Source organism: Triticum urartu, chromosome 7A, assembly GCF_056163025.1.
Source record: "Triticum urartu cultivar PI428250 chromosome 7A, HENAU_Tu73, whole genome shotgun sequence".
Classification (NCBI taxonomy): domain Eukaryota; kingdom Viridiplantae; phylum Streptophyta; class Magnoliopsida; order Poales; family Poaceae; genus Triticum; species Triticum urartu.
In genome coordinates this window covers 611,492,263-611,564,351 of record NC_141879.1, presented here as the reverse complement: position 1 = coordinate 611,564,351, position 72,089 = coordinate 611,492,263, and the positions used below count along the sequence as shown (strand labels likewise).

Sequence of the window (72,089 nt, the reverse complement as noted above, 5' to 3'; positions counted from 1 at the left end):
TACTGGGCTCGCCGCAGCGGCCACGTGGAGGCCCATCTGAACCGGTTCGTATAAGAACCGGGACTAAAGGCCTAGGGCTTTAGTAACGACCCTTTAGTCCCGGTTCCTAAACCAGGACAGATGGGCCTTATGAACCGGGACAAATGGCCCTTTTTCTACTAGTGTCGGGGGCTTAGCTGCAGTCCCGTACTCGCCTAAGTTTCTAAAATCCTACCCAGTGGAGAGCAATCCTCCCACTCAGGGACTTAGCTGCAGTCCCGTACTCCCCTAAGTTTTAAAAAATCCTATCGAGTGGAGAGCAATCCTCCCACTCGGGAGCTTAGCTGCATTCCCGTACTCGCCTAAGTTTCTAAAATCCTACCGAGTGGAGAGCAATCCTCCCACTCGGGGGCTTAGCTGCAGTCCCGTACTCGCCTAAGTTTCTAAAATCCTACCGAGTGGAGAGCAATCCTCCCACTCGGGGGCTTAGCTGCATTCCCGTACTCGCCTAAGTTTCTAAAATCCTACCGAGTGGAGAGAAATCGTCTCACTCGGAGGCTTAGCTACGGTCTCGTACTCGCCTAAGTTAAAACCACTCCTAGTGGCCGAGTCACAAGTACAACATGCGCCCCATACCAATCCGCAAGGAAGACGAAGTGCAGGTTGTGCATAGCACCTAGTGCTCTTGTCCATGACCCACTCAACGAAGCTGTGTCACAAGTACAATGTGCGGTCCATCCCGATCCTCAAGGACGACGAAGTGCAGGTCGTGCACAGCACCTAGTTCTCTTGTCCATCACCCACTCGATGGAGCTGCGTCACAAGTACAATGTGCGCTCCATCCCAATCCACAAGGACGACGAAGTGCAGGTCATGCACAGCACCCAGTGCTCTTGTCCATGACCCACTCGACGGAGCTGCATCACAAGTACAATGTGTGCTCCATCCCGATCCGCAAGGACGATGAAGTACAGTTCGTGCATAGCACCTAGTGCTCTTGTCAATGACCCACTCGTCAGAGCTGCATCACAAATTCAATGGCAGTTCCGAGTGAAGAATCAAGTTTCATTCAGAGTCAAGAGATTCAAAAGTAGCAAAGATGAAGACAAACTTATTCAAAGAAAAACCAAGTTCAGATAAGTCTCGCAAGGTTTAGAACCGCAGATAAAAGTGCTCGGACATCAGGCCCGAAGAAGTTCAATGGTTACAAAATCACTCGGCAGTCCGAGGCAAATTTAATTGAGGCATAAAGTTTGTTTACTCCGCAGGTGGAGGGCTGGCAGGCTCGACGAACTCGTCCAGGTCAATTCCGTCTGCAATGCGAGTGGCTGCTTCGAGGAAGATGAAAGTGCAACTATCCCTAGGTGGTTTTGGTAATTCCTAACAACATATAGCTCATTAAGCTAATGCTATTCCAAGATTAATATTTCAGGAAAAGCTCAATGAATGGCATGGCATGGATGAGGAATGTGGACCCCTCAAAATGTTAAGGACAAAAAGATCGGCTCAAGCTCAAAGCTCAAGACTCTACATTTTATATTCTAGTGATCCAAGATCACATTGAGTCTATAGGAAAAGCCAATACTATCAAGGAGGGATGAGGTGTTGTTTAATGAGGTTCTTGCTTCATAGTGCTTAGTGATATGCTCCAAAACCCTCAACTACCTTCCCACATTCACATATGACCTAAACCAAAAGTCAAACTCGGCCCTACCGATTCTTTCTATCCGGCGCCACCGAGTTTCAAATGTCATAGCCACTGCCACAAACCCTAGGCAAATCGGTCTCACCGATAGGGATTTCGGTCTCACTAAGATGGGGTTGTAATCTCTCTGTTTCCCTTCGTAACGTTTCGGTCCTACGAGATGAGCGATCGGTCCCACCGAGATTGCAATGTAAACTCTCTGTTTCTCTTTCGTAACATTTTGGTCCCACCGAAATGAGCGATCGGTACCACCGAGTTTACCTGACCAACTCTTTGGTTAGCTTATTACCAATATCGGTCCCACCGTGTTTGTGTAATCGGTCACAACGAGATTACGTTATGCCCTAACCCTAACCATATCGGTCCTACCGAGTTGCATCTCAGTCCCACCGAAAATCCTAACAGTCACTAGGTTTGCTGAATCGGTCTGACCGAGTTTCTCCATTCGGTCTCACCGAGATTGGTAAATTATGTGTAACGGTTAGTTTTTGTGTGGAGGCTATATATACCCCTCCACCCACTCTTCATTTGTGAAGAGATCCATCAGAACATACCTACACTTCCAATACACATTTTCTGAGAGAGAACCACCTAATCATGTGTTGAGGCCAAGATATTCCATTCCTACCATATGAATCTTGATCTCTAGCCTTCCCAAGTTGCTTTCCACTCAAATCATCTTTCCACCAAATCCATATCCTGTGAGAGAGAGTTGAGTGTTGGGGAGACTATCATTTGAAGCACAAGAGCAAGGAGTTCATCATCAACACACCATTTGTTAATTCTTGGAGAGTGGTGTCTCCTAGATTGGCTAGGTGTCACTTGGGAGCCTCTGACAAAGATTGTGGAGTTGAACCAAGGAGTTTGTAAGGGCAAGGAGATCGCCTACTTCGTGAAGATCTACCGCTAGTGAGGCAAGTCCTTCGTGGGCGATGGCCATGATGGGATAGACAAGGTTGCTTCTTCGTGGAACCTTCATGGGTGGAGCCCTCCGTGGACTCGCGCAACCGTTACCCTCCGTGGGTTGAAGTCTCCATCAACGTGGACGTACGATAGCACCACCTATCGGAACCACGACAAAAACATACGTGTCTCCAATTGTGTTTGAATTCTCCAAACCCTTCCCTTTACATTCTTACAAGTTGCATGCTTTACTTTCCGCTGCTCATAGACTCTTTGCATGCTTGCTTGAATTGTGTTAAGATTGCTTGACTTGTGCTAAGTTAGCTAAAATCTGCCAAAGACTAAAATTGGGAAAAGGATAAATTTTTATTTGGTCAAGTAGTCTAATCACCCCCCCCTCTAGACATACTTTCGATCCTACAAGTGGTATCAGAGCCTTCGTCTCCATTTGCTTTGATTTCCATAGCTTTTGGTGGTCATAGCCTTGGTTTCACAACCTAGGAGAGTATGGCGTCTAGCGAGGGAAATTATCACCGTATAGGTCCTTACTTTGATGGTACAAATTTCGCTAGTTGGAAGCATAAGATGAAAATGCATATTCTTGGACATAACCCCACCGTTTGGGCTATTGTGTGTGTTGGCTTGCAAGGTGAATTCTTTGATGGGAGAGAACCGGATCATGAAGCTACTGCGGATGAGTTTAAGATGCTACAATACAATGCTCAAGCTTGTGATATCCTCTTCAACGGATTGTGCCCCGAAGAATTCAACAAAATCAGTCGTATTGAGAATGCAAAGGAAATTTGGGATACTTTGATTGATATGCATGAAGGTACCGACTCCATCAAGGAATCCAAGTTGGATGTGCTTCAAAGTCAACTTGGCAAGATCAAAATGAAGGATGGTGAAGGTGTCGCTGAAATGTACTCTAGGCTTGCTCTTATCACAAATGAGATTGTCGGCTTAGGAAGTGAGGAGATGACCGACAAATTCATCATCAAGAAAATCCTAAGAGCCTTGGATGGAAAATACGAAACCGTATGCACATCGATCCAAATGATGCCAAATTACAAAGATCTCAAGCCAATGGAAGTCATTGGAAGAATTGTTGCTCATGAGATGTCACTCAAGGATAAGGAGGAGCTCCATAACAAGTCAAGTGGTGCTTACAAAGCCTCGTGTGAAGCTCCCACATCATCAAGTGAGAAACAAACCTTCAATGAAGAATTGAGCCTAATGGTGAAGAACTTCAACAAGTTCTACAAGAGTAGAAGCAAGGAAAGAAGTTCCAAGTCAAGGTCCTACAATGACAAAAGATCTTCTAGTCGAGAGCGAAACTGCTACAATTGTGGAAGACCCGGACACTACTCCAATGAGTGTACGGCTCCCCACAAAAGAAGAGAAGATTCTCCCAAAAGAAGAAGTAGAAGAGAAGAATCACCATCAAGGGAGAGAAGGAGTATGGATGATCGATATGAATGAAGACACCCTCGGAGAAGCAAGGATTCGGAAAGGAAGGACAAGTCATCAAGGAGCTACACAAAACGAAGACATCAAGCTCATTTTGGTGAATGGGTATCCAGCTCCGACTCCGACAATGACTCTGAGAGAAGCTATCACTCCGACTCCGAATATACTCAAGATGAAGGTGTTGCCGGACTAGCAATTGTGTCAACAAACTCCTACGACATATTTGATTCACCGAATGAAGGAATTGGAAGATGCTTCATGGCCAAAGGTCCAAAGGTATCACACCCCGAGTATGTTGATTTCAGTAGTGATGAAGATGACTTGTTAGGTGATGATGAGTTACTTGTTGACAACTATAGTGATGAATACTATAATGAAATGAATGACAATGGTAAGGAGAAGATTGAGTCTCTAACTAAAGAACTAAACACTCTTAAGTTAGCTCATGAAACTATCTTAGGAGATCATCGAGAACTTTTAAGGACTCATGAGAAATTACGTTTTGAGAAGCTCAATCTTGAGCAAGAGCATGAGTTCTTAAAGGCAATCAATGATGATCTTCGCAAGAAAAGTTCTTCTTACATTGCTAAGCGTTTACTCTTATCCACTTACATGCCTCAAGTCAAGTCTAGTAACAAGAACAAGAAAGATTCTTCCTCTAGTAGTAACAATAATCATGCTAAATCCAATGTTGTTGCTTCTAGTAGTTCTCTTGATTCCACTAATGATTCTCTTAGCCAAGTTACACTTGAGCAAGAAAATAGCTTATTGAAGGGAATTATAGAGAAAGGTGTTTACAAGAGCTTTGCCGGGAGTAAGCAATTCGAGGAAATTGTACGCAAGCAAGGAAGGCACCGGAAGAATCAAGGTATTGGTTTTGAGCGAAAGTTCAATGCCAATGGAGTTGAGTGGGAAGAAGATCAATACCCCAAGACGAAGTTTTTTCCTCAACAATAGAAGTATGATCCTACTTCATCCAAAGGGACACAAGCTCAAGATGATCTTCCACCACAAGACCACAAGCAAAAAAGGCAAGGACAAGCTTCAAAAGGAAATTGATGCATTTGAAGAATCTCCTAAGGCCTTGGTCAAGTGGGTTCCCAAGACTACATCAAGTTCCACTTCATCAAGTACAACTACAACTCCGAGGATTCCCATCAAGATGGTGTGGATCCCGAAGAAGAAGAACTAGAGAGTCCTTGAGGGTGACTCCGCCAATATACTTCACTCCTATCATTTTGGCAAGAACAAGTGCAATCAACTTCCACATCTTGCACTAGTTCAAGGAGTCACAAACCCTCTTATTGGTAAGACAAGGGACGAGGTAATCTAAAGCTTTCATAGACATAATCTTGTGTGTGCATCACTCTATGTCTATGGATATCCTTGTTTGTTCCTTGTGGGACTAACCCGTGTAGGTATTGAAAGTGCAACTCACTCCAAAGGATAGCTTCAAATGATCCATATCAACATAGAGCATCCACATATTCAACACCTACATGAAGTCATCATGGACAAAACCCAAGGTTAGTTCATCCCTCTTAGGGGGGATCTCACATCTAGGGGGAGCTTTACTCTAACAATTGAGTTAAAGCAACTCTAATGGTGTGAACACAACAACGCTTTATTTAAAAGTGGTAACCCCACTTGTGCTTAAACGATGAGTATGACCTATGATCAGATGTTCTCATTTGACTCCTAAGTCAATATACTCATATATAGATGACCTAGTCATCGCCAATTTCTTGATAGATGCTAGAATTGTTTGTGCATGCTTTGCCACATATTTCATTTGCCATTTTATTGTGTGAGCATGTTGGTTGCATAATTTACTCATTCGAGGACATCCACTTGTTGTTTTGATTGATTGGTTTCCTTTTCTTTTGGCCAAGTGGATGGACAAGAATGCCTAAGAACCTTCTCTAGCTATCTATGCTTTTCTCGTCTCAAACTCTATTCATGCTGCATCACAAAATTTGATCAAGTCAGATTCGAACCACTCTGTGTGAGGAGCACTCGGAGTCCCCGATTCGTCATAGACTTAAACTTCCAAAACTTCTTTGTGCGTTTCGGTCTGACCGATTCACCCATTCGGTCATACCGAGATCACTAAGTCGATCTAGGTTTTCTACCTCGATGCAACCGATTCGAACCTTTCGGTCACACCGAGTTTCAGTAACTGCTTCCAGTTATGAATCTCGGTGCCACCGAGTTGTTCCACTCAGTCACACCGATAGGGTCGGGCTATATATACCCACGGGTCAAATTTTGGAAAACTTTTCAAACCTCCTCGACCCGCACTTAGCCCGCTCTGCCTCCAGGGTCTCCGGATCGTCTTCCTCGTTGTCAGCCGCCTCCTACCGCTGGTCTCCGCCGCCGTCAACGGGAATCAACCCCGCTGTTGCCGCCATAGCGAGTTCTCCGCCGAATTAGGGTATGACCTCGATCACTGTGCTATCCTATATGATTCCTAGCACATTGTGTTCGCCATGTATCTTGCCACGATTGAGATCACACTTATCCAGTCAAAACACTCCGTATTTTAGTCATGAATTAAGAATTTAGGGTTAGGTTTCCGCCGAAACCATCTCGGACCCACCGAGTTGTGGAACTCGGTACCACCGATTCGGCTTAGGCCATTGCACACGTGGTTCTCGGTCTGACCGAGAATTGCAAATCGGTGTGACTGAGTTCAGGACTTTGTGAAACCCTAGCAGTCTCGTGTTGGGGAACGTAGCAGAATTTTAAAATTTTCTATGCATCACCAAGATAAATCTATGGAGTCATCTAGCAACGAGGGAGAGAGGAGTGCATCTACATACCCTTGTAGATCGCGAGCGGAAGCGTTCAAGAGAACGGGGTTGATGGAGTCGTACTCGTCGTGATCCAAATCACCAATGACCTAGTGCCGAATGGACGGCACCTCCGCGTTCAACACACGTACGGTTGGGAAGACGTCTCCTCCAACTTGATCCAGCAAGGGGGAAGGAGAGGTTGATGGAGATCCAGCAGCACGACGGCGTGGTGGTGGAAACTACGGCGATCTCGGCAGGGCTTCGCCGAGCACTGCGAGAAGGAGAGGTGTCACGGGAGGGAGAGGGAGGCGCCAGGGGTTAGGGTGCGGCTGCCCTCCCTCCCCCCCCCCCACTATTTATAGGACCCCTAGGGGGGCGGCGGCCAAGGGGGTGAAGTGCCTCCCAAGCCAAGTGGGGCGCCCCCACCCCAGGGTTTCCAACCCTAGGCACATGGGAGGCCCATGGGGGCGCACCAGCCCATCTGGGGCTGGTTCCCCTCCCACTTCAGCCCATGGGGCCCTCCGGGATAGGTGGACCCCCGGGACCCTTCCGGTGGTCCTGGTACAATACCGATTACCCCAAAAACCTTCCCGATGGCCGAAACTTGACTTCCTATATATAAATCTTCACCTCCGGACCATTCCGGAACTCCTCGTGACGTTCGGGATCTCATCCGGGACTCCGAACAACTTTCGGGTCACCGTATACTAATATCTCAACAACCCTAGCGTCACCGAACCTTAAGTGTGTAGACCCTACGGGTTCGGGAGACACGCAGACATGACCGAGACGACTCTCCGGTCAATAACCAACAGCGGGATCTGGATACCCATGTTGGCGCCCACATGCTCCTCGATGATCTCATCGGATGAACCACGATGTCGAGGATTCGATAAATCCCGTATACAATTCCCTTTGTCAATCGGTACGTTACTTGCCCGAGACTCGATCGTCGGTATCCCAATACCTCGTTCAATCTCGTTACCGGCAAGTCACTTTACTCGTACCGTAATGCATGATCCCGTGATCAACCACTTGGTCACATTGAGCTCATTATGATGATGCATTACCAAGTGGGCCCAGAGATACCTCTCCATCATACGAAGTGACAAATCCCAGTCTCGATTCATGCCAACCCAACAGACACTTTCGGAGATACCCATAGTGTACCTTTATAGTTACCCAGTTACGTTGCGACGTTTGGCACACCCAAAGAACTCCTACGGTATCCGGGAGCTGCACAATCTCATGGTCTAAGGGAATGATACTTGACATTCGGAAAAGCTATAGCAAACGAACTACATGATCTTTGAGCTATGCTTAGGATTGGGCCTTGTCCATCACATCATTCTCCTAATGATGTGATCCCGTTATCAATGACATCCAATGTCCATAGTCAGGAAACCATGACTATCTCTTGATCAACGAGCTACTCAACTAGAGGCTCACTAGGTACGTGTTGTGGTCTATGTATTCACACATGTATTACGATTTCCGGATAACACAATTATAGCATGAACAATAGACAATTATCATGAACAAAGAAATATAATAATAACCACTTTATTATTGCCTCTAGGGCATATTTCCAACAGTCTCCCACTTCCACTAGAGTCAATAGTCTAGTTACATTGTGATGAATTGAACACCCATGCAGTTCTAGTGTTGATCATGTTTTGCTCTAGGGAGAGGTTTAGTCAACGGATCTGCCACATTCAGGTCCGTATGTACTTTACAAATATCTATGTCTCCATTTTGAACACTTTCACGAATGGAGTTGAAGCGACGCTTGATATGCCTGGTCTTCCTGTGAAACCTGGGCTCCTTGGCAAGGGCAATAGCTCCAGTGTTGTCACATAAGAGAGTCATCGGGCCCGACGCATTGGGTATGACTCCTAGGTCGGTAATGAACTCCTTCACCCAGATTGCCTCTTGTGCTGCCTCCGAGGCTGCCATGTACTCTGCCTCACATGTAGATCCCGCCACAACGCTTTGCTTGCAACTGCACCAGCTTACTGCCCCACCATTCAAAATATACATGTATCCAGTTTGTGACTTAGAGTCATCCAGATCTGTGTCAAAGCTAGCATCGACGTAACCCTTTACGATGAGCTCTTCATCACCTCCATAAACAAGAAACATATCCTTAGTCGTCTTCAGGTACTTCAGGATATTCTTGACCGCTGTCCAGTGTTCCATGCCGAGATTACTTTGGTACCTTCCTACCAAACTTACGGCAAGGTTTACATCAGGTCTGGTACACAGCATAGCATACATGATAGACCCTATGGCCGAGGCATAGGGGACGACACTCATATTTTCTCTATCTTCTTCCGTGGTCGGGCATTGAGCTGTGCTCAATCTCGTACCTTGCAATACAGGCAAGAACCCCTTCTTTGACTGATCCATATTGAACTTCTTCAATATCTTGTCAAGGTACGTACTCTGTGAAAGACCAATGAGGCGTCTCGATCTATCTCTATAGATCTTGATGCCTAATATGTAAGCAGCTTCTCCAAGATCCTTCATTGAAAAACACTTGTTCAAATAGGCCTTTATGCTTTCCAAGAATTCTATATCATTTCCCATCAATAGTATGTCATCCACATACAATATGAGAAATGCTACAGAGCTCCCACTCACTTTCTTGTAAATGCAAGCTTCTCCATAAGTCTGCGTAAACCCAAACGCTTTGATCATCTCATCAAAACGAATGTTCCAACTCCGAGATGCTTGCACCAGCCCATAGATCGAGCGTTGGAGCTTGCACACCTTGTCAGCATTCTTAGGATCGGAAAAACCTTCCGTCTGCATCATATACAATTCTTCCTTAAGGAAACCATTAAGGAATGCTGTTTTGACGTCCATTTGCCATATCTCATAATCATAGAATGCGGCAATTGCTAACATGATTCGGACGGACTTCAGCTTCGCTACGGGTGAGAAAGTCTCATCGTAGTCAACCCCTTGAACTTGTCAATAACCCTTAGCGACAAGCCGAGCTTTATAGATGGTCACATTACCATCCGCGTCTGTCTTCTTCTTAAAGATCCATTTATTTTCTATGGCTCGCCGATCATCGGGCAAGCCAGTCAAAGTCCATACTTCGTTTTCATACATGGATCCTATCTCAGATTTCATGGCTTCCAGCCATTTGTCGGAATCTGGGCCCGCCATCGCTTCTTCATAGTTCGAAGGTTCACCGTTGTCTAACAACATGATTTCCAAGACAGGGTTGTCGTACCACTCTGGTGCGGAACGTGCCCTTGTGGACCTACGAAGTTCAGTAGCAACTTGATCTGAAGTTTCATGATCATCATCATTAACTTCCTCTCCAGTCGGTGCAGGCACCTCAGGAACAATTTCCTGAGCTGCGCCACTCCCCGGTTCAATAGGTAATACTTCATCAAGTTCTACTTTCCTCCCACTTATTTCTTTCGAGAGAAACTCTTTCTCTAGAAAGGATCCATTCTTGGCAACAAAGATCTTGCCTTCGGATCTGAGGTAGAAGGTATACCCAATAGTTTCTTTAGGGTATCCTATGAAGACGCATTTTTCCGATTTGGGTTCGAGCTTTTTAGGTTGAAGTTTCTTGACATAATCATCGCATCCCCAAACTTTTAGAAACGACAGCTTAAGTTTCTTCCCAAACCATAATTCATACGGTGTCGTCTCAACGGATTTCGACGGATCCCTATTTAAAGTGAATGTGGCAGTCTCTAAAGCATAGCCCCAAAATGACAGCGGTAGATCGGTAAGAGACATCATAGATCGCACCATATCCAATAGAGTGCGATTATGACGTTCAGACACACCATTACGCTGAGGTGTTCCAGGCGGCGTGAGTTGTGAAACTATTCCACATTTCCTTAAGTGTGTGCCAAATTCGTGACTCAAGTATTCTCCCCCATGATCTGATCGCAAGAACTTGATTTTTCTGTCACGTTGATTTTCGGCCTCACTCTGAAATTCCTTGAACTTTTCAAAGGTCTCAGACTTGTGTTTCATTAAGTAGACATACCCATATCTACTCAAGTCATCAGTGAGGGTGAGAACATAACGATAGCCACCGCGAGCCTCAACACTCATTGGACCGCACACATCAGTATGTATGATTTCCAATAAGTTGGTTGCTCGCTCCATTGTTCCTGAGAACGGAGTCTTGGTCATTTTACCCATGAGGCATGGTTCGCACCTGTCAAATGATTCGTAATCAAGAGACTCCAAAAGTCCATCTACATGGAGCTTCTTCATGCGTTTGACACCTATGTGACCAAGGCGGCAGTGCCACAAGTATGTGGGACTATCATTATCAACCTTACATCTTTTGGTATTCACACTATGAATATGTGTAACATTATGCTCGAGATTCATTAAGAATAAACCATTCATGTAACATCCCAAATTTTCAATTTGGAATGTTATACACTAGATCATATGCATATCATATTTTTCTTGCATTTTGGTTGATCCTAGAAATTTCACGCAACTCAAGGACCCTCGGAGAGAGTTGGAGATTTCGTTATTTTCATATTTGAGAGTTTTCTCGAATTTTGAAAATAGGATCATTTGATTTATTTATTTTATCTTCAATAATTTTTCCGGTGTCAAAATATATGAGAGAGGGAATAATATGACTTTCCCAAAATATAGGAAAAATGAAGATTTAATAAATAGATCACATTTTGTTTGCCGGAGTTTATTTGCATTTTATTTGGATAGGGAAAAATGCGCGCTTTCAAAAATTGCATTTTAGGTCCGGAGAAAAGTTCATTTTGTTCGGCTCATTTTTAGGAGTCGAGGAAAATTTACTTTATTAGTTTTGGAGTCCGGTAGATTTTGTTTTTCTGTGTTTTCCGAGCGCGGAACCGTTTAAAAAAAATCAAAGTCCAGCGCCTTGGGCCAAAGGCCCAGCCGGCCAAGGCCACGGCCAAGGCCATCGCTAGCCGCGCGCCAGGCGCAGGCGCAGGAGGCCGCCGCCGCCTCTTGTTTCTCCCGAATCCTAGTAGGACTTTTGTCCTACTTCCGTATATTCCTTTTCTATTTCTAGATCTTTTCCTTTCCTTTTTTTCTATTCCTATTCCTAGTCTAATTTTTGTCCCCTACCCCAAGTAAACTCCCCCCTCCCCAATATAAATACCCAAGCACCCTCCCCCCCCTCTAAATCATCAAACCCAAAGCCTAGAGCTCCACCACACCCCGCGCCGCTCCGCCACCCCACACCCGCGCCGCCGCCGCACCTTGCCACCGCCGCCCACGCCCACGCCGCCGGAGCCCCTCGACGGAGACCTCGCCGGAGGTAGCCCCGCGCTACATCTATTCTTTTTATCGGATCGTTTTCTTCTAATCGTTCCGATTCTTTTCTTCTCTAAACCGTTCCGATTTTCTAGATCGGTTTTTCGTTCGGTTTTCTTCTCCGAAACCCTAGATCGGATTCGTTTTCTTCTCCGATTTAGTTGCCTTTGGACCGTTCGCCGGACCGTTCGTCCTAACGAACGTGATCACCGGATTCTTCTAGGTTAACGACGTCCATTCGCTTAACCGTTCTTCTTTTTCTTTTCGTCGGATTTATTCCGCGATCGCGATCTCAGATCCGATCTTCTTCCTAGTCTTTCTTTTCGCTCGTTTATCGGAATCAGGTGATTCAAGCGCCTGGAGTTTCGTCTCGAAACCGCCGTTCCGTCTAATCAACTTGAACAAGCTTTTGCTACAGTAAAATTTTGACCTAGATTCAACTTGCTAGAACCGAGTTGTTTTCTTCTGCCGCTTGTTTTTCCGTCGTTTGTTCGGTTCGTTCTTTCTTTGCAACCGGAGTTCTTAAGTTGAACTTTCTGGTTCGTTCTCTTGTTCGAGTTTTACCTGTGCATTAGATGAGTACTTATTGTATGCTTGTTGTTTGTCTGCGATAGATTACCCGGATTGCGCCGCCTGTTACTTCGAAACCCTAGGACTCGCAGATCATCAGCAAGGCAAGTAACACTTTGATCATACCTTCTCTACAACCCATGTTTTATTGCATTAGATCAATCCTCACACATTGCATGATTAGGATCTAATTAAATTGTGGGATGGGAAGTAGATGAGGTAGTACCTATTACCTGTATTATTATGAAACCTTTGGGAGTTACTCTACGTTTGCTTATATTGCCATGCTATGCTAGTAGACGTGGATTGGGTGAGTGATATCCATGACAGATGTGAGATTGATAATTTTAATGGTTTATCTAAGGTGGCAACTTAAACACACATCTGGGTGGATTGAGGCACCTGATGTCTATCAGGACTTGCCTGGTTTTTTTTCGGACCGCCACCCAGGCTCAAAGGGATCATAAGATCTTTCATGCTAAATACTTACGTGTGCAGCCACAAGCCATTATGGGCTCTGGCATAGTTGACTAAGTCGTGCGAACTCTTACGGGGTGGACTAGCAGATGTAGGGGATGTAGGTGTACCGATCTACCCCACAAGTAAGGTGCTAGTGCTTCTGAAAGACTATGTCTCGGTCATCCGTCTTCTCAAACACCCTGTAGTGCGAGAAACCAAACGGAGGCGATCGAGTCTTGTGGGGAAAAGTGCGCAAACCTCTGCAGAGTGTACAAACTAATCATGATTAGCCGTGTCCCCGGTTATGGACAACTTGAGTATCTAGTACTTGAATATCATGTGAATCTCGACATGTTACTTCTAATATTGTTGGGTTTTAATTGTACTTTTAATTGGGATTGAGAATGCTGTCAACCATTCTCAATGTTACACAACCACCATGATAGTTAAATAAATTTATTCCTTTGCAGTAGGGAAAAACTGGCTTTACGCAAAACTGTAACCATAGAGCTTTCCACCAGCCATATATGCATATAGTATAGCTATTTCATTCCATTACTCTCTATGTGTTACTTTGCCAGCATATTCCATGTGCTGACCCGTTTTCGGGCTGCAACTTCTCATGTTGCAGACTTTTCAGACGACGAGTAAAGAGCTTTTAGGTTGTGGCCCTATACTCAGTGATGCCGCTGGAGTTGATGGACCCATTTATCTTCCGAGTCTTCCACTGTTATCGATATTAGATGGCCTTCAGCCATATTTATTGTAATAAGTTCTTTTTGAGCCATCGATGTAATAAGTGTGTGATTGAAACTCTGCTATAAAACCTCGATGTACTGTGTGGTGTCAGCATTACTGATCCAGGGATGACACCGTAGCACAGTAGACGTGATCCATTCGGGTCAGGTCGCTACAGAGATGGTATTAGAGCACATGCTGACTATAGGACACGACCACTAAGTTAAAGCCATAGATCACCATTCTCTTCTCATTTTCTACTCCTCATCTTTTCTACTCTATTAGGATGAAGGACGCGAAGATTAAGTACGCTCAACCGGATGAAGGCACACCATTTGGATTTCACCTGAAGGAAGTCACCAAGTACCTGAACATTGGATTACCAAGCTTCACGGGAACCTTCAACGCCACTCTGCCTGAAGAGGAGCGCTGGAAGATTCAAGCTCACGTTCCGGGAAGAACATTCGCGCCAATCACGAAGCCCATAGATAGTGTTTTCAATGCACCAACCTGGAGTCTAGGAAGGAGCATGGCAGCTCATATCACCATAGGACGCATTGGAGAAGTTTATCAAGAAGACCTCAAGGACACTATCTACCAGATTTGCGGACGCCGTGATGAACAATGGGAGTTAGTCAGCACCAAGAAGGATAGACCCATTGCATCTTTCATCCAGGAGTTAAACCAGCACATTCGACGCCACGAGAACCAGATGTGCAATGATATGGTAGAGTTGAAGAATGTGAAGGCAAGGATCATCGAGCTAGAAGGAGAACTGAAGTCTACACGCAAGGACTACATGGACGAGATCGTAGCTCTAGCGAGACACAATTGCAATCTTAAGCAGGAGATTGAAGAACACAAGAGCAAGTTAGCATCCCAGGAGGATGACGAGTATGTCACATGTCCGGACAACTACATCATCATCGACGACACCGATTCGGATCCAAGTGAACCCGACTTCGAAGACAAAGCTGGAGCAGATATCATGGAGTCTTCCACCGGTTCAAATTTCTAGATGACCACCAGATAGTAGTAGTATTTTCCCCATGTAAAACATTATAGTCGAGCACTTTTGCGATAGTTTTAGACCGTTTGTAAGCCCTTGTTTGATTGATTGAAGTGATTTTGTGTGCATTTGCCTCATGTGCATATGGGTAGTGTTTTCCCTTTAGACCTCATTCTATTCTCAATTCTCGTCTTTTCTAAACCCTCAGATGCCTCCGAGACGTGACAATGGATTTCCACCGGAGCTCACTCAGTTGATCCAGCAGCAGAATCAATTGATGCAGATGTTAGTTCAGAACCAACAGAACAACAACCACAACCCACCACCACCACCACCTGTTGACCACTTAGCCCGTTTCCTTAGGCTGAACCCGCCGGTGTTTTCCAGTAGCACCGAGCCAATAGTAGCAGACGATTGGCTCCGTAAAATAGGAAGGGAGTTGACCACTGCAGGATGCACAGATGGTGAGAAAGTGAAGTTTGCCGCACACCAGCTTGACGGACCCGCGGCAGCATGGTGGGAGAATTTCACAGCCACTTACCCAGTTGACACTATCACATGGGATCAGTTTCAGCAAGCTTTCCGCACTGCCCATGTTTCAGCAGGAGCTATGGCCATAAAGAAGCGTGAGTTTCACAACTTACGCCAAGGAGGAAGGACTGTTGGCCAGTATGTGGAGGAGTTTAGTAAGCTAGCCCGTTATGCCCCAGATGACGTTGCTACGGATGCAGCTAAGCAAGAGAAGTTTCTGGAAGGACTGAATGATGAACTAAGCATGCAGTTGATGGTAGCGAGTTTCAACAACTACCAGGAGTTGGTAGATCGTGCCATCATGATTGAAGGGAAGCAACAGCAGATTGAGAACCGTAAGAGGAAGTATGGACAGGGGAAGTATAACTCTGGAGCCCAGCAGAAGCCCCGTTTTACCCCTAAACCGGGATTTAAGTTTCAGCACACCCATGGAGGAGGTAGCTCGCACAACCATAATGGCCACAAGAATGGTAATGGGAATGGAGGAAGCAACGGCCAGAACCGGACCACCCCATCGACCCCAACCAAGAGAGACCTGAGTCAAGTCACCTGTTTCAAGTGTTCGAAGAACGGACATTATGCCAATGAATGTCCCGAAGGCCAGAATGGAAATGGCAATGGAAGCTCTGGGAAGAAGCCGAACCCTTTCAATAGGGGACAGCTGAACCACGTTAATGTGGAGGAGATTGAAGATCAGCCCGATGCAGTAATCGGTAAGTTTTTGGTTAAGTCATTTACTGCACTCGTTCTTTTTGATACTGGTGCATCGCATTCATACATATCAAGGGGATTTGTGGAAAAGTATAGCCTACCCACTAGGATTCTTAAAACACCTATGCTAGTAAGCTCGCCAGGAGCAGAATACATGGCCAGACAAGGATGTTTCCAAGTACCATTGAGTATAGGAAGGCATGTATTCCCAACGGGTTTAATTATTCTGGAATCCCAAGGCTTGGATGTGATTCTTGGTATGGATTGGCTGTCGATGTATGGAGGAAACATCGATTGCGCCAGTAAGATAATTTTGCTTACCACACCAGAAGGAAGAAGGATCAAGTATGTATCCCGGCATGTGCCAAACAGGACACAAGTGAATTGCCTAACAGGAGTTGTGCAGGAGGAAGTACCAGTGGTAAAGGATTTTCTTGGTGTATTTCCTGAGGAATTACCAGGCATGCCACCAGATAGAAACATTGAGTTTTTGATTGAGTTATTGCCAGGTACAGGCCCAATATCGAAGCGACCGTACCGGATGCCAGCAAAGGATTTGGTGGAAATTAAGAATCAGATTAAGGAGTTATTGGATAAAGGTTACATTCGCCCAAGTTCTTCGCCTTGGGGATCACCCGTACTTCTAGTGGAAAAGAAGGATGGATCATTAAGGATGGTTGTAGATTATCGGGGATTGAATGAAGTAACCATCAAGAATAAGTACCCACTGCCAATGATCAACGATCTGTTTGATCGATTGCAAGGAGCTAAAGTGTTTTCCAAGATCGATTTGCGATCAAGGTACCATCAGTTGAAGATTCGAGAGCAGGACATACCTAAGACAGCATTCACCACAAGATATGGACTGTATGAGTATACCGTTATGTCATTTGGATTGACTAACGCACCTGCCTATTTTATGAACCTGATGAACAAAGTGTTTATGGAGTTTTTGGATAAGTTCGTCGTAGTGTTCATCGATGACATTTTGGTTTATTCAAAGAATGAAGAGGAGCATAAGGAACATTTGCGTTTGGTTTTGGAGAAACTAAGAGAACATCAGTTATATGCCAAATTCAGCAAATGTGAGTTTTGGTTGAAGGAAGTTGGATTCCTCGGACACGTTATATCCGGAGAAGGTATAGCAGTTGACCCCACAAAGGTTGAGACCGTAACCGAATGGGAAGCACCAACAACAGTTGGAGAGATCCGGAGTTTTCTTGGACTCGCAGGATACTACCGGAGATTCATTGAGAATTTCTCAAAGATTGCGAAGCCTATGACGGAGTTGTTGAAGAAGGATACTAAGTTCAAATGGACTGAGGAGTGTGAGGCTAGTTTCCAGGAGTTGAAGAAACGTTTGGTTACCTCACCAGTATTGATTTTGCCAGATCAGACCAAGAATTATGAGGTGTATTGCGACGCTTCACGTCGAGGACTTGGAGCAGTGCTTATGCAGGAAGGAAGAGTTGTTTCGTATGCTTCACGGCAACTGAAGCCTCATGAGTTGAATTATGCCACGCATGATTTGGAGTTAGCAGCCGTAGTGCATGCATTGAAGACGTGGAGACATTCCTCATTGGAAATCATTGTGAGGTGTACACGGATCATAAGAGTTTGAAGTACATTTTCACTTAGAAGGAGTTGAACCTCCGACAGAGGAGATGGTTGGAGCTCATCGAGGATTATGACATGAGATTGCATTACCATCCCGGAAAAGCTAATGTAGTAGCAGACGCATTGAGCCGTAAGAGCCATGTCAATACCCTAGTGACGGGAGAAATACCAAGGAGTTAGCAGAAAACCTTCGGAACTATTTCCAAACATATCCGAGAGGCTATGTAGCAGCATTGGAGATTCAGTCAACATTGATGGATAAGATCAGAGAAGCTCAGAAATCTGACAAGGAAATTGCTACTATAAAAGAGAAATTGAGCGAAGGAAAAGCAAAGGGATTTCGTGAGGATGAGCACGATACCTTATGGTTTGAGGACCGTGTTTATGTGCCCAATGACCCGGAGATCAGGAAGTTGATTTTGCAAGAGGCACATGATTCACCATATTCGATTCACCCAGGGAATACCAAGATGTATTTGGATTTAAAGCAAACATTCTGGTGGACCGGAATGAAGAAGGATATTGGAGCATATGTAGCAGTTTGTGATGTATGTCATAGAGTGAAGGCAGAACATCAGAAGCCAGCCGGATTGTTACAACCATTGCCGACACCCCAATGGAAGTGGGATAAGATAGGCATGGATTTTATCACAGGACTACCCAGGACAAAAGCAGGCTATGACTCGATATGGGTAGTAGTTGATCGTTTGACGAAGGTAGCACATTTCATTCCAGTTAAGACCACTTACACCAGTGCTAAGTTGGCAAAGATATACATGACTAGGATCATTTGTTTGCATGGAGTCCCGAGGAGTATCGTATCAGATACCAGTTTCGTTCCATGACAACAGTTACGAAGTTGGAGACCGTCAATTCTTTGGACCAGATTTGATTAAGGAGTCTGAACGGAAAGTTAAGCTGATTCGCGATAGGCTCAAGGTAGCCCAGTCCAGGAAGAAGAGCTACGCAGATTCAAAACGCAAGGAGACAGTTTACGAAACCGGAGACAGAGTTTATCTCCGAGTATCCCCACTTCGAGGAGTTAAGCGCTTTGGAGTTAAGGGAAAGTTAGCACCGCGTTTCGTTGGACCATTTAAGATCTTGAAACGTATGGGAGAAGTCGCTTATAAGTTGGAATTACCAGAAGGACTATCAGGAGTTCATGATGTATTCCATGTTTCTCAGCTGAAGAGATGTCACGCCGAGATGGCGGAGGTACCGCTAAGAGATACAGTGCCATTAGAAGCGATTCAGTTGAAGGACGACTTAACATATGAGGAGAAGCCAGTCAAGATTCTCGAGTTTGCCAGCAGAGTTACTCGTAGCAAGGTTATCAAGTTTTGCAAAGTTCAGTGGAACCACCACTCAGAGGATGAAGCCACCTGGGAGAGAGAAGAAGATTTGCTCAAGGACCACCCTCACCTATTTTCTAGCCAACCCGAATCTCGAGGGCGAGATTCATCTTAAGGGGGGTAGGTTTGTAACATCCCAAATTTTCAATTTGGAATGTTATACACTAGATCATATGCATATCATATTTTTCTTGCATTTTGGTTGATCCTAGAAATTTCACGCAACTCAAGGACCCTCGGAGAGAGTTGGAGATTTCGTTATTTTCATATTTGAGAGTTTTCTCGAATTTTGAAAATAGGATCATTTGATTTATTTATTTTATCTTCAATAATTTTTCTGGTGTCAAAATATATGAGAGAGGGAATAATATGACTTTCCCAAAATATAGGAAAAATGAAGATTTAATAAATAGATCACATTTTGTTTGCCGGAATTTATTTGCATTTTATTTGGATAGGGAAAAATGCGCGTTTTCAAAAATTGCATTTTAGGTCCGGAGAAAAGTTCATTTTGTTCGGCTCATTTTTAGGAGTCGAGGAAAATTTACTTTATTAGTTTTGGAGTCCGGTAGATTTTGTTTTTCTATGTTTTCCGAGCGCGGAACCGTTTAAAAAAAAATCGAAGTCCAGCGCCTTGGGCCAAAGGCCCAGCCAGCCAAGGCCATCGCTAGCCGCGCGCCAGGCGCAGGCGCAGGAGGCCGCCGCCGCCTCTTGTTTCCACCGAATCCTAGTAGGACTTTTGTCCTACTTCCGTATATTCCTTTTCTATTTCTAGATCTTTTCCTTTCCTTTTTTCTATTCCTATTCCTAGTCTAATTCTTGTCCCCTACCCCAAGTAAACTCCCCCCTCCCCAATATAAATACCCAAGCACCCCCCCTCTAAATCATCAAACCCAAAGCCTAGAGCTCCACCACACCCCGCGCCGCGCCGCCACCCCACACCCGCGCCGCCGCCGCACCTTGCCGCCGCCGCCCACGCCCACGCCGCCGGAGCCCCTCGCCGGAGACCTCGCCGGAGGTAGCCCCGCGCTACATCTATTCTTTTTCTCGGATCGTTTTCTTCTAATCGTTCCGATTCTTTTCTTCTCTAAACCATTCCGGTTTTCTAGATCGGTTTTTCGTTCGGTTTTCTTCTCCGAAACCCTAGATCGGATTCGTTTTCTTCTCCGATTTAGTTGCCTTTGGACCGTTCGCCGGACCGTTCGTCCTAATGAATGTGATCACCGGATTCTTCTAGGTTAACGACGTTCGTTCGTTTAACCGTTCTTCTTTTTCTTTTCGTCGGATTTATTCCGTGATCGCGATCTCAGATCCGATCTTCTTCCTAGTCTTTCTTTTCGCTCGTTTATCGGAATCAGGTGATTCAAGCGCCAGGAGTTTTGTCTCGAAACCGCCGTTCCGTCTAATCAACTTGAACAAGCTTTTGCTAAAGTAAAATTTTGACCTAGATTCAACTTGCTAGAACCGAGTTGTTTTCTTCTGCCGCTTGTTTTTCCGTCGTTTGTTCGGTTCGTTCTTTCTTTGCAACCGGAGTTCTTAAGTTGAACTTTCTGGTTCGTTCTCTTGTTCGAGTTTTACCTGTGCATTAGATGAGTACTTATTGTATGCTTGTTGTTTGTCTGCGATAGATTACCCGGATTGCGCCGCCTGTTACTTCGAAACCCTAGGACTCGCAGATCATCAGCAAGGCAAGTAACACTTTGATCATACCTTTTCTACAACCCATGTTTTATTGCATTAGATCAATCCTCACACATTGCATGATTAGGATCTAATTAAATTGTGGGATGGGAAGTAGATGAGGTAGTACCTATTACCTGTATTATTATGAAACCTTTGGGAGTTACTCTACGTTTGCTTATATTGCCATGCTATGCTAGTAGACGTGGATTGGGTGAGTGATATCCATGACAGATGTGAGATTGATAATTTTAATGGTTTATCTAAGGTGGCAACTTAAACACACATCTGGGTGGATTGAGGCACCTGATGTCTATCAGGACTTGCCTGGTTTTTTTTCGGACCGCCACCCAGGCTCAAAGGGATCATAAGATCTTTCATGCTAAATACTTACGTGTGCAGCCACAAGCCATTATGGGCTCTGGCATAGTTGACTAAGTCGTGCGAACTCTTACGGGGTGGACTAGCAGATGAAGGGGATGTAGGTGTACCGGTCTACCCCACAAGTAAGGTGTTAGTGCTTCTGAAAGACTATGTCTCGGTCATCCGTCTTCTCAAACACCCTGTAGTGCGAGAAACCAAACGGAGGCGATCGAGTCTTGTGGGGAAAAGTGCGCAAACCTCTGCAGAGTGTACAAACTAATCATGATTAGCCGTGTCCCCGGTTATGGACAACTTGAGTATCTAGTACTTGAATATCATGTGAATCTCGACATGTTACTTCTAATATTGTTGGGTTTTAATTGTACTTTTAATTGGGATTGAGAATGCTGTCAACCATTCTCAATGTTACACAACCACCATGATAGTTAAATAAATTTATTCCTTTGCAGTAGGGAAAAACTGGCTTTACGCAAAACTGTAACCATAGAGCTTTCCACCAGCCATATATGCATATAGTATAGCTATTTCATTCCATTACTCTCTATGTGTTACTTTGCCAGCATATTCCATGTGCTGACCCGTTTTCGGGCTGCAACTTCTCATGTTGCAGACTTTTCAGACGACGAGTAAAGAGCTTTTAGGTCGTGGCCCTATACTCAGTGATGCCGCTGGAGTTGATGGACCCATTTATCTTCCGAGTCTTCCGCTGTTATCGATATTAGATGGCCTTCAGCCATATTTATTGTAATAAGTTCTTTTTGAGCCATCGATGTAATAAGTGTGTGATTGCAACTCTGCTATAAAACCTCGATGTACTGTGTGGTGTCAGCATTACTGATCCAGGGATGACACCGTAGCACAGTAGACGTGATCCATTCGGGTCAGGTCGCTACAATTCACCAGCGGAGCATGACCATAAAACATATCTCTCATATAAATAGAACAACCATTATTCTCTGATTTAAATGAGTAGCCATCTCGAATTAAACGAGATCCTGATACAATGTTCATGCTCAAAGCTGGCACTAAATAACAATTATTGAGGTTTAAAACTAATCCCGTAGGTAAATGTAGAGGCAGCGTGACGACGGCGATCACATCGACCTTGGAACCATTCCCGACGCGCATCGTCACCTCGTCCTTCGCCAGTCTCCGCTTATTCCGCAGCTCCTGCTTTGAGTTACAAGTGTGAGCAACCGCACCGGTATCAAATACCCAGGAGCTACAACGAGTACTGGTAAGGTACACATCAATTACATGTATATCACATATGCCTTTAGTGTTGCCGGCCTTCTTGTCCGCTAAGTATTTGGGGCAGTTCCGCTTCCAGTGACCACTTCCCTTGCAATAAAAACACTCAGTCTCAGGCTTGGATCCATTCTTTGACTTCTTCCCGGCAGCTTGCTTACCGGGCGCGGCAACTCCCTTGCCGTCCTTCTTGAAATTCTTTTTACCCTTGCCTTTCTTGAACTTAGTGGTTTTATTCACCATCAACACTTGGTGTTCCTTTTTGATTTCCACCTCTGCTGATTTCAGCATTGAATATACCTCAGGAATGGTCTTTCCCATCCCATGCATATTGAAGTTCATCACAAAGCTCTTGTAGCTCGGTGGAAGCGACTGAAGGATTCTGTCAATGACCACGTCATCCGGGAGATTAACTCCCAGCTGAGTCAAGCGGTTATGCAACCCAGACATTTTGAGTATGTGCTCACTGATAGAACTATTTCCTCCATCTTACAACTGAAGAACTTGTCGGAGACTTCATATCTCTCGACCCGGGCATGAGCTTGGAAAACCATTTTCAGCTCTTCGAACATCTCATATGCTCCGTGTCTCTCAAAACGCTTTTGGAGCCCCGGTTCTAAGCTGTAAAGCATGACACACTGAACGAGGGAGTAATCATCAGCACGTGACTGCCAAGCGTTCATAACGTCTTGGTTCTCTAGGATGGGTGCGTCACCTAGCGGTGCTTCTAGGACATAATCTTTCTTGGCAGCTATGAGGATGATCCTCAGGTTCCGGACCCAGTCCGTATAGTTGCTGCCATCATCTTTCAGCTTGGTTTTCTCTAGGAACGCGTTGAAGTTGAGGGCAACATTAGCGTGGGCCATTTGATCTACAAGACATAGTGTAAAGATTTTAGACTAAGTTCATGATAATTAAGTTCATCTAATCAAATTATTCAATGAACTCCCACTCAGATAGACATCCCTCTAGTCATCTAAGTGAAACATGATCCGAGTCAACTAGGCCGTGTCCGATCATCACGTGAGACGGACTAGTCAACATCGGTGAACATCTTCATGTTGATCGTATCTTCTATACGACTCATGCTTGACCTTTTGGTCTTCCGTGTTCCGAGGCCATGTCTGTACATGATAGGCTCGTCAAGTCAACCTAAGTGTATTGCGTGTGTAAATCTGGCTTACACCCGTTGTATTCAAACGTTAGAATCTATCACACCCGATCATCACGTGGTGCTTCGAAACAACAAACCTTCGCAACAGTGCACAGTTAGGGGGAACACTTTCTTGAAATTATTACGAGGGATCATCTTATTTAAGATACCGTCGTTCTAAGCAAATAAGATGCAAAACATGATAAACATCACATGCAATCAAATAGTGACATGATATGGCCAATATCATTTGCTCCTTTTGATCTCCATCTTCGGGGCTTCATGATCATCATTGTCACCGGCATGACACCATGATCTCCATCATCATGATCTCCATCATCGTGTCTTCTTGAAGTTGTCTCATCATCTATTACTTCTACTACCATGGCTAACGCTTTAGCAATAAAGTAAAGTAATTACATGACGTTTATGTTGACACGCAGGTCATAAATAAATTAAGACAACTCCTAAGGCTCCTGCCGGTTGTCATACTCATCGACATGCAAGTCGTGATTCCTATTACAAGAACATGATCAATCTCATACATCACATATATCATTCATCACATCCTTTTGGCCATATCACATCACACGGCACATGCTGCAAAAACAAGTTAGACGTCCTCTAATTGTTGTTGCAAGTTTTTACGTGGCTGCTATAGGTTTCTAGCAAGAACGTTTCTTACCTACGCCAAAACCACAACGTGATATGCCAATTTCTATTTACCCTTCATAAGGACCCTTTTCATCGAATCTGATCTGACTAAAGTGGGAGAGACAGACACCCACTAGCCACCTTATGCAACTAGTGCATGTCAATCGGTGGAACCAGTCTCACGTAAGCGTACGTGTAAGGTCGGTCTGGGCCGCTTCATCCCACGATGCCGCCGAATCAAGATAAGACTAGTAACGGCAAGCAAATTGACAATATCCACGCCCACAACTTCTTTCTGTTCTACTCGTGCATAGAAACTACGCATAAACCTGGCTCTAATACCACTATTGGGGAACGTAGCAGAATTTTAAAATTTTCTATGCATCACCAAGATCAATCTATGGAGTCATCTAGCAACGAGGGAGAGAGGAGTGCATCTACATACCCTTGTAGATCGCGAGCGGAAGCGTTCAAGAGAATGGGGTTGATGGAGTCGTACTCGTCGTGATCCAAATCACCGATGACCTAGTGTTGAACGGACGGCACCTCCGCGTTCAACACGCGTACGGTTGGGAAGACGTCTCCTCCAACTTGATCCAGCAAGGGGGAAGGAGAGGTTGATGGAGATCCAGCAGCACGACGGCGTGGTGGTGGAAACTACGGTGATCTCGGCAGGGCTTCGCCGAGCACTGCAAGAAGGAGAGGTGTCACGGGAGGGAGAGCGAGGCGCCAGGTGTTAGGGTGCGGCTGCCCTCCCTCCCCCCCCCCCCCACTATTTATAGGACCCCTAGGGTGGGCGCCAACCCTAGGAGATGCCATCTCCAAGGGGGGCGGCGGCCAAGGGGCGTGGAGTGCCCCCCAAGCCAAGTGGGGTGCCCCCACCCCTAGGGTTTCCAACCCTAGGCGCAGGGGAGGCCCATGGGGGGGTGCACCAGCCCATCTGGGGCTGGTTCCCCTCCCACTTCAGCCCATGGGGCCCTCCGGGATAGGTGGCCCCACCCGATGGACCCTCGGGACCCTTCCGGTGGTCCCGGTACAATACTGATTACCCCGAAAACCTTCCCGATAGCCGAAACTTGACTTCCTATATATAAATCTTCACCTCCGGAACTCCTCGTGACGTCCGAGATCTCATCCGAGACTCCGAACAACTTTCGGGTCACCGTATACTAATATCTCAACAACCCTAGCGTCACCGAACCTTAAGTGTGTAGACCCTACGGGTTCGGGAGACACGCAAACATGACCGAGACGACTCTCCGGTCAATAACCAATAGCGGGATCTAGATACCCATGTTGGCTCCCACATGTTCCTCGATGATCTCATCGGATGAACCACGATGTCAAGGATTCGATCAATCCCGTATACAATTCCCTTTGTCAATCGGTACTTACTTGCCCGAGACTCGATCGTCGGTATCCCAATACCTCGTTCAATCTCGTTACCGGCAAGTCACTTTACTCGTACCGTAATGCATGATCCCGTGATCAACCACTTGGTCACATTGAGCTCATTATGATGATGCATTACCGAGTGGGCCTAGAGATACCTCTCCGTCATACGGAGTGACAAATCCCAGTCCCGATTCCTTCCAACCCAACAGACACTTTCGGAGATACCCGTAGTGTACCTTTATAGTCACCCAGTTACGTTGTGATGTTTGGCACACCCAAAGCACTCCTACGGTATCCGGGAGTTGCACAATCTCATGGTCTAAGGAAATGATACTTGACATTCGGAAAAGCTATAGCAAACGAACTACACAATCTTTGAGCTATGCTTAGGATTGGGTCTTGTCCATCACATCATTCTCCTAATGATGTGATCCCGGTATCAATGACATCCAATGTCCATAGTCAGGAAACCATGACTATCTTTTGATCAACGAGCTAGTCTAGTAGAGGCTCACTAGGGACGTGTTGTGGTCTATGTATTCACACATGTATTACGATTTCCGGATAACACAATTATAGCATGAACAATAGACAATTATCATGAACAAAGAAATATAATAATAACCATTTTATTATTGCCTCTAGGGCATATTTCCAACATCTCGGTGCCACCGAACTGTGACTCGGTCTGACCGAGTTCACTAGTTTAGGTTCCAATAGCTGCTTCGGTATCACCGAGTTTACAAATCGGTTGATCCGAAATGCTTTCTGTGGAAAACTAAAACTAAGTTTTTGACTCATTCTTTTGCAAAAACCTCTGCATTTTGTGATGCTCATCCACTATATATCATCTATATCTATTCACAGGGTCTGCTATCAGTGTTAGCAATATGTCTAATCAGAGTGACAGCAGAACAGGTCAGAGGAGCAGGTTCACCTGAGTGAGGGCACTAGTCCCTCTAGCAGTTCAGATGATGGTAGCAGGAGCACCCCAAGCAACTTACCCAAAGCTGCCACCAGGGCCAGAAAGAAGAAGACCTCTGAATCTGAGGGTGAAGACTATGTGGCAGTTGAGGATGAGGCCACTTCCAAGAAGAAAGTGGTTAAGAAGGAATATAGCACTGCTGCTGCCACTAAGCCTGGCATGAAAACCAAGATGCCTGCAAAGAGAATTCCAATGTCTAAGGCCAGAGCATCTACTCAAGTCCCTTTGGAATCTGAACCCAAAGAGGCTGCTGCAGAAGGGAAGAAGAGGAAGGAGAGGGTCAAAAAGACCATTGCTAGAGTGCTTGGGAGGTCCTCTATCATGAGAGATTCTGAAGAGGAAGAAGAAGAAGAAGAAGAAGAAGAAGATGCACCAGCACCCAAAGCTCAGAAGCTTATGGGTGATGCCACCAGGGCAGGGGCTGTTCCATCTAAGCCTAAGACTGCTCCAAAGGCTGCAGCTCCAGCTCCAAAGCCAAAACCAAAGAGGAGCACCAGGAACATCCCTGCTGAGGAAAAGAACAAGGCCCCAGTGCCTGAAGCTGAAATGGAAGAAGAAGATGATGAGTCACATGTCTTGAGGAAGCTGAAGCCAAAAATCCCAGATCACAATGATGCTCATCCAGTTGCTGAGAACATGAAGATCGGGAAGGACTCAGGTCTGAGGCTATGGAGAGAGTCTGATCCATATGCCACCAAGAGGAGGACTGCTGTGGACTACAGGTTCCATACAAAGGAACAGCAGGACTTCTATGAGACCATCTTGCTTGACAAGAAGCCCATAGTGTGTGACATGAGATGGGTCGACTGGGACTACATCAAGAAGAATGAGGATCACTATCCAGGTGTACATGACAGTTTCAAGGCTTGTGGAGTCGATGATTTTGTGGCTCAGAAGCTCACAAAATGGAATGATGAGCTCATTATGCAGTTCTACTCCACAACTCATTTCTACCCAGATGGAAGGATTGTCTGGATGTCCGAAGGTACGAGGTACCAGTCCATGGTTGCTGAATGGGCGAAGTTGATCAATGCCCCAAAAGAGAGTGAAGATGACTTGGATGTCTATGCCAACAGGAAGAAGGATCACAACACAATGGCACACATGTACAAGGAGATCCCAGATGCTGCTCTTGGGACACATAAGTTTGGATTTGTACATTACCTTCTGTCAGGCTTGCCAACCATCAATTGGATCCTCAGGCACACTCTCTTGCCAAAGTCAGGTGATCACAAGATGATCAGAGGCCATGAAATTAACTTGCTTCACATCTTTGATGTCCCACAGAAGTTCAAAGTCATGAGCCTAATAGTTGAAACTATCAAGAGGACAGCTGCAGATCAGAAGAGGAGTTGTGGATATGCCCCACAGATCCAGGAGCTGATCAACTCCAAGATGGGAACTGGTACATATTTGCTAGACAAGGAGCACATGCCTATCTATCCAGACTTCGAGGACAACACTGTGGTTATGAATGAGGATGAACCATCTTCTGTGCACGCACAAGCCAAGAAGGAGAAGGCAAAAGCTGAAAAGGCTGCAAGGATGCCAACTACTAAAGAAGCATCTCAGTATCTCCTGAAGAGCAAGCAAGATCAGCTTGGCTACCTAATTGCATCCACTCTGAGGATTGAGAAGGGACTGGCCACCCTGACTCAAAACCAGGAGAGCCTGGAAAGAATCGTGGAGCAAAAATTCTATGACTTGGATGTGAAGGTAACTGAGATTCAGTCTGTTGTGGAGCAACTTCAAGATGATATGCAGGAGAGGAAGGGCAAGACAACCACTGATGCATTTGCCAGAGTGCCTAGAGCTTAGAGGTCTGCTGCAGTGCCTGTTCCAGACACCAGAGCCACGTCATCTGCACCAGCTACAGCTTCTGTGCCACCAGCTCCAGCACCTACTCCATCAACTCCATCTACTACGACCGAAGCCTTCGTTCTTGGAGTTATCTGGACACCACCACCTGAAGACCAAGCTTGAGAGACGATTTAGTGCTATGCATTTTCTAGGAACTTTTTGTAACTTATTGCCAAAGGGGGAGAAAAATGTATAGATCATAGGCTTCGAGAGAGAGCGTTGCTTTTTATTCTCTCTTGCTTTCGTGGTTGAACTTTATTTGCTTTGCGTGTTTGAGATACTTTTTGTCTGTGTGATACTTGGATGATCATGTGTTTGATCATATGCTACCTTAATGCTTGTTGGATGATATTATCATTTTATCCCTATATGATCATTCAACTTGCTTGGTGATGAGTGCATGTATTTAATTATTATCATTTTGAGCGCTCCACCAAGATGTATGTGACATGGAAGAGTAACCCATGAGCCTAACTCTTTGTGCATTTGCAGTCCAAAGCAAATCATAAACTATGCACAAATTTAGGGGGAGCTCTTGCTTTTCACATACTTCTCAAAGCGACAATATTTTTCACTCTTATTATCATTTGTCGAAGCTTTGATCTATATGTTGTCATCAATTACCAAAAAGGGGGAGATTGAAAGTGCAACTATCCCTAGGTGGTTTTGGTAATTCCTAACAACATATATCTCATTGAGCTAATGCTATTCCAAGATTAATATTTCAGGAAAAGCTCAATGAATGGCATGGCATAGATGAGGAATGTGGACCCCTCAAAATGTTAAGGACAAAAAGATTGTCTCAAGCTCAAAGCTCAAGACTCTACATTTTATATTCTAGTGATCCAAGATCACATTGAGTCTATAGGAAAAGCCAATACTATCAAGGAGGGATGAGGTGTTGTTTAATGAGGTTCTTGCTTCATAGTGCTTAGTGATATGCTCCAAAACCCTCAACTACCTTCCACATTCACATATGACCTAAACCAAAAGTCAAACTCGGCCCTACCGATTCTTTCTATCTGGCACCACCGAGTTTCAAATGTCATAGCCACTGCCACAAACCCTAGGCAAACCGGTCTCACCGATAGGGATTTCGGTCACACCGAGATGGGGTTGTAATCTCTCTGTTTCCCTTCGTAACGTTTCGGTCCTACCGAGATGAGCGATCGGTCCCACCGAGATTGCAATGTAAACTCTCTGTTTCTCTTTCGTAACATTTCGGTCCCACCAAAATGAGCGATCGGTACCACCGAGTTTACCTGACCAACTAGCTTATTACCAAAATCGGTCCCACTGAGTTTGTGTAATCAGTCACACCAAGATTACGTTATGCCCTAACCCTAACCATATCGGTCCTACCGAGTTGCATCTCAGTCCCACCGAAAATCCTAATGGTCACTAGGTTTGCTGAATCGGTCTGACCGAGTTTCTCCATTCGGTCTCACCGAGATTGGTAAATTATGTGTAATGGTTAGTTTTTGTGTGGAGGCTATATATACCCCTCCACCCACTCTTCATTTGTGAAGAGAGCCATTAGAACATACCTACACTTCCAATACACATTTTCTGAGAGAGAACCAGCTACTCATGTGTTGAGGCCAAGATATTCCATTCCTACCATATGAATCTTGATCTCTAGCCTTCCCAAGTTGCTTTCCACTCAAATCATCTTTCCACCAAATCCATATCCTGTGAGAGAGAGTTGAGTGTTGGGGAGACTATCATTTGAAGCACAAGAGCAAGGAGTTCATCGTCAACACACCATTTGTTACATCTTGGAGAGTGGTGTCTCCTAGATTGGCTAGGTGTCACTTGGGAGCCTCCGACAAAGATTGTGGAGTTGAACCAAGGAGTTTGTAAGGGCAAGGAGATCGCCTACTTCGTGAAGATCTGCCGCTAGTGAGGCAAGTCCTTCGTGGGCGATGGCCATGATGGGATAGACAAGGTTTCTTCTTCGTGGACCCTTCGTGGGTGGAGCCCTCCGTGGACTCGCGCAACCGTTACCCTCCGTGGGTTGAAGTCTCCATCAACGTGGACGTAAGATAGCACCACCTATCGGAACCACGACAAAAACATCCGTGTCTCCAATTGCGTTTGAATTCTCCAAACCCTTTCCTTTACATTCTTACAAGTTGCATGCTTTACTTTCCGCTGCTCATAGACTCTTTACATGCTTGCTTGAATTGTGTTAAGATTGCTTGACTTGTGCTAAGTTAGCTAAAATCTGCCAAAGACTAAAATTGGGAAAAGGATAGATTTTTATTTGGTCAAGTAGTCTAATCACCCCCCCCCCTCTAGACATACTTTCGATCCTACAGAAGATCTCCATGAAAGACTTGAAGTTAAGCTTCTTTGTATTGGCAACCTTGAGCGCTGCTAGCTTCTCTTCCTTGGCCTCTTTACAATGGACGCGAACCACAGACAGAGCCACATCAGCACCGCACCGGGCGGATGACTTCTTCCATTCCTACACTCGACCGGGGATTTCGTTGAGTCGAGTCATCGGAGACTCGAGATCATTTTGGAATGTCACCCTTGGCCAGAGCGCCGCATCAATCCGTGACACTGCCACCTTCAGTCGCGCGAGGTAGTCCATGGTGCTGGCAAGTCGAGATTCCAGTCGGAGCACGTTCATAGCAGCTTCATCCTTAACAGGAGAGTTGATGGGGTCCAAGCTCGTCTCAATTTGACCAGTCACTTCCTCGAAGTTTTGGCAGAATTCTGCGCACACAGTGAAATGATGAGTCGACGGCTGTATGACAAGTCAGCAGCGAAAAATCAGTTGGACAAGGGAAAGTACCTTCAAGCATACGGAACAGTCTCTTGGCGAGTCCTCCCAGATAAGCTTACAGCTCATCCCTCTTCCAAGTGAGGCCTTCAACTTTGTCATTAAGTGTCCCCTTGTCTTTCTTCAGCCGCGTCACTTCCTTATTGGCTTCGTCAAGGGCAGCCTTCAGCTTGGCATTATTTTCTTCTAACTTGCCGACTGAAGCCAGCTTCTGGTCGGTGAGTTCTGATTTATCTTGCATCGTTTTTTGTGTGGCCGCAAGGTCAAGATCCTTCTTCTCTAGAGCCTGCCTCATTTTTTCTAAAGGAAATAACACTCGGATCAGAAGGAAGAAAGAAAAAGATATCAAGGGAGAGTCGACAAGTTTTTTACCTCCCATACCAGCAGTTCCATCCTGAGCCTTCTGCAAGTTCTTCTTAGCTAACTCCAGGTCAAGGTTGAGTTAGATCTGTTTCTTCTCCAAATCAGCAAACCGAGCCCCGAGCTCACAAGATCTCTGCAGTCAGTCCACAAAGTCAAAGATTGGTCGCCTTCGGGCAATAAAGTACAAGTTCGATTCATTATGACAAAAAGAGTTCTAAGACTACTGTTGAATCAAACATTCAACAGTAGTCTCGGGGACTACACCCAGTGGGTGCACTTAGCGTGCCCCCACTGGTTCGATTCTTCAATTGACTTGGTCCGTCCAGTCGACAAAAAAAGAAACAACAATTATTCTCAGACCACAGACGACTGCCAGCAGTCGACTGCGGTCTCGGGGACTACACCCAGTGGGTGCACTCAGCGTGCCCCCACTGGTCCAGATTCCACTCGATATGGTCCGCCCAGCCAAAGTGGAAGAACCGTCAAGAAGTATTCTGTTCAAAGACCCTCGCTGAATCAAACATTTGATGGTGGCCTCGGGGACTACACCCAGTGGGTGCACTTTGCATGCCCCCACTAGTTCAAAGATACAATCGACGCAACCTAGTCGACTCAAGTGAAAAAAACTACTCAGCAAAAATTGAAACACCCAGTAGGTGTACAGATGCAAGGTGCAGATTGACACTAGATGCACATTAAAGGTTTTCGGGTAGCATATCCTAACAGAACAAGCAGCAAGATAAAGGTCAGTCGGAAATCAACTAACCTGGACGTTGGTCTGGAGAGCTGAGCTGGCATCATAAGCAGCTTGACTGGCCTCATGCACCGTCTTCATCCGTTCCATCATAATGCCTGCTCGGTGTATAGCTTCCTTGGCAGCGCTCACTGGATTCTCCGGGACATGATGGTAACGAAAAGTGGACTTGATGGGGCAGTCACAGCAGCCTGAGGATCCGAGGCATGGAGTTGTACAGACAAAGCAGGGACTTGGACAGTCGACGCTGATGGGTGCGCAGTCGACACAGGTTCAGCAAAAGTAACAGAGGCCCGTTTAAGGTCTCCGGACTGCTGGGTCACCAGTTCTAGCGCTAGAGTCCTCAAGGACGCTTTCTTGGCTGGCACCCCCCTGCCTGAGGTCCTGCCCCTCCTTCCCGTAGGCTTCTGGGGCATATCTTCATCGTTTTCTAGAAGTTCAATAACATTCTGTGACACTGCAAAAGACTCGACCACAAAAATTCAGTCGACCGATAAATCAATTGACAGAATGAAGGCAAGATGGCAGGAGTCATACCTGCTTTGGAAGTGGCCGCATCTTCCGTCTCCTCATCATCCTCGTCCTTGTAAATGGAAGTCCCAGAAGTAGCAGCACTACAAGTTTTCAAGACTCACTCGGCCAAGTTGGAGAATGAGTCGACCAGAATACAGAAGTTTCCGAACAACACAAGAGCAAAGAAATAAAGTAAAGTACTTATGCAGAGGCAACAAGAACATCCACCTTCATTTTAGGAAGAGCCTTCCGAGGCTTTGCAGGTGCAACCTTGGGATGCTTTGGAGCCTTTTCGGTCGCCTCGGGAGTAGATGTCCGAGTGCGCTTCGGGGCTTGCACACTTGACGTAACTGCTTTGCCCCGTCCACCTGCTGGATCGTGTGTCTGAACGTCTTTCAGAGTGGGGAGGTGATTCGACCTCTTCGCTGTTGCTTGAATCGCCACTCTCCTCTTCGTCCAAGTCCCCTGATTGCCACTGAGCGCTTTCGTCTGCACTCGCTTCTCCTTCCTGGGACAGATCCCCGTTCGGCATTGAATACATTTCAGTGTATATCTACAAGATAAAGAGTCAAACAACGTCAGTCAAAATTCGAGGATAACTGCAAGTCAGAATTAGAAGACACTTGGTATCAAATGTTAGACCTTGTCTGGTTCATGTTCGGAGTCGAATGGCGCAACTCTTCGGGACCCCCTAGGGTTGTCCTTATTTCCGGTGATGCTCTGCAGCCACTATGCCACTGTCTTCTCGTCAACCTCCTCCGGGTGGATCCGAGCGGTGTCGTTTGAGCCCAAGTACATCCACATCGGATGATCGCATGCCTGGAGAGGCTGGATGCGTTGACTGAGGAACACCTCCAACAAGTCCATACCAGTCACGCCGTCACGAACCAGCCGAACTACTCGGTCGACTAGCATCAACACTTCAGCTTTCTCCTCCGGGGTCTTGAGCAACGAAGGAGGTTGGTGGACTCGGTTCATGGTGAAGGGAGGAAGACCAGCCGATTAACCAGGAGTCAGAACATCCTTGCAGTAAAACTAACTCGACTACCATCCCCTAACCGAATCAGGAAGAGTCATTATCGGAAAAGCACTCCTACCTCTCATCTGGATCCCTAAACCCCCACACATTTGGATCACTCGGGTCTTACCATCAGTCGGACTGGCCTTCTTCACATACTGAGAGCGGCAGGTAAAAATGTGCTTGAAAAGACCTCAGTGCGGTCGACAACCCAAGAAGTTTTCACACAAAGAGACATATGTCGCAAGATATGTGATTGTGTTGTGATAAAAATGGTGAAGTTGGGCTCCGAAAAAGTTCAGGAAACATCAGAAAAAAGGATGAGGAGGCAAAGAGAAGCCACGGTCGACATGAGTGGCAAGGAGGACACACTCACCCTCTTGCAGCTGCGGCTCGAGTTCGTTCCTCGGTAGCCTCCCAGGTCCAGGGGCAATCAAGCCCCTGCTTCCATATCATCCAAATCTTCTTGTCGAATTGTAGACCGGATCCAGTCCCCCTGAACCCAGCCGGGCGGCAATCCGGACCTTCATGATGACCCCCGACTCGTCTTCTTGCCCTTCGACTTCGTCGCCGCCGTCGCCTTCTTGGCGTGCTCCAGGGCCGTTGTCCTGTCCTTCCCCATCGTCGTGGGTTGCTCACAGGCAAAGCAGCGGCGTTGAGAGCGGAGAAGGGCACGGTGGAGAAGCAGAGGAGGAGGAAGAGGAATAAGGGACACTGTGCAAACACATCGGCCTCAATGCCTTTTATGGGCTCACTTCCGAGTGGCTGATGTGTGGGCCCAAGCAATCCTATTAAATCCCGCAACAGTCACGCGCTCGGTACGTAGCAAAAAAAGCGGCACGAGAATCGAGGAAACCCTGCCTAATCCATTCCGTTTACCGCGGTGCCCTCCGTCCTGCGCGCTTCTCCAAATTTAGAATCCCGTAAGATCCGGGAACGACAGTGCAACCAGTTGTGCCAAAGATTCCGTACCATTCCAACAGTCGAAGCACATCAGTATAAGTTCACTCGACAAACCCTGAATGGACCAAGGCGGCTGAGAATGAAGTTAAAGGTTCAGCATGGTTCGCCGACCCAAGTAAAATGCCTCTGAAGCATAAAAATCAGGTCAGAACCATCTCCAACTTCATCTCCCATCGGGGGCTAATGAAGATGACATGTACCTAGGGTAGGGTAATAGGCCTGACCTAGACACCCTTCCCAAGGACACTGTCCTATAGTCAAAGACATTCAAAGGACAACAACATCTACCGACTGAAATGACCTCAGAGTGCAACCCACTCGACCAACAATTTTACTTGGATAACCCAATTCCATTCGACCAAGATATAATCACTTGACCATACTAGAAACCACTCGGAGTACAGAAGATCTAAAGTCACTCAGGATGGCAACGGTCAGGCGTTCACTCGTAATCTTGGTCTTTATTGCTGGTGTTACCAGTAACGTCTCACCTTAATGTACATTGAACTCCTTATAACATGGGCTGGCTGGGGTCATGGCGCACTCTATATAAGCCACCCCCCTCCTCTGGGACAAGGGTTCGCACCCCCTGTAACTTCACGCATAATCCAGTCGACCGCCTTCGGGCACCGAGACGTAGGGCTTTTACTTTCTCCGAGAAGGCCTGAACTCGTAAATCTTGCGTGCACAACCTCATCGTAGCTAGGATCTTGCCTCCTCTTACGTACCGCCTATTCTACTGTCAGACTTAGAACCACGACACCGGCCGACCCAGAATTTCCGGCGGACGGAAGTTCCAGCTAGGTTCCGGGCTACACAGAGAGATTGCAAAAAAAAGAGCAGTTTCTCTGGGTACCTCGGAAGTTTCTCGGACCCCTGCCGAACCTTCCGGTCGCCGGAAGTTCCGGCCATCCCAGAAGTTCTCGCCTGAACAAAAGCTTTGCACTGTGAGACTTTTCAGATCAATGTGAGAAAGTAAGTTGATTCCCCAGATGTTTTTATGATGCACCCCCTCTTAATAGTGTGGCTGCCCTAAAGACTCAAGAAATAAGAAAAACACTATCGAACTCCGCTTTTCTTGGGCACTCCGCTTTTCCTTTTTCAATAAGAGAGGGAAAAACCATCCATGCTTCACTTTAACTTAATCAGTGATGTTTACACTAGAGCATGTGGTTAGAAACACAAATGAAGTTGTAATAGATGTTAAAAACAATTTAGTGCAGCAATGCACTTTCACACGCTGATTAGAAAGAAAAAGCTAGAGTGCAGCAGCGACCATGAAACGCAACACAACAAGGAGAGGAGGGGCGTCATTGCCATCAAACGTCGGCGTCTATGTCGCTAACGCTCTGAGACCCTGGGGGCAAGTCGAGGTGCTATGTGGCGTGATGGCGCTGCTGAGAAACAACTAGATAATAGATGAACAAAGGGAGTACTTTTTTGTTGAGGCGTGTTATACAATACCTGAAAGAAGCACCCCTCGTATCAATTGATTGTGGAGAACATAGAAATACGCTTTCCAAATTGTCCTAGTAATAATATGAGTTTATGCCTTCGCACTAGTCTCGTCATGACCACACATCTCATGGGCCCATCGACCAGATATCCATCCAAAATTCGCGACAACGAGCAACGCTGCGCGCAAAAGCAATCCATCCAAAAAAGCCCGGTCCCAACTAACATCCACCTACCCAAGACGCATGACTTCCTCGCATCCCCACACCCTGCCTCACCCTTAGAAAAGAAACACGCCTTCCCCGCCATGTCACCTATCCGCGCCACCCCCTTTACCCCATTCTCTGTCACCCATCTCCAATCCGACGGCCCGCACCCCGCATCACGTGGATCGCGGTCACACCCCTAGTCCCAAACCGCACTGCTATAAAGCCACCTCCCCCCACACAACACAACCATCAACATTATCTAGATCCACCTATCTTCTCCTCCACCTGCAACCATCAATATTGTCTAGATCTAACCATATTCTCCTCCACCCGCCGCCGCCACCACCACTCCTTAGACCTAACTATCTTCTCCTCCACCGGCAACCATGAACATTGTCCAGATCTAACTATCTTCTCCTCCATCCACCGCCGCCACTTCCACTCTCTAGACATGTTTGCCCTCATAAATCCATCATCTATGTTTTCCTCCTAGGTGAGATTGTGGTATTCCAAGGCGTTGACGCACTGCACCATCCACCCTTTTCCCGACGCACCACAGTCGCTGCCCTGGCCATCCTCCTTTTACATCTTGGACGAAGACGGCGAGATCCAAAGTCAAAGGTAAGAAAAAATAATGTATTCTCTAGGAGCATAAAGGATTTTGTTCATACCATTTTTTGTTTTTTCTAGTGAGCATATTAGAACTAAATGCATATTTCCCAGGCTTCCATGGAAATCTCATTGTTCAAGTGCAGTACGTGCATTAAGATATTCAACTAGGATTATAGCAAGCCGCAGATGCGCCACACCATTCACCCTTTTCCAACGCACCACATCCATTGCCCCACTGTTAGGCCATCATTTACATCTTGGAACGGAGAAGACGAGATCTAAAGTCAAAGGTAAGGAAAAGCAATTTGTTCATGAGGAGCATAAAAGTTTTTTGTTGATACCATTTCTGTTTTTTCTAGGGAGTATATTAGAACTAAATGCATGTTTCTCAGGCTTTTTTTGAAAATCTCATTGTTCAAGTGCAACATTAAGAGCTAGGATTATCCCAAGGTGTTCTTTCGAATTATGTGTTTATGCCAATGAAGTTCTCTGAAGTAACCAATCAAGGGAAATGTATCCAACACAACACCCATCTCACTTGGGTTTCACATTTTTTTCCGAGCCTATCTTTGTTTGTTTTCCAATGTCTCTCTAGTGCACATCCACCCCAGTCGGATTCTCTTTCGAACCATGCTCGGTTCACCGAGGTTTGCCCCAATAATCCACCGAAGTTTGTGTTGCCTCTTTTGGTGACCGTGATTTCGGGAATAATTGCTGATCTAACTATTAAAAACATGTCAAGGTAAAAAGAATGAAATGTTGTTCTTCATTGTTTCACCCACCCACCCATCACTGAATGTCCTTTCCTCAATTAAAACTCGTCGTCTCGTCAATGCCTAGAAATGGCAAACAGTCAAAGTCATTTGCGGCTTTCTTGTGCATAGAGGGTGTGCATTGGAGCATGCCAGGAAGAATTCCCCTTTCTCCATTTTAGGATTTTTCTGTTTTTTTTATGAATTGGGCAGCGTAATGTTAGATTTTTGAAAGGGGTTTGAGCCGATTCTAAGGAAATGCTAAAACTATGAAAAAAAATTTATTCTAGTATCAGGAAAGAGAGGTTCACTGCATGCCATTTGTTTCAGAGGGGTATTGTTTTTCCGAATGACGGGATTTCTACATTCATTAAGAAAAAAAAAGATAAGTTTCTTGATTAATTAGGAAACACCCAGCGAAAACCAGATTACCCCGTTACTATTACTAAAGGAAACCGGGACCCCACACACACACCAATCCGCGCACCACCGCGCCCCTCGCGGCCGAATGCCGCAACCCGACGCGCTCCACCGGGCCTCCACCACGCCCGACAGTTCAGGGCCCGGCCGCTGCCCGTGCCGCCGGCCGACGGGGCCGCACGGCAGCGAGCGAGCTGGGATGAAGTCAGGCGTGGAGGTGGACGGCGGCTCCGATCCTGGTGACGGCGCCGCTGGACTTCGGGATGGATGGAGAGAGGGTAGCGAGAGGGTTCCGGATCTGCTCTTTGTTGTGGCTGGGTATCAGAGGGCTGAAAGGGGGTATGTTACTGGCTTTGTAAGATCATCGTGCAGTCTTATGCTTATACCACATCTCTAGTCTGTGAAAAACTACATATTACTCCAATTGTCCTGTGGGATAGTACCGAAATAGTTAACCTTTTATTTACACCGGCCTATTTCGTATGGTTCATTTGAATCCTTCAGGATTGTAAACATCAAATTTTAGACTGTTTGCGAGGAACAACTGTCTAATCTAGTTGAAGTTGCATGTTTCTGGAGTGTACCATGGTGAAAATGGCCAATCGTTCACTGCCCCGTTAGAGTTACTGTTAATTCATCGCATCGGTGCCCAAAGACTTGTTGCCCTGGTGATAATGAACTTGTAACTTGTGAACAAGCTCATGCCTCCAGTCTGCTGGTAAATATACTATGAACCATTGACCACGCCTCTGTGTGTTTTTCTTCAAGAGTTATATAGACAAACTGTTCTTTATTGGGAAAAAAAAATACAGAACAAACTGTTTCATCCAGTAATATTGTGTTTATAAACTTCTAAGGTACAGTGTTTAGTTGGATCACAGTCTTCTCTGTTGACATCATGTGCTGTCATTAAGAGGAAGCATATGAAATCTAATCATTGGTGAAATGTTGCACTAATGTTTTGGGAATTTGACATTTTAATTTTTGCATTACTGAAGTATCTCCCATTGCTTTCCTTCAGGTTTTTTCTGTACAATATCCTCAGACAAGTAACCGTGGAAAAGAAAGGCATGGCAAAACCATTGGTGAGGAAGGTTGCAGAGTGAGCTGCCATTACTGCGTTAAGGTGGTTTCGAGTTACAACCGCCTAGAGCACCATTTAACAGGCATCAGGGGCAATGTCAGCACAAGCTTAAGGAGTTCACTTGTGGATCGCAAGAAGAGAAAGCTTGGATGCTCAGAAAAATGAAGAAACGGAAGCATGAACATGATGAGGTTCCTCACACAAGCCCAGCCCTTCCATCTGCTCAAGTCCAGCAACCACAGCTACAACCAACTGTGTCCAATAACCGCTGCTTTCTTCATTGTCTACCGGATTTGAGGCAGCCCAAGGAAATCACATATAATTCTTGTCAACTGAAACCCAAGGTTGAGGCAAGTGATTACTTCGATTCTCCGTCAGCAAAATCAATAGGCAAGTTCTTCTCCAAACCTGCACCTGAGCCTACGTACGAAGCTGTTCTGCAGGAGCAACTAAGAGAAACTGAGAACCGCGCAAAGGAACTCAAGCAAGAGTGGCAAACAAGTGGCTGCACTGTAATTGTGGATAGTTGGAAGAGCAAGTGTGACAAAAGCTTCGTAAGTGTCCTGGTGCACTGCAGCAAAGGTACGCAGTTCCTCAGATCCATTGACGTCTCTGAAATCACTGAGGACTTGGATGAGCTAGAATCAATGCTTTCTCGCGTGGTTGATGATGTTGGTGCCCATAACATTGTTCAGATTGTCATGAATGACGTGTCACCCCATATGCAGATGGCACGGCAGTATGTGCTAAATAAATATGACAGTTTTTTCTTCGCGCTATGTGCTGACCATTGCATCAACCTTCTGCTTGAGAAAATAGCAGCGCTCGAGCATGTCAGTGAAGTCCTAATGAAGGCAAGGGAAATTACAAGGTTTTTATATGGCCATGCACTGCCAATGAAACTGAAAGGAAGATATGTTCAGGAGGAGATTTTGAGCAGTTCTTATCTGAGATTTGTGGCAGTGTTCATCACATTAGAGAGGTTAGTTTCTGCAAGAGTAGGTCTGGTGCAGATGATCAGCTCGCCTGAATGGGTTCCCTCTGGTTGGGCTTGTCTTGATTTGTTCGAGCGTATCCAGAGTATAGTAAAGACAGACGATGAATTTTGGCATGCTGCTGCTGAAATCGTGAAGGTTACAAAACCACTTGTTAGTGTGTTGTATAAACTGGAATCTGATATCTGTCCGATGGGTATCTTGTATGAAGCCATGGATAGAGCAAAGGAAGAGATATTTCTCAATGTTGGAGATGAAAGTGAGTTCTATTGGTGTATGATTGACAGGATATGGGATGGTTACTTGCATAGTCCCCTCCATGCTGCTGGTCAGATGCTAAACTCAAGGATCTTTTACACAGCTGGATTCCAGCCTGATGCTGAGATCAGCAGCGGCATCGCGGCCTGTACAATCCAACTGGGCAAGGCTCATTACAATGCCAGAAAAGCGTCTGCACAATTGGAAGTGTATGAAAAGAAGTTGGGCTATTTCGACACAGATCCAGCAATGCAGCAAATCATGGAATTACCACAAAGTAAGCTATACCCTAACCTCTTGCAAAATGACCACTCCCTAACAAGCCACTGACGGTAGTGCCTTTATGTGTCATATGTACTTGATTTTTTCCAATCTTAAGAGTGAGCTGGAATAGTGTCTGAGGTCCTCCACCAAATCTGATATGTGCATTTGTGCACCGTAACATACAGTGCGCCAACATATTTAGTTAGCATGTGAACATGGCACAAATATATCATGTCATAAGTGCACTTCTATTCAAAGTTCAACTCCTCTGCATTAGCCTAACTTGTCAACATGGTTGTTTAAATAAATACTCCCGCCATCCCATAATGTAAGACGTGCTTGCAAAAACGTCTTACATTATGGGACAGAGGGAGTAGTAAAGAAGTTAAAAGGTTTACAGATGAACGTGTAGAATGATCAACTTCTCTGCATCAGGCTAAGTTTGTCAACATAGTTGCTTAGTTTGTTGCAAGTTACAAACTGGGGTATATGGTCTGCTTAAACTGTACAGGAGCCTTCTCTTCTTCCATTTTCACTTCAACTTTCAAACCCAAACATTTACACCCACTGAGATGATCACCATTTCATTCATCCGTTCATATCATACTACATGAATTACGCACCTTCTTACCACGCTTCACTCGACATTCGCAGTTGAATGGTGGTCGACGCACGGGGCTCGCGTGCCCGACCTGCAGACCCTGGCGAGGCGGGTCCTGAGCCAGACGTGCTTCGGCGCCACCAGGTACAACATCGACTGGAGCCTGTCGGAGAAGCTGCACGCCGAGTGGGACGAGATGACGCCGCCTGAACAGGAGAGGTTCCGGCAGAAGGAGTACGTCCACTACAACCGCGTCCTCGCCCGCGCCGCCCCGCTCCTGCACGGCACCTCCGTGAAGCAGCACGACAGGGTGACCATGGTGCTGCACGACTGGATCAGACCGCAGAAACAGGCCGCTGGTTGCCACTGAGTGACGGCCTTCAGTTGATGCTTTCGCCTCTCCTCCCGTTTTGTTATATGTATGTGTGTGTATGCGTTAAAGCCGGACCCATCTGACGTCTTCGTTCTAAAAAAATGTGTGTGTATGCTGTTGTAATGGTGTGCCGCAGTAATCTGTCGGATGCTCACTAGTGACACTCCCTTGGTACTGTCGTGGTCTGTTATGTTGTTGAAACCCTGCTGAATTTCCATGTTTGTTATGTTGTCGAAACCCTGCTGAATTTCCAAGTTATTATTAGTGTGTGCCTGACATAAACTGTAGTATATTCTACTGTGAATTAGTTTTATCTTCAGACAGCATGTCGTGGATTAGCCTTTTCTTCAGGGTATTGTGGCTTTGCTAGAGCTTTCGTGCTTGTTTTTTCATGTTCACTGGGTACAACAATCATCATCTTCTTCTTTGTTTTTGCGAAAAGGTACAGCAATCATCTGAACATACAAACATGACGGCAAGGAGTTCTTGTAATCTCCTAGTACTAATTAGCAAGCCAATCACAATTTCAACATAGCTGCACCAAATCTGCCCCCTCTCCCTTAGAACTTAAGAAGCAAGCTTCCAGCAGACAGCAGCAACAAAGGGCGGCCAAGCTGTCGAAACACAAAGAGAGAGAGAGAGAGAGAGAATGCATGTCAGCAAGCTGGTGTCGCTACACTTGTATTTCTGCAAGTTTCATATACTCCCTCCGTTCCTAAATATATGTCTTTTTAGTGATTTCAATATAAACTACATACGGAGCAAAATGAGTGAATCTACACTTTAAAATACATCTATATACATCCATATGTAGTTCATATTAAAATCTCTTAAAAGACATATATTTAGGAACTGAGGGTAGTAGTAGATAAATCAGTGTACATTGTATGCTCCGAACAAGAGAAAAATGGAATACGACTTTTTCAGGCATGCTCTGATTCTCTGAATTCTGTGGTAACTAAGTTTTGGATAAATTGCTCCGGAAATATGAAAAGGTCTCAGAAACGTTGACCTTCAGCTGTTGTCATTTCAGTAAACGGTCTAACTGCATATTTTTATTTATCATTTACGAATCACAAATATCTTTCCACACCAAAAGGCCTAGCGTGACGGACAGCTACAAGGTTGGCTGAGTCAACCACTCCTAGTAACAGACACATCAGAACGGCAGCAACGACGAGTCACGAGGCGAGGGATGCGGGGCCCCCCTCACCCACCAACGAACCCAACCCACTCCTTCCCTCCCGGCCACACAAAACACCAGCCCCTCCAACGTCCAGTCCGACGCCGACGACCCACCGGCGACGGCGAGATCAATCTAGCTTCAGTTCAGAGATCTAACGCGATACTAGAACCGAGACGAAGGACGACTTGGGAAACTGAGAAGAGGAAGGAGGCGGGCTCAGTCTTACTATCCCTCCATGAAGGAGGGGGCGCTTTTAACAATAATAATTTCTTTTTCCTTTGGTGCCTCTTTTGCAGGTTTTGGAAACGAAGAAGATCAAGAAGATCTTGAAGATTTATATATGTTTAAATAGGATAGAAAATAGATAGATTTACTATAGTTCATTCTTTTTGTAAGAATTTGTAATGGTATTTTTTAAGATAACTTTTGTCATTCAGAATTAATGTATAGAATTCAGAGCGGATCTGAGCTGGGCATAATGGCTCCCTCTCCTCCTCCCACCTGCCTCTCCCTCACCACCTCCCCACCACCTCCAATGGAGATCTCTAGTTCTACCCTCGATGGATGGTCTTCTACATTGGGATTTTGCTCCGGCCTTGCCCTAGCAGATCAGGTGAGACACAAGTTCGGCTCAACGGTTCACTTCTCCCCTTCTTGGGATTTCAAGGAGTTCTTTTTGCTGGCCATGTTCTCCTCAGCCTCCTTCCCTCTCTCAGTGGACTCGGTTGGCATTGTTGTACAATGCTGCATCGGTGGTTTAAGCTCTGGTTTTAAGGTTCTTCAGATCAATTCTTGTTCATTCAAACTTTCTGCGGCCAATAACAAAGTGGGGCATTTCATATATGGTTTGAAAGATCGTATTTGGCCGGATTTTGTGTGTCACTTTCATTTGTACAATGGTCGGTTTACTCGAGCTCCCATCTCCGATTCTTGTTGGCATGCTGATGAGGAATTGTTAGACATCTCTACGAGATACCCTATAGCGGTCAAAACTCATTTGGGTTCTCCTCCAAAGAATTCTACTTTGGTCTCCACGTCGGCTCATGTCCTAAGCAAATTTCAGCTTGCTCGCATTGATCACATGGCTTTCTAAAACAAGAATTTTTCTGAAGCTTCCACTTCCCGCCTAAAAGATCATAGCTCCAAGGTTCCAAATCAGTCACTGGTTCAGTCAGATTTGAATCCATAGCCCATTAAGACGAATTATTCAAATTCTTTTTCATTATTGGAGCGGTTTCTCAGGCAGGAGCAATTTGGGGAAAATCAATCAGCTGAGTATATTCTCCTGGGCAGCTTTAAATGCTCAATTATGGCCCAATATCCATCACCGTCGCAATGTTTTCTCGCCTCGGCATTCAAATATGCTCCCCCATGAGGACTGGCCTCCTTTGCTCGAAACTCACCACAAGGCCGACCTGTCCCAAGCCCAATATTCTACTAAGGAAATTATGGAATTGGCCACTAGTTGGGCTTCTTTATGCTCGAGATGCCCCCAATGGGGCCATAAAAATATTTCTTGTCAAGCCAGCCTCATTTGCATTAAATGTTCAGTGCCTGACCATAAGGCAGTTAATTGTCCCATGATAATCAAGCAACGACCCAATTTTGGTCAAATGTCTGCTGACCCCGGGAACCTTAATCACAACGGTGTTTTCGCACCTACAGTTCCCTCTCACCGTAAACAGAAGTTGCATCCTACCGTGAGATGCACAATGTGTGGATTCTATGGACACGTGGATCGATCCTGCTTCCTAGGATCACAGAGAATAGATGGGTATGGGTCCCGAAATCACCTCCTATTGACAACCCTACCCCCTCACGCTTCGTCTTCCACCTCGATTACCCAAACGTCCCCCTCCTGCTCCACTCCAAGCCCCCCAATGGCATCCTCACTGCCACTGCCACCATTGACGCCACCCCCAACACCATCCTCCGCCATGGCGAACTGCCCCCTCAACCCCGTACCCTTCCTGCCGCCAGGCTTTGCGGTGGAGCCAGGGCCAGCGGATCGTCTGGTGCGGTCAGGCATGGTGGTTGGACCTATCGTGCCGCTCAACCACGATTTTCTGGCCATAGCTGAAGCAAGTCACTACGTTCCACTCCACCGTTGGGCTGCCATTCGTACAATGGTTGAAGGTTTGCTTCATGAAGCCCAGCTTTTCACTACTGAATCCAGTGACCATCCGTTTGACATGGGTTTTTTTGGTTTTGTGGATTCTTTTATGCGCGATACTGCTGTTGCCACCCCCTTGAACTTGAAGATGAGGATTTATTAATCACCTTTGTTCCTCACAACGAAGCTCTGAACAGGCGTACCACTTCTTTCGGTCCAGTGATTTGGCTTATGTTTTTTGGTTTTCCCTACGATTACCAAACTGACTACTACATCAACAAAGCTTTTGGGGGTTATGGTTCCTTGGTTTTTGTGTACAATCCGCGACAAGATAGGCAGTTCATCCTTCTCAAAGCACGGGTGATTCGTATGAATTTGATTCCTAAGAGCTTTGTGGTCTAGCAATTGGGTGGTGTGCACGACTGCTGGACAGTTCAGATCACAATCCTTCGTAGTAATTAATGAAATGGATTGCTACCAGAAGTGCCTCCGGCTAGCAAGGAACCACCACCCCCTGACGGTAATCCACACCCACAGTTTGGTCCAGATCTTACTGCTGAACAGTTGTATCAACAACAAGTTCATAATTGGCTAGTTCAAAATGCGGCACCCCCAATGGTGCTCAACATAACAATGGTGCTCCTAATGCGGGCTGGGGAGCCTGGCATGAACCCCCTACTCCTCCCATGCCACCTCATCTAGTGAATTACCAAGCATGGCTTGCAGCTCAAGGTCTCACTGTTTTGCATGGAATTGTGCCTGATAACAATATCTCTGACAACCCAATACAAGCCTGGAATGATTCTATTACAATTTCTGATGATAGTACTTCTGCACAATCAAACTTGGTCATTGTTCCTCTCCATGCTCAAGGTTCAGCTATTGCATCCCAGCCCAACCAGATGATCCAATCTATTGAAGAAGTCTTAACTATCTTGGGATATTCATAGCCAAGGTATGCAGTTTGGTCTGTCTGCTCAGGGCGATGCTCTGTTATCCATCATGTTGTCAGATCCAATACCATGTCAGCAGCTCAATAATGTCTTGCTTGATGCTCTTCACCCGCTGATTGCTTCGACGGGACCCTGGTTTACCAGCTATGGTTTTAGGCAGGATAGTTATCACATTGAGGTTCAGGTTTCAGCTGGTTCTGATGGTCTGCAGTTTAACCAGATTGCCCTCCTAGCACTTGTGATGGAGTCCTTGGTGATCATCAAGGAGATTGATGATGGCCTAGATATTTTCTCTGATAGGATGATTGATCCTCAACCAGTGAATGTGGAGACCTATGAGATATCTGACACTTATATCACTCCTGCTGCTGTTGATACTAAATCATCTCTGACTGGTCTGGTGTCTGGACACTCTGAAACCCAGGCGGGTTTGTTGCAACCAACGACTCTGGTAATCTCTGAGTCTATTCTCATTGACAGCTCTATGGCTAGCAAGCGTAAGGGGAAGTTGCCGGCCCCGGTTGACATTTCCACACTCAGGCGCAACAACCGTTCTGACAAATATGATGGATTTCGTGCCTCTTCGCTCTCTGAAGCCTGTCCCAACAAGTCCAAAGTGAAGCCCTGTGTCATGCCTTCTGCTGCTACCAATACTTCCAATGTTGCTTCATTTGTGTTGCCATCACCACCATGCAATCCATTGGCACCTAGTTATGTGCCATTCCCGAGGAGGAACTCTCCATCGCTACGCTCACTGAAGACAAGACAGGCTCCTCTACCTTTGCTTAAGAGCTGCATTTGCTTTATTTTTAGTTAAATTGTACTTTTGAAGAACTAGAATGTTTTATGTTGGAATATTCGTGGACTTAATTCCTCCCAAAAATAATTAGCGCTATCGAATGCTATCCAGAATAGTGGGTGCGCGATTATATGCTTGCAAGAAACAAAAATGACGACGTTTGATGCCACCACCCTTAAGTCCCTCTGCCCTAAACGCTTTGATAGATATGCATTCATTCCATCTATAGGTGCATCGAGGGAGGGGGGCTAGTGACGATCTGGAATAGCAGTATTTTATCTGGCACCATGATAATTGAAGAACAATTTGCGTTAGATATCAACTTTATATCCACCCAAAATGCTCATAGCTATAACTTGATAAACATTTACGGTTCGTGCCAAGGGGAACAACGTGCCAATTTTGCCCAGTGGTTATTTGATCTTGACATTCCCTCTACTGAAGATTGGTTACTTCTCGGTGATTTCAATTATATTAGTTCACATGATAATTGTAACATGCCTGGAGGAAACACACAAGATATGTTCACCTTTAATGATTTTATTCGAGACCAAGAAATCACTGAACTTCCTATCAAAGGTAGGGCCTATACATGGTCCAACATGCAGCAAAACCCTCTCCTCGAATAGCTAGATTGGTTTTTTTACCACTCTAAGTTGGACCACCTCCTTCCCCAATACAATGGTAAACCCTCTTGGATGTCCTGTATCTGATCACATACCTTGCACAGTTGTTATGCAGACCAAGATACCTAAAAGAAAAATATTCAGATTTGAATCATATTGGATTGCACACCCGGGCTTTCATGGAATTTTTTGAAAGTGCCTGGAACAAGCCAATCAAGTTTGGAAAAAATAATAAGGCTGCTTCCATACTCTGTCAAAAACTCAAAGTTGTGCGTTGAGATTTAAGTCACTAGAGTAAGAAAATCTCTCGTCTCAAGGTAGCTATTAACAACACAAATAAAGCTATTTTGGAGCTAGACTCGATTGAAGAGTGGCGAAAGTGAAGGCAACTTGAGGAACATTCTCAAACATCACCTCATTAGATTACTCCACTATCAAAAGGAGTATTGGAAGAAAAGATGCATGATTCGATGGATTAAATTTGGTGACGAGAACATTAAATTTTTCCAAATTGTTGCCACAGAGAGATACAAGCGTAACTGCATTGCAACTCTGAAAACTAACCAGGGGTGCTTGTCGACAACCACACAGGCAAAGAATCCATTCTTCTAGAAGCGTTTAAACAATGCTTGGGTACGTGCACCACTCCGAACATGAAATTTAATCTATCGACTCTTCTTAGGTAGCATGTGGACTTTGATAGTCTCACCACACCCTTCTCACATGCTAAGGTTGACGCGGTGATCAACGAGATGCCCCCTGATAGGGCCCCGAGCCCTGATGATTTTAATGGGGCATTTCTGAAAGCATGTTGGTCTATCATCAAATTCGACTTCTATAGATTATGTGATGAATTCTATAATGGAGAGATCATTCTGGAGTGTTTGAACAATGGATACATCACATTAATACCCAAGAACAATGTACAAGAAACGTTCAATGACTTTCGTCCGATCACATTGCTCAATTGTTGTCTTAAAATGATCACCAAACTCTTGGCCAACCGACTACAGAAAATCATCCTATAAATTGTGCACCGCAACCAGTATGGTTTTCTACGTGGAAGATCTATACATGACTGCCTAGCATGGGCATTCGAGTACATACATCAATGTTAGACATCACAAAAAGAGGTGGTTTTTCTTAAACTTAATTTCTCCAAAGCCTTTGACACTATCCAACATTCTTCCATGCTGCAAATTATGAAGAACATGGGCTTGAATGACAAATGGATCTAATGGATTCAATGTATATTCTCTTTAGGCAAATCCTCTGTCCTCTTAAACGGCACCCCGGGAAAAATCTTCCACTGCAAATGTGGTGTTAGACAAGGCGACCTGTTGTCCCCCCTGATCTTTGTCCTTGCCACGGATCTTCTTCAAACAACAATCAATGATGCTCTCTGTAGGAATCTACTAGATTATCCCATTTGCTCTTGCGATAATGGAGATTACCCTATCATACAATATGCGGATGACACTATCATAATCATGCCAGCCTGCCTGAGTCAAGCCAATAAGATCAAAGAGATCCTAGCCGATCATGCCACGTCTATTGGGCTCAAGATTAACTTTCATAAGTCAACGCTGGTCCCGATCAACACCCCAACGGACAAATGCAACGGTCTTGCTACCCTTTTTGGTTGCTCTATGGCCACCATGTCGTTCACGTACCTGGGGCTTCCCTTGGGCATGCACCATGAGATCGTTAGTTCAAGACATGACACCATTGGTCTGCAAAGCAGAAAGAAACATCACAGCGGCCATGTCCTTGATGTCGTACGCCGACAAGCTATCCCTCATGAACTCCTTGATCACATCACTAATTATGTTTTCAATGGGCACCATTAGATTACCACCAAAAATTGTAACCCAACTAGACAAGATCGGATGACATTGCTTGTGGAGAAAGAAGAGTGATGATGGTATGAAGTGTAACTCACTCGCGGACTGGGACATGGTGTGCAGGCCAAAGAAGGGCGGGGGTTTGGGGATCATTAACTTGCGAGTTCAAAATGATGCCTTGCTGCTCAAATTTCTTCATAAATTTTACAACAGACAGGATAAACCTTGGGTGAATTTGATATGGGAGTCTTACTATGGGAGCTCAGTCCCGCATGCAAAGGACCCGTGTGGATCCTTTTGGTGGAAGTATCTGATCCAACTTATGCCCACCTACCGCGGTGTGACCAAAATTCAAGTTGGTAGTGGATCCTCAGCCCTTTTCTGGAAGGATAACTAGAACCAAACAACTGACGCTGAAGCTTACCCTAGGTCCTTCTCCTACATGATGATTGAAGCCGTTGATTGCTTGTATCCGCGTTGGTAATTCCCCAAAGAGGAGAGGATGATGCAGCACAACAACGGTAAGTATTTCCCTCAGTTACGGAACCAAGGTTATCAATCTCGTAGGAGAACCGAGCAATACTATGTAAACAACACCTGCACACAAACAACAAAAACTTGCAATCCAACACATAAGAGGGGTTGTCAATCCCTCCTCGGTATTGACATATATTAAATTGTATGAGATTTGATAAATAGATCTAGCAAAAACACAAAATAAAGTAAGTAAATAAAAAGTGTAGCAAGGTATTTTTGGATTTTTGGATAAATAGATTTGGAAATAATATGATAGGAAATAGACCTGGGGGGCATAAATTTCACTAGAGGCTTCTCTCAAGAAAATAGCATACGGTGGGTAGACAAATTACTGTTGGGAAATTGACAGAAAATAAAATAATTATGATGATATCCAAGGCAATGATCATGTATATAGGCATCACGTCCATGATTAGTAGACCGACTCCTGCGTGCATCTACTACTATTACTCTACACATCGACCGCTATCGAGCATGCATCTAGTGTATTAAGTTCATGGAGAAACAGAGTAATGCAATAATAATGATGACATGATGTAGACAAGATCTATTCATGTAGGAATAGACCCCATCTTTTTATCCTTCATATCAAATATACATGCGTGTCATGTCTCTTTCTGTCAATGAGATTGAGCACCGCAAGATCGAACCCACCACAAAGCACCTCTTCCCATTGCCAGAAAAAATCAATCTAGTTGGCCAAACCAAACCAAAGTTTCGGAGAAGAAATACAAGGCTATAAAGATCATGCATAAAAGAGTTCAGCAAAGACTCAAATAATATTCATGGATAGATCTGATCATAAACTCACAATTCATCAGATCCCAACAAACACACCGCAAAAAGTCATTACATCAAATAGATCTCCAAGAACATCGAGGAGAACATTGTATTAAAGATCAAAAAGAGAGAAGAAGTCATGTAGCTACTACCTATAAACCCATAGGTCTGTGGTAAACTACTCATGCATCGTCGGAGGGGCAAGGGTCATGATGAAGAACCCCTCTGTGATCATTGCCCCCTCTGGCAGAGTGCCAGAATATGGCTCTGGATTGGATCTTGTGGTTCTGGAACTTGCGACAGCTGGAATTGTGTTTCGTCGACTCCCCTAGGGTTTTTGGTATTTTAGAGTATTGATAGAGGTAGAGGTTGATGGAGGGGTGCATGTGGGATCCACTACCCACCAGGGCACGCCATGGTGCCTAGTGGGCCCCACAGGCCCCCTCTGGTGCATTTCTTGGGCCTCCTGGATGGCTTTTGGGCAGAAAAAATCTCCAAAAAGTTTCGTGGCATTTGGACTCCATTTAGTATTGATATTATGCGAAGTAAAAAACAAGTAAAAAATAGCAACTAGCACTGGGCACTATGTCAATAGATTAGTCCCAAAAATGATATAAAGTTGCTAGTAAATGAGTATAAAACATCAAAGAATGATACTTTAATAGCATGGAACAATCTAAAATTATAGATACGTTGGAGACGTATCAACATCCCCAAGCTTTTCCCGTCAACAAAAACGACCGAGAATTCCCAATACTTGCTATGCTAGATAGATCATAGGTGGTTCCCAAACATAAAATAAAGTTTATTCCTTTTTCCACCATCATTTCACAATCCATGGCTAGCTGTATCCACGGGTGCCTTCCATACCAACACTTTCCAAGGAATTTATGATTTGACAACATAAAGTAAATTTCTTTTCCAATTCAGGATTGGGCATCCCTAATACCGGCCACACTCTTGTGCAATGACAAGTGAATGAACAATCATCTTGAGAATAACACATCTAGCATGGAAAATTTGGCCACCCCCTGCCGCTTCATGAGCGGTACAGGCACACAAAGAGTAAATTCATTTTGAAAATTAGAGTTGGCACATACAAATTTACTTGGAACGACATGGAAATACAACATATAGGTGGGTATGGTGGACTCATTTGGCACAACTTTGGGTTTAAGGAGTTTGATGCACTAGCAGTATTCCTGCTTAGTACAAGGAAAGGCTAGCAAATAGATTGAGAAGCAACCAACCAAGAATGAAAAATTATCATAAATGAGCATTAAGCATAATTAACACCGAATAATGTACCACAAGTAGGATGTAACTTCATTGCATAAATATTAACTTTCGTGCTTGCATAGGGAATCACAAACCTTAACACCAATATTCCTACTAAAGCATAATTACTCACCAACATGACTCACATATTACTATCTCCATATCGCAAAACTATTGCAAGGAATCAAGTTTTAATATCCAATGTTCTTCATGATAGTTTTTATTATCCCTCTTGAATATCTATCACTTTGGGACTAGTTTCATATATTACCATTGCTTATAACAAGCTCTCAAACAAATTTAAGTGAAGAACAAGAGCACAAATATTTCTTCAAAATTTTCATCTCTCAAAATAATATAAGTGAAGCATGAGAGGATATTTCTTTAAAATTGTATTAACTCACAAAATAATCGAAGTGAAGCATGAGAGTATATTTCTTCAAAATTAAATCACCGTTGTGCTCAAAAAGATATAAGTGAAGCACTAGAGCAAATCCCTAGCTCAAAAGATTTAAGTGAAGCAAATAGAACAATTCTAACAAATCATAGCATCATTATGGCTCTCTCAAATAGGTGTGTCCAGCAAGGATGATTGTGACAAACTAAAAAGCAAAACAAGCAAAGACTCATATAATACAAGACACTCCAAGCAAAACTCATGATATGTGATGAATAAATATATATTTCCAAGTAAAATTACCGATGGTTGTTGGAAGAAACAGGGGATGCCTTCATGGGAATCCCCAAGCTTAGTTGCTTAGTTATCCTTGAATATTACCTTGGGTTGCCATGGGCATCCCCAAGCTTAGGCTCTTTTTACTCCTTATTCCTTCATCCATCGTGATCTCACCCAAAACTTGAAACTTCAATCACACAAAACTTAACAAAACATTCATGAGATCCGTTAGTATAATAAAGCAACCACTTTAAGTACTATTGCAAACCCATTCATATTTTATTATTGAATTATACCTAATGTATTCTAACTTTACCATGGCTTATGCCCTCGATACAACCCAGAGATTCATCAAAATAAGCACACAATGCAATGAAAACGTAATCTGTTAAAAACAGAACAGTCTGTAGTAATCTGGACTTTGACCATACTTCTGTAACTCCAAAAATTCAAAAAAATTACGTAGGAAATTTTTATATCAATCTTGTGTAAAAAATTTAGAATTTGTCGTTGCTTCAATGTTTTTTAACAATTATGTTACTGGACGCAAAAGTTTGTGTTTTTCAATAGGATCAAATCAACTATCACCCAACATGATCCTAACGTCTTTACTTGGCACAAAAACTAATTAAAACATAAAACACAATCATTATAGTAGCATAATTGCATATTTATTAAATAACAGAAAAGAAAAACATATTGGGTTGTCTCTGAACAAGCACTTTTCTTTAAAGCCTGTTAGCTAGGCATTGATAATTTCAATGATGCTCGCACGAAGGAAAAGAATTGAAGCACAAAGAGAGCATCATATAGCATGTTAAAGTCACATTTAAGTCTAACATACTTTCTATGCATAGGCATTTTATAAGCAAACAAATTATCAAAACCAGCAAAGGCTAGCATATGCAAAGAAGATGAATAAAACATAGAAAATCTCAACATGAAGAGAGGTAATTTAGTAACATGAAAATTTATACAACCATATTTCCCTCTCTCATAATAATTACATGTGGGATCATATTCAAATTCAACATATAGCTATCACGTAACATATTCTCTACATGATCCACATGCATGCAAAGTTGATACTCTTCCAATATAGTGGGATTATCATCAAATAAAGTCATGACCTCTCCAAGCCCACTTTTATAAAAAAATCACAAGATTTATCATTCTCCAAAGTAGTGGGATAATTATTACATAAAGTTGGGACTCTTTCAAACTCACTTTTAATATTATTGCAAACACTATTATCAATATCATATTCATCATGAGGCTTAAATAAATTTTCAAGATCATAATAAGAATCACCCCAATCATGATCATTGCAATAAGTAGTGGACATAGCAAAATTAGCATCCCCAAGGTTAGGGTTTTGCATATTATTAGCACAATTGACATTAATAGAATTTATAATAACATCATTGCAATCATGCTTTTCATTCAAGGAGCTATCATGAATCACTTTATAAATTTCTTCTTTTGACACGTCATCACAATTTTCAGATTCAGAATCTCAAGCAAAACTTCATAAAGATAATCTAGTAAACTCAATTCACTAGCAATTGGTTCATCATAATTGGATTGGATCTTTCAAAAAGATTAGCAAGTGGATGAGGATCCATAAGATTTTTTGTTTTCTGATTTTCAATAAACACACAGTTATGGCAAACAAACAAGCAAAGCAACAAAGTAAAACATTTTGGTGTTTTTTTGATAAAACATTTTAGAAGTGGAGGAGATAAAAACGAGAGGCAAATGGCAAATAATGTAAATGCAAGGAGATGAAAGTTTATGCGTAGGTACTTGATAGATGTTGATGATGTCTCCCTGGCAACGGCAGCAGAAAGTCTTCCTGATTGCTTGTATCTGCATTGGTAATTCCCCAGAGAGGAGAGGATGATGCAGCACAACAATGGTAATGTAACATCCCAATTTTCAATTTGGATGTTATTCATTAGATCATCATATGCATCCATAATTTGTGCATTTTTGAATTTGTTTTACTTGGAATTTTGATCCTAGAAACCTTAAGCAACTCAAGGACAAATAGAGAGAGTTGGAGGTTTTCACAAAAATCCATTTTTGAATTTTTCAAAATTGGCAAATTGGATCAAAGTGATTTTATTCGAAATTATTTTCCAGTTATTTCAAAATAAGTAAAATAATGAGAGAAGATAATATGACTTCTTCAAAACAACAAGGAAATATTGGAAATTTAAATTTGAATAAAAAAAATTTATTTGGATTTTATTTGCAACTTTATTTATTTTTATTAGTACTAAAATGTTGATTTTATTTTATGCATTTAGGTTCATAAAAATGTTCACTTTAGCCCATTTAATTAGGAGGGACTCTGTGAATTTTGCTGGAATTTTTGAAAATATTTTTGTAAGATTTTTCCTATTTTTCGTATTTTTGGAAAATGTCTTTTCAAAAAAAACCTTCGGACCGAACTGGGCCGAAGCCCAGCCGCGCCACCGCCTACCTTCGCTGTGCCCAAGCTGGACTCATCCCAGAGTCCGAGCGCGCCCTGCCGCCGGTCGCTCCCCAAGTCGGACCCCCGGGCCTCTTTATAAGTTGTCGTCGCCGCCCCTCTCTCCCCTCGTCAGCCGCGCCACCCCTCGCAGCAGCAGCAGCCGCCGCTCGCCGCCGTAGTCGCCCTGCCTCGCCGCTAGCCGCCGACGCCGCTAGCCGTGCCGCGCCGCGCCACCATCGCCGTCGCCGGAGCTCGCCGCCGCCGAAGCCCGCTGCCACTAGAGACCGCCCGATCCGCCGCCGACTCGCCGGTTTTTCTTGGTCTGGTAATAAACCGCCCCAATTCGCTGGTTTTCTTTTTAGGTTTTCGATTTTCGTTCAAACCTGGTTCATTTTTTATTTTTAGTTATTTAGTGAAAGTTCTTTAGTTAGGGTTCTGTAGCAAACGGAATTCATCGCGTTAGGTTCTGTAGCGAATGTTCGTTTGATAGATTTTACTTTTTCTGTTTATTTTTGGCCAGGGTCCTATACGTAATTATTTCCTCGCAGTTTAGTCCTTGATCTTTAAACCCTCACAATTTTTTGCTTGTTTATCCAAATCCAACGAAACCAATGCCAAATTCTTCGTTGTGAACCCTCCGTTCAGATAATCAACTTAAACATGTTTTTGAAAGTTTAAAATTTGGTTTCAAACAGATTTGAATTTGAACTTCGTTTGATCGTAACTGGAGTTTCGTATCTCCGATTTGATTGATTATTTTTGTAAATCAAAGCTCTTCACTTGAACTTTCTGTTTAGATATTTTTCTCTTGTTTTCCTTTGCATCTTATGCTTGAGTTCTTATGTATGATACTGTTTGTCTACGATAGATTTTCCGGAGTGCGAAGCTTGCTACTACGAATCTCTAGGGTTTTCTGATTGTCAGCAAGGCAAGATACACTTTGATCATATCCCTTATTACCCAGTTTTTATGCATTAGTTTCAACCCTCAAAGATTGCATGAGTAGGATTGTGAACATGTGGTTATTGCTGTGTAGTTGATGAGGTAGGAACCTAATACCTTTGCTCACCCCGGGAATATACGTTATGCGTATATTGCTTAGCCATGCTCGTAGACGGGGATTGGAATGTGAGAATCATGCAAGTTGTGAGAGATAATAACTAAGGGAAACTTAAGGTGGCTACTTTAATACACATCTGGGTGGTTTGGTTGCGGGCACCTAGAGAATCCAGTGTTGCCTAGGATATCCCAGACTACCCATGTGATCATCCTATGGAATGCCACCCAGGATCAAAGAGATCATAAGATTATTCATGCTAGAAACTTTCGTGTGCAGCCACAAGCCATTATGAGCTCTGGCATAGTTGAGTAAGTTGTGTGACCTCTTTCAGTGGTAGGCTAGTAGATGTAGGGGAAAGTAGGTGTAACTGTCTACCCACAGTAAAGAGTTCATGCTTCAGAAAGACTATGTCTCTATCTTCCGATCATGGAGGTGGTCGAGTCTTGTGGGGAAAAGTGTGCAAACCTCTACAAAGTGTATAAACTAATCATGGTTAGTCGTGTCCCCGGTTATGGACATCTTGAGTATCTGGTATTTGAATTATTGATTGATCTCATCACTTTACTTAATGAATTTGTTGGGTTATTAATTTTATTACATGGTAATTTGGGATTGAGTTGGGGAACCTTCTCAATAATGGCATAAACTTGGTAGTTAAATAAAATGTATTCCTTTTGTTGTAGGGAAAAATTAGTTTTATGCAAATGTTAAACTTTGAGCATCCACCAGCCAAATATGCATGTAGTGATAGCTCTTATTTCATCATTTACCTTTACTGTGATCTTGCCAGCATATTCCATGTGCTGACCTACGCAGCTGCAACGTATCATGTTGCAGAATTTTCAGACGAAGAGTAAGGTGCGATAGGTCGTTGTCATGCACTCAGTTTTGCCGTGGAGTTGGATGGACTCATTTATCTTCGAAGCTTCCACAGTTATTTTGATTAGATAGTCTTCAGCCATATTATTGTAATAAGTACTTGTTATGGGACTCTCTCTCGATGTAATAAGTGTGTGATTGAACTCTGTTATAAATCCTCGAGTACTATGTGTGTCAGCAATACCAATCCAGGGACAACACTTAAGCACAGAGACTTCGGTCCATTGGGATCGGGTCGCTATAGGTAAGTATTTCCCTCAGTTATGAAACCAAGGTTATCAATCCAGTAGGAGAAGCAACACTATGTAAACAGCACCCGCACACAAACAACAAAAACTTGCAACCCAACGCTTAAGAAGGGTTGTCAATCCCTCCTTGGCATTGAGATAGATTAAATTGTATGAATTTGATAAATAGATCTAGCAAAAACAAACAATAAAATAAGTAAATAAAAAGCGCAACAAAGTACTTTTTGGATTTTTGGATAAATAGTTCTGAAAATAATATGATAGGAAATAGACTCGGGGGCATAGATTTCACTAGAGGCTTCTCTCGAGAAAATAACATACGGTGGGTAGACAAATTACTATTGAGCAATAGACAGAAAAGCAAATAATTATGATGATATCCAAGGAAATGATCGTGTATATAGGCATCACGTCCAAGATTAGTAGACCGACTCCTGCCTCCATATACTACTATTACTCCCCACATTGACCGCTATCGAGCATGCATCTAGTGTATTAAGTTCATGGAGAAATGGAGTAATGTGATATGATACGTCTCCAACGTATCTATAATTTTTGATTGTTCCATGTTGTTATATTATCATTCTTGGATGTTTTATAATAATTTTATATCATTTTTTGGTACTAACCTATTGACATAGTGCCAAGTGCCAATTGATGTTTTTTGCATGTTTTTTACATCTCAGGAAATCAATACCAAATGAAGTCCAAACGCAGCGAAACTTTTTGTGGTTTTTTTATGGACCAGAAGACATCCAATGGGCCAGAGAAACGCCTGGGGGGTCTCCGCGGCGAGGACAACCCACCAGGGCATGCCTGGAGCCCCAGGCGCACCCTGGTGGGTTGTGCCCACCTCGGGTGTCCCCCGGACTGCCTCTTTACTCTATAAATACCCCAATATTCCAGAAACCCTGGGGGAGTCGACGAAAATCAATTCCAGCAGTGGCAAGTTCCAGAACCACCAGATCCAATCTAGACACCATCATGGAGGGGTTCATCATGTCTCTCTGATGATGCGTGAGTAGTTCTTTGTGGACCTACGGGTCCATAGTTAGTAGCTAGATGGCATCCTCTCTCTTGTTTGATTCTCAATACAATGGTCTCTTGGAGATCCATATGATGTAACTCTTTTTGCTGTGTGTTTGTTGGGATCGGATGAACTTTGAGTTTATGATCAGATCTATCTTTTTATCCATGAAAGTTATTTGAGCCTTCTTTTGATCTCTTATATGCATGATTTCTTATAGCCTCGTATTTCTTCTCCGATATTTGGGTTTTGTTTGGCCAACTTGATCTATTTATCTTGCAATGGGAAGAGGTGCTTTCTGATGGGTTCGATCTTATGGTGCTTGATCCCAGTGATAGAAGGGTAACCGACACGTATGTATAGTTGGTGGTAAGGATAACAAGATGGGGTCTATTTCTACATAAATAGATCTTGTCTAGATCATGTCATCGTTCTTATTGCATTACTCTGTTTCTCCATGAACTTAATACACTAGATGCATGTTGGATAGCGGTCGATGTGTGGAGTAATAGTAGTAGATGCAGGCAGGAGTCGGTCTACTAATCTTGGACGTGATGCATATATAATGATCATTGCCTAGATATCATCATGATTATTTGAAGTTCTACCAATTGCCCAACAGTAATTTGTTCATCCACCATTTGTTATTTTTATTGAGAGAAGCCAGTGAAACCTACGGCCCCGGGTCTCTTCTTTATTATATTTGCCTTTGCGATCTATTTTTATTTGCTTTTATTTTAAAATCTATTAAACCAAAAATACAAAAATACCTTGTTGCGCCTTATTTTATTTGGTGTTCGATCTATGAATATTTACAACTCTCACACGTCCGTTTGCTAATTTCTAGCGCCGTCACCCGAAAAGGATTGACAACCCCTTTTACACGTCAGGCTGTGAGTATTTGTTATTTGTGTGCATGTACTGTTTACGTAGCATTACTTGGTTCTCCTACTAGTTCAATAACCTTGTTCTCATCACTGAGGGAAATACCTACCGTCGTTGTGGTGCATAATCCCTTCTTCTTTGGGGAAATACCAAAGTAGTTCTAGCAGACATCAAAGGGAATTTCTGGCACCGTTGCCGGGGAGACATCATTAACATCTACCAGGTTCCTAATCACAAATCTCATCTCCTTGCAATTTACATTATTTGCCATTTGCCTCTCGTTTTCCTCTCCCCCACTTCACAAAAATTTGCCGTTTTATTCGCCCCCTTTTTCGTTCGCCGTTTTCTCGTCGGATCTATCTTTTGTTTGCAATCATGAGTGATTTCGGTATGGCAGCAACAGATGATGGCCTAACTCCTAAGATTGGACGTATGGGAAATCTAGATGCTAAAACTTTTATCTTAGGGCAAGCGAATGTTATGGGAAAAGAACATATCCAAGATTTTTTCAATTGTGTTGGAAATCTAAGTCTTGATGCTGCCCCTATACTTAGAAATACTAGATCTTATGCGGATGCTATTTCAGCACTAGTTCTGAAACTGGAAAGTTAATTTATCCATACTCATCCTACTTTGCAAAGATTGTTTTTTGAGCTTCCCGTTATAAAGAACCCTAAGGCTAAAAAGTTGGCCACTCTCGTTCTGATGAACGAATTTGACTACATAATACAGGAAGCTAGGGAGATCTTTGATTTTTATGGTATGAATTGTGAAAAGCCCATGATAGATGAAACTCTTTACAATAGTTATTATGCGCTAAGATATTTGCTTGGGGATAATCAAATCTTTGACGGGAATCTCAAAAAGGATGTCCCCATTTTTGATGCAATCCAACAAGTTTTCAATAATGTTAATCAACATTACTCTTGGATTGTTGCCGGAAATCAAAGAGGTTATGATGATCAGAAACTTAATAGTGCTAAGGTTTCTATGGATAATATGTTCTATGTTGTTTTTACGAAACCTCATGACAAAAATATCTCTAAGGAAATTAAGAAGAAGGATGACAAAACTTAGATCCTTGCTTTATGCCTAGCTAGGGGCGTAAAAAGATAGCACTTGTTGGGAGGTAACCCAATGAATACAATTTATTTCTGCTTTTTTGCTTTCTATTATTGAGTGTTTGCAAATTATGCTACTGTTATGATTGTGTTTTTTGTGTTTTAGTTAGTGTTTGCGCCCAGTAAAGCCTTTAGGATCTTCTTGGGTGATAGTAGATTTGATCTTGCTGAAAAACAGAAACTTTTGTGCTCACGAAAAAAATTCTCATTTTTAACAGGAGCATGATAAAATACCAATTCATTTTTCAAAAGATTAATATACAAATTTCTCAGGCCATCCTACTTTTTCAGATTTTTTGGAGTAACAGAAGTATTCGAAATATCCAGATTGCTACAGACTGTTCTATTTTAATAGATTCTATTTTCTTTGCGTTGTGTGCTTATTTTGATGATTCTGTGGTTTTCTTTCAAGAGTGTTTGCCATATAAAAGTTGGAATACAGTAGATATAATGCAATAATACAATATGAATAGGTTTCAATAGTACTTATAGTAGTGATTTTCTTTCTTATACTAACGGATCTCACGAAGGTTTTGTTGAGTTTTGTGTGACTAAAGTTTTCAAGTTTTGGGTGATGTTACGATGGATGATGGAATAAGGAGCAAGAAGAGCCTAAGCTTGGGGATTCCCATGGCACCCCAAGCTATTATCCAAAGAGAAGCAAGCAACTAGAATTGGGGATGCCCGAGTGGCATCCCTGTTGGGGAACGTAGCATAAATTCAAAATTTTCCTACGTGTCACCAAGATCAATCTATGGAGTCATCTAGCAACTAGGGAGGATTGGATCTACATACCCTTGTAGATCGCGCGCGGAAGCGTTCAAGAGAACGGGGTTGATGGAGTCGTACTCGTCGTGATTCAAATCACCGATGATCCTAGCGCCGAACGGACGGCACCTCCGCCTTCAACACACGTACGGAAGGGAGACGTCTCCCATGCCTTGATCCAGCAAGGAGGAGGGAGAGGTTGATGGAGATCCAGCAGCACGACGGCGTGGTGGAAGTAGCGGGATTCCAACAGGGCTTCGCTAAGCGCTGCGGGAGGAGGGAGATGTGTCACGGGAGGGAGAGGGAGGCGCCAGACCTTAGATTGGTTTGCTCCTCCTTTTTCCCCACTATATATAGGGCCAAGGGAGAGGGGGAGGCGCAGCCCTTGCCCCTTCCTCCAAGGAAGGGTGCGGCCAAGGGTGGGGAGGAGTCCATCCTCCCCAAGGCACCTCGGAGGTGCCTTCCCCCTTTAGGACTCTCCCCTTTTTCCTCTCTCTTGGCGCATGGGCCTCTTGGGGCTGGTGCCCTTGGCCCATATAGGCCAAGGCACACCCCCTATAGCCCATGTGGCCCCCGGGGCAGGTGGCCCCACCCGGTGGACCCCCGGGACCCTTCCGGTGGTCCCGGTACAATACCGATGACCCCGAAACTTGTCCCAATGGCCGAAATAGCACTTCCTATATATAATTCTTTACCTCCGGACCATTCCGGAACTCCTCGTGACGTCCGGGATCTCATCCGGGACAACGAACAACTTTCGGGTTACCGCATACTAATATCTCTATAACCCTAGCGTCACCGAACCTTAAGTGTGTAGACCCTACGGGTTCGGGAGACATGCAGACATGACCGAGACGTTCTCCGGTCAATAACCAACAGCGGGATCTGGATACCCATGATGGCTCCCACATGTTCCACGATGATCTCATCGGATGAACCACGATGTCAAGGACTTAATCAATCCCGTATACAATTCCCTTTGTCTATCGGTATGTTACTTGCCCGAGATTCGATCGTCGGAATCCAATACCTAGTTCAATCTTGTTACCGGCAAGTCTCTTTACTCGTTCCGTAACACATCATCCCGTGATCAACTCCTTGGTCACATTGCGCATATGATGATGTCCTACCGAGTGGGCCCAGAGATACCTCTCCGCTTACACGGAGTGACAAATCCCAGTCTCGATTCGTGCCAACCCAACAGACACTTTCAGAGATACCTGTAATGCACCTTTATAGTCACCCAGTTACGTTGTGACGTTTGATACACCCAAAGAATTCCTACGGTATCCGGGAGTTGCACAATCTCATGGTCTAAGGAAATGATACTTGACATTAGAAAAGCTTTAGCATACGAACTACACGATCTTTGTGCTAGGCTTAGGATTGGGTCTTGTCCATCACATGATTCTCCTAATGATGTGATCCCGTTATCAACGACATCCAATGTCCATGGTCAGGAAACCGTAACCATCTATTGATCAACGAGCTAGTCAACTAGAGGCTTACTAGGGACATGGTGTTGTCTATGTATCCACACATGTATCTGAGTTTCCTATCAATACAATTATAGCATGGATAATAAACGATTATCATGAACAAGGAAATATAATAATAACCAATTTATTATTGCCTCTAGGGCATATTTCCAACAGTCTCCCACTTGCACTAGAGTCAATAATCTAGTTCACATCGCAATGTGATTAACACTCACAGGTCACATCGCCATGTGACTAACACCCAAGAGTTTACTAGAGTCAGTAGTCTAGTTCACATCACTATGTGATTAACACTCAATGAGTTTCAGGTTTGATCATGTTGCTTGTGAGAGAGGTTTTAGTCAACGGGTCTGAACCTTTCAGATCCGTGTGTGCTTTACAAATCTCTATGTCATCTCCTAGATGTAGCTACCACGTTCTATTTGGAGCTAATCCAAATAACTGTTCTACTTGGAGCTATTCTAAATTGTTGCTCCATTATATGTATCCGGTATCTCTACTCAGAGCTATCCGGATAGGTGTTAAGCTTGCATCGACGTAACCCTTTACGACGAACTCTTTTACCACCTCCATAATCGAGAAAATTCCTTAGTCCACTAGTTACTAAGGATAACTTTGACCGCTGCCTTGTGATCCATTCTTGGATCACTCTTGTACCCCTTGACTGACTCATGGCAAGGCACATTTCAGGTGCGGTACACAGCATAGCATACTGTAGAGCCTACGTCTTAAGCATAGGGGACGACCTTCGTCCTTTCTCTCTATTCTGCCGCGGTCGAGCTTTAAGTCTTAACTTCATACCTTACAACTCAGGCAAGAACTCCTTCTTTGACTGATCCATCTTGAACACCTTCAAGATCATGTCAAGGTATATGCTCATTTGAAAGTACCATTAAGCGTTTTGATCTATCCTTATAGATCTTGATGTTCAATGCTCAAGTAGCTTAATCCAGGCTTTCCATTGAAAAACACTTTCCAAATAACCCTATATGCTTTCTAGAAATTCTACATCATTTCTGATCAACAATATGTTAAAACATATACTCATCAGAAATTCTATAGTGCTCCCACTCACTTCTTTGGAAATACCAGTTTCTCATAAACTTTGTATACACCCAAAATCTTTGATCATCTCATCAAAGCATACATTCCAACTCCGAGATGCTTACTCCGGTCCTCAGAAGGATTGCTGGAGCTTTGCATACTTATTAGCATCTTTCAGGATTGACAAAACCTTCCGGTTGTATCACATACAACCTTTCCTCAAGAAAATCGTCGAGGAAACAATGGTTTTTGGCATCCTATCTGCAAGATTTCATAAATAATGCAGTAATCGCTAATATAATTCCAACAGACTCTTAGCATCGCTACGAGTGAGAAAATCTCACCGTAGTCAACTCCTTGAACTTGTCGGAAAACATCTTAACGACAAGTCGAGCTTTCTTAATGGTGACATTTACCATCATTGTCCGTCTTCCTTTTAAAATCCATCTGTACCTAACAGCCTTACGACCATCAAGCAGTTCTGCCAAAGTCTACACTTTGTTTTCATACATGGATCCTCTCTCGGATTATATGGCCTCGAGCCATTTATCGGAATCCGGGCCCACCATCGCTTCTCCATAGCTTGTAGGCTCATTGTTGTCTAGCAACATGACTTTCAAGACAGGATTACGTACCACTCTGAAGTAGAAGTTTCATGATCACTATCATAAGCTTCCACTTCAATTGGTGTAGGTGCCACAGGAACAACTCTTTGTGCCCTGCTATACACTAGTTGAAGTAATGGTTCAATAACCTCATCAAGTCTCCACCATCCTCCCACTCAATTCTTTCGAGAGAAACTTTTCCTCGAGAAAGGACCCGATTCTAGAAACAATCCCTTATTGCTTTCGGATCTGAGACAGGAGGTATACCCAACTGTTTCGGGTGTCCTATGAACATGCATTTATCCGCTTTAGGTTCGAGCTTATCAGCCTGAAACTTTTTCACATAAGCGTCGCAGTCCCAAACTTTTAAGAAATGACAGCTTAGGTTTCTCTAAACCATAGTTCATACGGTGTCATCTCATCAGAATTACGTGGTGCCCCTTTTAAAGTGAATGTGGTTGTCTCTAATGCCTAACCCATAAACCATTGTGGTAATTTGATAAGAGACATCATGGTATGCATCATATCCAATAGGGTGCAGTTATGATGTTCGGACACACCATCACACTATGGTGTTCCAGGCTGTATTAGTTTTGAAACAATTTCCACAATGTCTTAATTCTGTGCCAAACTCGTAATTCAGATATTCATCTCTATGATCATATCATAGATCTTTTATCCTCTTGTCACGTCCATCTTTCAACTTCACACTGAAATTACTTGAACCTTTCAATAATTCAGACTCGTGATTCATCAAGTAAATATACTCAACATCTACTCAAATCATCTGTGAAGTAAGAACATAACGATATCCACTACATGCCTCAGCACTCATTGGACTGCACACATCAAAATGTATTACTTCCAACAAGTTGCTTGCTAGTTCCATTTTACTGAAAACGAGGCTTTCAGTCATCTTGCCCATGTGGTATGATTTGCATGTCTCAAGTGATTCAAGATCAAGTGAGTCCAAACGGTCCATTTGCATGGAGGTTCTTCATGCATATACACCAATAGACATGGTTCGCATGTCTCAAACTTTTCAAAACGAGTGAGCCCAAAGATCCATCAACATGGAGCTTCTTCATGCGTTTTATACCGATATGACTTACGTGGCAGTGCCACAAGTAGGTGGTACTATCATTACTATCTTTTGGCATGAACATGTGTATCACTACGATCGAGATCCAATAAACCATTCATTTTAGGTGTAAGACCATTGAAGGTATTATTCAAATAAACAGAGTAACCATTATTCTCCTTAAATGAATAACCGTATTGCAATAGACATAATCCAATCATGTCTATGCTCAACGCAAACACCAATCTCGATGGTAGAGGGAGCGTGCGATGCTTGATCATATCAACATTGAGAACACTTTCAACACATATCGTCAGCTCACCTTTAGCTAGTCTCCGTTTATTCCGTAGCTTTTATTTCGAGTTACTAACACTTAGCAACCGAACCAGTATCTAATACCCTGGTGCTACTAGGAGTACTAGTAAAGTACACATCAACACAATGTATATCCAATATACTTCTATCGACCTTGCCAGCCTTCTAATCTACCAAGCACCTAGGGTAATTCTGCTCCAGTGGTTGTTCCCTTTATTACAGAAGCACTTAGTCTCGGGTTTGGGTTCAACCTTGGGTTTCTTCACTAGAGCAGCAGCTGAATTGCCGTTTTATGAAGTATCCCTTCGTGCCCTTGCCCTTCTTGAAACTAGTGGTTTCACCAACCATCAACAATTGATGCTCCTTCTTGATTTCTACTTTTGTGGTGTCAAACATCACGAACATCTCAAGGATCATCATATATGTCCCTGATATATTATAGTTCATCACGAAGCTCTAGCAGCTTGGTGGTAATGACTTCGGAGAAACATCACTATCTCATCTGGAAGATTAACTCCCACTCGATTCAAATGATTGTTGTATTCAGACAATTTGAGCACAAGCTCAACAATTGAGCTTTTCTCCCTTAGTTTGCAGGCTAAGAAAATTGTCGGAGGTCTTATACCTCTTGACGTGGGCACGAGCCTGAAATTCCAATTTCAGCCCTCAAAACATCTCATATGTTTCGTGACGTTTCAAAAACCGTCTTCGGTGCCTCAACTCTAAACCGTTTAACTGAACTATCACGTAGTTATCAAAACGTGTATGTCAGATGTTCGCAACATCCACCGACCACGTTCGAGGTTCAGCACACTGAGCGGTGCATTAAGGACATAAGCCTTCTAAGAAGCAATGAGGACAATCCTCAGTTTACGGACCTAGTCCGCATAATTGCTACTATCAACTTTCAACTAATTTTTCTCTAGGAACATATCTAAACAGTAGAACTAAAGCGTGAGATACGACATAATTTGCAAAATCCTTTTGACTATGTTCAGGATAATTAAGTTCATCTTATGAACTCCCACTCAGATAGACATCCCTCTAGTCATCTAAGTGATTACATGATCCGAGTGAACTAGGCCGTGTCCGATCATCACGTGAGACGGACTAGTCAACGTCGGTGAACATATTCATGTTGATCGTATCTTCTATACGACTCATGCTCGACCTTTCGGTCTTCTGTGTTCCGAGGCCATGTCTATGCACATGCTAGGCTCGTCAAGTTAACCCTAAGTGTTTTTGCTGTGTAAATCTGTCTTACACCCGTTGTATGTGAACGTAAGGATCTATCACACCCGATCATCACGTGGTGCTTCGAAACGACGAACTGTAGCAACGGTGCACAGTTAGGGGAGAACACTTCTTGAAATTTTAATGAGGGATCATCTTATTTACTACCGTCGTTCTAAGCAAATAAGATGTATAAACATGATAAACATCACATGCAATCAAATAGTGACATGATATGGCCAATATCATGTAGCTCCTTTGATCTCCATCTTGGGGCTCCATGATCATCTATTACAAGAACATGATCAATCTCATACATTACATATATCATTCATCACATCCTTTTGGCCATATCACATCACATAGCATACCCTGCAAAAACAAGTTAGACGTCCTCTAATTGTTGTTTGCATGTTTTACGTGGCTGCTATGGGTTTCTAGCAAGAACGTTTCTTACCTACGCAAAACCACAACGTGATATGCCAATTGCTATTTACCCTTCATAAGGACCCTTTTCATCGAATCCGATCCGACTAAAGTAGGAGAGACAGACACCCGCTAGCCACCTTATGCAACTAGTGCATGTTTGTCGATGGAACCGGTCTCACGTAAGAGTCCGTGTAAGGTTGGTCCGGACCGCTTCATCCCACGATGCCGCCGAATCAAGATAAGACTAGTAACGGCAAGCATATTGAACAAAATCAACGCCCACAACTACTTTGTGTTCTACTCGTGCATAGAATCTACGCAATAGACCTAGCTCATGATGCCACTGTTGGGGAACGTAGCATAAATTCAAAATTTTCCTACGTGTCACCAAGATCAATCTATGGAGTCATCTAGCAACGAGGGAGGATTGGATCTACATACCCTTGTAGATCGCGCGCGGAAGCGTTCAAGAGAACGGGGTTGATGGAGTCGTACTCGTCGTGATTCAAATCACCGATGATCCTAGCGCCGAACGGACGGCACCTCCGCGTTCAACACACGTACGGAAGGGAGACGTCTCCCATGCCTTGATCCAGCAAGGAGGAGGGAGAGGTTGATGGAGATCCAGCAGCACGACGGCGTGGTGGAAGTAGCGGGATTCCAACAGGGCTTCGCTAAGCGCTGCGGGAGGAGGGAGATGTGTCACGAGAGGGAGAGGGAGGCGCCAGGCCTTAGATTGGTTTGCTCCTCCTTTTTCCCCACTATATATAGGGCCAAGGGAGAGGGGGAGGCGCAGCCCTTGCCCCTTCCTCCAAGGAAGGGTGCGGCCAAGGGTGGGGAGGAGTCCATCCTCCCCAAGGCACCTCGGAGGTGCCTTCCCCCTTTAGGACTCTCCCCTTTTTCCTCTCTCTTGGCGCATGGGCCTCTTGGGGCTGGTGCCCTTGGCCCATATAGGCCAAGGCACACCCCCTATAGCCCATGTGGCCCCCGGGGCAGGTGGACCCACCCGGTGGACCCCCGGGACCCTTCCGGTGGTCCCGGTACAATACCGATGACCCCGAAACTTGTCCCGATGGCCGAAATAGCACTTCCTATATATAATTCTTTACCTCCGGACCATTCCGGAACTCCTCGTGACGTCCGGGATCTCATCCGGGACTCCGAACAACTTTCGGGTTACCGCATACTAATATCTCTATAACCCTAGCGTCACCGAACCTTAAGTGTGTAGACCCTACGGGTTCGGGAGACATGCAGACATGACCGAGACGTTCTCCGGTCAATAACCAACAGCGGGATCTGGATACCCATGATGGCTCCCACATGTTCCACGATGATCTCATCGGATGAACCACGATGTCAAGGACTTAATCAATCCCGTATACAATTCCCTTTGTCTATCGGTATGTTACTTGCCCGAGATTCGATCGTCGGAATCCAATACCTAGTTCAATCTCGTTACCGGCAAGTCTCTTTACTCGTTCCGTAACACATCATCCCGTGATCAACTCCTTGGTCACATTGCGCATATGATGATGTCCTACCGAGTGGGCCCAGAGATACCTCTCCGCTTACACGGAGTGACAAATCCCAGTCTCGATTCGTGCCAACCCAACAGACACTTTCAGAGATACCTGTAATGCACCTTTATAGTCACCCAGTTACGTTGTGACGTTTGATACACCCAAAGAATTCCTACGGTATCCGGGAGTTGCACAATCTCATGGTCTAAGGAAATGATACTTGACATTAGAAAAGCTTTAGCATACAAACTACACGATCTTTGTGCTAGGCTTAGGATTGGGTCTTGTCCATCACATGATTCTCCTAATGATGTGATCCCGTTATCAACGACATCCAATGTCCATGGTCAGGAAACCGTAACCATCTATTGATCAACGAGCTAGTCAACTAGAGGCTTACTAGGGACATGGTGTTGTCTATGTATCCACACATGTATCTGAGTTTCCTATCAATACAATTATAGCATGGATAATAAACGATTATCATGAACAAGGAAATATAATAATAACCAATTTATTATTGCCTCTAGGGCATATTTCCAACAATCCCCTCTTTCTTCTAACAACCATCGGTATTTTACTCGAAGCTATATTTTTATTCGTCACATACTATGAGTTTTGCTTGGAGCATCTTGTTTGATATGAGTCTTTGCTTGTTTTACTTTTTTGTTTTAGTCTTGAATCTTTCTGCACACACTTGTTTGAGAGAGCCTAAATTATTCCATGACTTGTTAGAATTGCTCTCTATGCTTCACTTAAATTGTAACACCCATGATGTGGCTATATCTCCCACGTGTCGGGGCACGACTTAGAGGCATAGCCGCATGGTACGTTTGTCGCAAGAGGGGTAATCTTCACACAATCCCATGTACTGAATAAGAAAGGGATAAAGAGTTGGCTTACAATCGCCACTTCACACAAATACAAGTTAAACATACATCATCTAGAATACAATCAAGGTCCGTCTACGGAACCAAAACAAAAGAAGACAACCCCAATTGCTAGATCCCCGATCGTCCCAACTGGGCTCCACTACTGTCAAAAGGAAACAAGACAAAACAACGACCAAGGTCTTCATCGAGCTCCTCCTTGAGCTCGGTTGCGTCACCTGCACTGATATCGTCAGCACCTGCAACTGTTTGGAAGTATATATGAGTCACGAGGACTCAGCAATCTCACACCCTCGCGATCAAGACTATTTAAGCTTATGGATAGGATAGGGGTAATGAGGTGGAGCTGCAGCAAGCACTAAGCATATATGGTGGCTAACATACGCAAATAAGAGCGAGAAGAGAAGCAATGCACGGTCGAGAAGCTATAATGATCAAGAAGTGATCCTGAAACTACTTACGTTCAAGCATAACACGAGACCGTGTTCTCTTCCTGGACTCCGCCGAAAAGAGACCATCACGGCTACACACGCGGTTGATTCATTTTAATTAAGTTAAGTTTCAAGTTCTCTACAACCGGACATTAAAAAATTCTCATCTGCCCATAACCGCGGGCATGGCTTTCAAAAGTTCAAAACCCTGCAGGGGTGTCCCAACTTAGCCCATCATAATCTCTCACGGTCGACGAAGGATATTCCTTCTCCCAGGAAGACCCGATCAGACTCGGAATCCCGGTTACAAGACATTTCGACAATGGTAAAACAAGACCAACAAGACCGCCCGATGCGCCGACATCCCGATAGGAGCTGCACATATTCATTCTCAGGGAAACACTGGATAAGCTAAGCATACAGGTACCAACATAACCTAAGTTGCCAAGGGACGGTCCCGCACGGTGCTCTGGTTCGGACCAACACTTAGACAAGCACTGGCCCGGGGGGTTAAAATAAAGATGACCCTTGAGTCTATAGAACCCAAGGAAAGGTGATAGGTTGTTAGGCAAATGTAAAACCAAGGTTGGGCCTTGCTGGAGGATTTTTATTCAAAGCTAACTGTTAAGGGGTTCCCATAACACCCAACCGCGTAAGGAACACAAAATCAAGGACATAACACCGGTATGATTGAAACTAGGGCGGCAATAGTGGAACAAAACACCAGGCATAAGGCCGATCCTTCCACCCTTTACCAAGTATATAGATGCATTAATTAAATAAGAGATAATAATGATATCCCAACAATAACCATGTTCCAACATGGAACAAACTTCATCTTCACCTGCAACTAGCAACGCTATAAGAGGGGCTGAGCAAAAGTGGTACCATAGCCAAACAACGGTTTGCTAGGAAAGGTGGGCTAGAGGCTTGACATGGCAAAATGGGAGTCATGATATAGAAAGTGGTAGGTATCATGGCATAGCGAAAGAGCGAGCAACTAGCAAGCAAAGATAGAAGTGATTTCGAGGGTATGGTCATCTTGCCTGCAAAGTTCTCCGAGTTGACGAAAACTTGATCCTCGTAAGCGTACTCAACAGGTTCCTCGATCACGTACTCATCTCCCAGATCTACCCAAGGCAAGAACACAAGCAAAGGACCAACAATCAATCATGGTGCAATGTGCAAGCAACATGATGCAAAACATGGCATGATATGCGAGATGTGATATGCGATACATATGCGTGCTTCGGAAGGGAAAGATTGAACTAGACCTCAACTTGGGAAACCAAGTGTGCCACTGGAAATATGAGATGATTTCGGTCAATATCGATATAAAGATCACCGGAATCGGATGCACGGTTTGCAAATGGCAAGCAAAACAAGAATGGCACAATTCTGCGATTAACAGCACGATGCCATCTAGAATGCAACAAGAAACTAAGCTACTGCACTCCAACATAGCAACAAGGCACATGATAGTGATCTACTCAAGATGCTTGACAAAACATGAACACTGAGCTACGGCTAAATCACGCAAGAGCAAGTTCAAACAAGCATGGCAAAAGTGCAAAAGATATCAGCATGACAGACTTAGTGAAAATACTAACATGCCAGGAATTAACATCAGGAAGCAATGTTTAGAGCAAGCAAACAATATGCTACAGGAACAGAACATAACACACAAAGGCATGGCATGAATCTAATCAAAGCATAGAACAAAAGTCCCGTACTGACCATAAGCCAAAAATTATCAGAAGATATGATGGCACCCACGTAAACATAGCAAGTTTCGTTAACAGATTCAGACTTAGCAGAAAACTGAGCATGGCAAAAACAGAGTTACGAAGTCAACTTTGCGA

At 44.2% G+C, this 72,089-nt stretch overlaps 1 protein-coding gene across 3 annotated transcripts; it reads left to right on the top strand.

The window, feature by feature from the left end:
- Positions 1-36,798: 36,798 nt before the first annotated feature.
- Positions 36,799-42,176, top strand: LOC125528306 (uncharacterized). Of its 3 annotated transcripts, XM_048692801.2 has the most exons (4): positions 36,799-37,180; positions 37,283-37,461; positions 39,365-40,957; positions 41,599-42,176. In XM_048692801.2, exons 3-4 carry the CDS (start codon positions 39,577-39,579, stop codon positions 41,913-41,915), a joined length of 1,698 nt encoding a protein of 565 aa, XP_048548758.1. In that variant the 5' UTR covers positions 36,799-37,180; positions 37,283-37,461; positions 39,365-39,576; the 3' UTR covers positions 41,916-42,176. The 3 variants fall into 3 exon arrangements, with proteins under 3 accessions (XP_048548758.1, XP_087391369.1, XP_048548757.1); XM_087535243.1 differs by lacking the exon at positions 37,283-37,461 and having other exon boundaries at positions 36,951-37,180; XM_048692800.2 differs by lacking the exons at positions 36,799-37,180; positions 37,283-37,461 and adding an exon at positions 38,383-38,682.
- The last annotated feature ends 29,913 nt before the right edge of the window (positions 42,177-72,089 follow it).

Bases quoted from the DNA above. Each gene is read 5' to 3' on its own strand.
- LOC125528306 (XM_048692801.2), top strand. From the start codon at position 39,577: ATGCTCAGAAAAATGAAGAAACGGAAGCATGAACATGATGAGGTTCCT. The intron at 40,958-41,598 runs GTAAGCTATACC...CGACATTCGCAG, and splicing joins AATCATGGAATTACCACAAA to TTGAATGGTGGTCGACGCAC.